This window comes from Primulina eburnea, chromosome 2 (assembly GCF_022965805.1).
Source record: "Primulina eburnea isolate SZY01 chromosome 2, ASM2296580v1, whole genome shotgun sequence".
Taxonomy (NCBI): Eukaryota; Viridiplantae; Streptophyta; class Magnoliopsida; order Lamiales; family Gesneriaceae; genus Primulina; species Primulina eburnea.
In genome coordinates, this window is record NC_133102.1 from 44784475 (window position 1) to 44837459 (window position 52985).

General features: G+C 32.5%; 4 protein-coding genes and 1 pseudogene across 15 annotated transcripts; 4 read left to right on the forward strand and 1 right to left on the reverse strand.

The window, feature by feature from the left end:
* Positions 1–2714: 2714 nt before the first annotated feature.
* On the forward strand, positions 2715–7299 carry LOC140823587 (uncharacterized; annotated as a pseudogene).
* A 6966-nt stretch (positions 7300–14265) lies between these two features.
* Positions 14266–15915, forward strand: LOC140823588 (uncharacterized). Its single transcript, XM_073185003.1, has one exon. The coding sequence runs from the start codon at positions 14674–14676 to the stop codon at positions 15880–15882; it is 1209 nt and encodes a 402-aa protein (XP_073041104.1). The 5' UTR covers positions 14266–14673; the 3' UTR covers positions 15883–15915.
* An 8295-nt stretch (positions 15916–24210) lies between these two features.
* Positions 24211–25502, forward strand: LOC140824785 (mitogen-activated protein kinase kinase kinase 20-like). Its single transcript, XM_073186337.1, has one exon. It carries the CDS (start codon positions 24304–24306, stop codon positions 25339–25341), a length of 1038 nt encoding a protein of 345 aa, XP_073042438.1. The 5' UTR covers positions 24211–24303; the 3' UTR covers positions 25342–25502.
* A 1912-nt stretch (positions 25503–27414) lies between these two features.
* Positions 27415–35019, forward strand: LOC140823589 (OVARIAN TUMOR DOMAIN-containing deubiquitinating enzyme 7-like). Of its 12 annotated transcripts, none has more exons than XR_012116241.1 (8): positions 27415–27559; positions 27661–27751; positions 27918–28527; positions 28632–29115; positions 30441–30525; positions 30613–30757; positions 33632–34460; positions 34883–35019. XR_012116241.1 is itself a non-coding variant. In XM_073185005.1 (8 exons), the coding sequence occupies exons 3-6, from the start codon at positions 27972–27974 to the stop codon at positions 30679–30681; spliced, it is 492 nt and encodes a 163-aa protein (XP_073041106.1). In that variant the 5' UTR covers positions 27415–27559; positions 27661–27751; positions 27918–27971; the 3' UTR covers positions 30682–30757; positions 30963–31062; positions 33632–33759. The 12 variants fall into 12 exon arrangements, 5 of the variants coding, with proteins under 5 accessions (XP_073041106.1, XP_073041107.1, XP_073041105.1 ...); XR_012116242.1 differs by having other exon boundaries at positions 27918–28316; positions 28405–29115; XR_012116243.1 differs by having other exon boundaries at positions 27918–27992; positions 28395–29115.
* Positions 35020–41448: 6429 nt separating this feature from the next.
* Positions 41449–44659, reverse strand: LOC140823591 (AP2-like ethylene-responsive transcription factor TOE3). Its single transcript, XM_073185009.1, has 10 exons — positions 43844–44659; positions 43699–43724; positions 43520–43550; positions 43326–43413; positions 42776–42921; positions 42643–42687; positions 42366–42457; positions 42144–42271; positions 41981–42046; positions 41449–41888 (listed from the first exon to the last, which is right to left on the reverse strand). The coding sequence occupies exons 1-10, from the start codon at positions 44356–44358 to the stop codon at positions 41703–41705; spliced, it is 1323 nt and encodes a 440-aa protein (XP_073041110.1). The 5' UTR covers positions 44359–44659; the 3' UTR covers positions 41449–41702.
* Between the last annotated feature and the right edge of the window lie 8326 nt (positions 44660–52985).

The window sequence follows — 52985 nt, forward strand, 5'->3', positions numbered from 1 at the left end:
TTGTTCATTAAGCTTATCGAGATAAACTCAAGCTCGATTTCGAGCTCGAAAATTTTATCGAGTCGCACTAGAGCTTGAGAAAATTCGACTATCGACCTCAATCTCAACTAGTTTGTTGGGTCTTGAGTATACAATAATAAGTTGTCTTATCCCTTATCGAAATTTGAGTGTAAGGGAAGTGACTGAAGAACTATAAAATGAGAAGTTTATCCCCTTAAACTCTCATACTTTAGTTGATCTTTTGACTAAGAATGTTTGATGAGCTCGAAATCGAGCTTATTTAACGAGCTCGAAAATGATCTTATTTGACAATATCGAAAACAAGTCTGCTTAACGAGTTGAGTTCGAGTTAGGCTCATTAAACATGATAAAAGATCTATTAATGAATCGAGTTAGAGCTATTTGCGAGCTTAATAGTTTTAAAACGAACCGAGCTCGAGCTTCGTGATAAAAGATCGAATCGAGTTCAAACCTATATATACCTTAAATGATCCGAGCTTAAGCCTGATACGATTCGAGTCGTTTATATCCCTATATAAAATGCAATTGGTTTTCGAGAGAGAGAGTTATTTTATAAATAATATCGGTCATCGTTTTAGCGACATTTAATTAAAACTTTGGATCCTCACACATGGAGTGAAAGAAAAAACACACATAATCCAATTATATTAGAGATATAAGGTGAAGATCACTGATATGCATGTATGACAGTCGTAGTATTTGCCGACAAGAATTGGTGATATATTCAACTACGTACCATCAATTATTCAATATTAAAATATGCAAAAGTGAGCCTAATGACAAAAAGTACGTAGCAGCATCACAAAAGATCAAATCAGACTTAAAACTCACAATTTTATGTATTCTTGTTAAGACTACGAGATATTTTACCTCAAATAGCATCAAGAGACATGTAAATAAGTCGTAAATTGGTAGTATAAGTTGGCATAAATATGATTTTAGTTCTCTAACAAGTCGGATTTCGGTCTTACTCTAATAACTTCTTTTTTTAATATTTATTTTTTTCAATGAAAATAAGCATGACTTCAATCTTCAGCCATGTCAACAATATTCAATACCATACAAGCAACGATAAGACGTTATGCTGGCAATATCCGACCACACATCACCCTTCCAAAAGTTAGAATTTAAATTGAAAAAAAAAAGCAAATTTATTGGAATAAGATTGAAATTTGAAGCATAATTAGGCCAACTTACACGACCATATGTAATTTTCTAAAGATTTATATATACTGTTTGCTCTAATTATAAATTTGAAGCATAATTAGGCCGCACAAATATATACTGTTTGCTCTAAAACCCCACACACACACACACATATATAGACACACACGAATTTGAGGCATACATTTTAAAATTATCCGTCAGTTTCGTCCAAATTCTCAGTTATTCAGTTTTATCCCTTAAATAAATTGTAAAAGTTATTTATACCAACACCTCTTTGCATACATAAATTTTGGCTGTTAAATAATTTTTTAATTTTTTTTCGAGAGATCATTTTATATTGGTGGCAAATTCGTCTTAGTATAGCAATAAACTATTTTGAGTGAGTCAAATAATTTCTCCAAAAAAAGCTTCTGATTTTACTCCAATTGTCCGAATAAAACATCGTAGACAACAACAATGTGAACTTATAAAAAAAAAAATTGTATTTATAATATTAATGTGAACTTATAAAAAAAAAATTGTATTTATAATATTTCTTGACCGGAAACATATTACATGTTATCCTACATTTTAACCATGTATATTTTGATGAACCAATGTCATTTCTTAAACTACAATTTGTGTAAGGTTCTTGACCAAAATTTTGGGCAAAATATACTTGGAAGGTTCTCTCTCCAGTGTGTATATATACATATATGTATTTATTATTGTCTGCATGGGCTTAGCTCAGTTGGTCAGCAACAGTAAATCTAGGAGCAATGACCAGGGATCGAGTCTCGCAAGCGGCAGTGTACCTTTTGGAGCAATATATGTATTTATTATTTTCTTAAAAAAAAATAAGCACGAATCCAATGTTTCTGTGGCGGATTTATGTTTTGCACGTTTTTCAAACATTTAAACTAGTTTTGTGTATTCACATCCCTTATATTTTTTAATTTTTACAATTATATACATTGTCAAGTGCAAAAATTAAAACATTTGAAATGAGATAAGTATCAAATATACAAATACAACGAGAATTTAATATATCATGTTAACTATAATTTATATAATTTTTTAAATATCAAGTCTCATGTGCGATATTTTCACGGATATATATTTATGAGACAGATGGTTCATATATATAAGTGAGAAGATCTAAATAATTTTTTTTTGTGTTTTTTTAAATAAATTTATGCTGATATACGCTATATAAGATGTTGTATATATGATTTGATGAGTAAAATATCATATAAAAAAGGAAAACCAACCATCTATAAAAAGCAAAACTTCTACATTTTTTCAATAAAAAAATCGTATTTATGCATTTTTTTATAATGTAATTTTTCCATATTTAAAATATATTATATTAGAACGGACCCTATCGTTTATTTTTTCTTTTTCTTTATAATTTTAACTAAACAAGTACTCAAATTGGATCCAGATGGAATAATTAAAAATACAGAGGATGAATCTAAGAAATCTGAACCTTGAGAGTACTAAACTGTAAATTTAGCCTAACCTTTGCACCGACATTCTTCAATTTCTCTTGCCGAATAAAAAAGTGTAAGAAAAATGAAAATAGGGGAAAATTTACGGGGCATAGGGTTTCTTTTTGACGATCGAGAATCAGTGATACAATACCCTGTACTGTTATTTGGTACAATAGAAGTGAAATTTTGATTGGAATCTTACTGAATTAATCGACCAACATGTGGCATGAGGCTCGGAAATCCGAGAGGAAGGTGCACGATATGATGGACGCAGCTCGGAAGCGGGCTCAGCGCCGAGCCATATACCTGGCTAAACGGCGCGGCGACCCTCAGCAATCAATCCAGGCTATCGGATCTCGCTGCCGCATCCACCGCGATGATGCACTCTACCAAGCTACCCAGGATCAGCAGGGCTTGTACGGCTTTTCAGTTTTTACTCTATATGTATTTTTTAGATTAGTTTTATTCTATTAGTTTCATCAGTTTTTTCTATTTTTATAATGGAATAAATTATTGTTATCTGGACGCCATGTCGATCAAGGGAACAAAGGTTATTTTTGTAAAAAATATTTTATTATTTTGAACAACATTGATGGAATTCATTTGATTGTGAGTATAGGTGTTTTGGATTGTGGGTGATGAATTAATAATGCTGATTGTTCGTAACTTGCTCTTGATTATAGCTGTTTTTATAGCCTTTACTTGCGGTTTTTCAATTTGGATTCTGGCATTTTGTCGTTAAATTTGAGGTTACCACTTTGCCATATATCAGGATACCTTGGAATGGGAAGCAAGATATTTTAATTGACAGGTATTTTTTAATTTTTCTTAACGGCATTTCCTATGGGGGAATTGCAGAAAATATTTGAAGTGAGGAAATTTACTGGTGGTTTGTCTGCTTTACTTATTGGTGGCACTTGCATTATTCTCTTTACAGGTTTGATGGTCGCGCCCTTCTCGACTTTATTCGTGATACCAGTTCCCGACGATCTCGAGGCCTTGATAAAACTGAAGAAGAAGAAGAGCTAGAGGAGTTTGTTACTTTTGAGCGTTATCGGGATTTAATTAAGCATCGCCGCAGAGGATGTCGGTGCTTTTTTTGATTTTTAGAAGTCAATTGTGTTATTTATGATTCTTTATGTTTTTTTTGCTTTTAAAAGTCAATTGTGTGATTTATGATTCTCTATGTTTTATTGTGTATAATCTCTAGTTGACTATCTCACGAAACAGTGTTATACAATTATCACTCTTGAATTGTATGGATCTGATTAATCACTACGTTTAAGGATTAACAAGAAGTTTGTCAGTTACCGACGAGGATGGACTGCAACATGTTAACCAAGAGATGGAGGCTAAAATCACTGCATTTTTCAGAGAATCAGACATGTTAGTTTTTCTTATAGCATTACTTTTAATATTGAAATTTCTTTTATGGCTATTGCACTGTAAATTTATATTGCTGATATCGAAATTGGCAGCATGCATACTCTTTCATACTTTAAAATAACACAATGTGCGTGATGGGAGAATGCTGTTACCAGTATAGTCAGTTGTTTCGGTGTGATATTTTATGTTTCGGATTGTGCTACTTCTCCCAAATGTTTCATTTTCATTTATGTTGGTGCAAGATAAATGTTTCTTGATGTTTTTTTTCTGTAAGTTCTGATTGGCCTTTGTTCGGATCATTCTCTTTGTTTATTTACTTGTAACTAATCTTTATGTTTGCCCTTTTAACCTTCTCGTGGAAACTGTGGTTGCAGTAGATCTCATGCAGCTCAGCCTCAATCAAGCAAAGGCTCTTACTCGCAAGTTGGTTTCTCATATGACGCAGAAGGAAAGGAAGATACTCAATATTCAGATGGTGAAGAAGAGGAGGACGAAGAGGACGACGAAGAAGAATATTTTAACAGTGACGACAGTAATGACGAAGAAATGGAATCAATTGCAAGAGAATTTGGAGTGAAGAGATATGGATGGCTTTTATATATGGATAAAAAAGCCAAGGAGGAGAAAAGGAGGCAAAAAGAAATAATCAAAGGAGATCCTTCAATTGTAAGTTTGTGTGTGGTTTGGATTCGAAATGTGGCTCGATGAGGTTAGAAAAGTATATATAGTTAATACCCATCTATATTACCTCTACCTCAGCGGAAGCTAAGTCGCAAAGAAAGAAGGAAAGCTTCTCAGATAGAAAGAGAGAGGGAAAGGGAAGCTACCAGGAGTAATGGAACAAGAATACTTCGTCATGACCCCTATCGGTGAATACTTGATCCTCCCGTTGATGCGTTTACTGGAACATGTGGAGAGTTTCTAGGAGAAGTTATTGGTGGTCCTAATATAATTTAATCTGATAATTTGCAGGGAATCCAGGAGAAGTCCTACTTATGAAGCCTACTCACGTTCTAAAAGGTTAATATGTTCGCATCTGTGTTCGTTTCAAAACAAAACAACTGGTACACTATTCTGAATTGTGTCTGTTTTGAATAGATCAAGGTCTAGATCTCGATCATACTCGCCGTCACAATCAAGACGCGTTTCACGTGGAGTGAATGCTGCATGATACTCATTGGAGCAAGGATAATGGTCCCAAAATAGAGTATATTACTGAATTTGGGGGTGCTGGTGATGGAGATGAGCCAAAGCGTGAAGGATATTCTCCACCACCTTCTCCACCATCTCAGCTTGATACATCAAACCGGTCGGAGCACTTGACCTTTAATTCTTGCAAAGATAGATTGGACACTCTTTACTCTGCTGCAGCTTAGCCTCCATTTTGTTATCCGAGCCAAACTTCTGTGGTTTATAATAAATCATATTTAGGTTACAAGCATAACTTCCAGGGCGATGAGGGAAGGAAGCTTCTTTTTTGGAGCTCTTTTTCCCCTGCGTTGAACACTATGACTGCATCTGAGCTGGTGGAAGTCCCATGAAGTGTTTCTAATGCTTCTGCTTTCATGCAGACTATCATCCGGTCGCATACTTGAGGCTCTCCATATAGACCCTGCAGTCTGGTGTATCTCTTGAGAAAGATAAAAGCACCGTGCTGTTGAAAACACCAAGGTAGCGCTTGGTTTTTCTAATATGCATTATAATTTAGCGTTTGGTTTTTCTAATATGCATCATAATTTTTTAAATAGGTATTGCTTTTTATTGTAAGGTTTATGAGAACTGTTTGACATTTCTTATAGGGGTTTCCTTGCTGGTTTACTTTACTCTTATTCTCTTGGCAGTATGTCCTCTGCGCTAGCAAAGTTGAGCAAAGCAACAAGCAGCGGCAATCTCTCTAAGCAACAGGGGGACAAGAAGGAAACTCCTCAAGAACGACTTAAACGGATCATGGAGAAACAACTAAACAAACAAAGTATATTTGCTTGATGTTTATTCCAGAAGTGAAGCACCCAATCCATTCATCTGATGCGATATGTTGTCAAAATAGACAACTAGAAGTCTAGGATGTCTTTTTCTTAAGTTACTTGCCTTTGGTTATGTGACTCTATAATTAATGTTATAAAATGTGGTGTGATTGCTATTTTTGCAGTTAAAAAAGATACCGCTGCCGAGATCGCTAAGAAACGAGAGCAAGAAAAGCAAAGGCTCAAAAAACTTGCGGAAACAAATCGAATAAGTCGATATCAACGCCAAAGCCAAAGCCGAAGTAGAAGTTACAGCCGCTCTCCTAGGTATATACCTGTTTCTTAGTTTTGTATGATTGTTACTAGAATTCCACATTTGTAGTGTGTTGGACTCAGTTTCATCCCTTTGCCTGCTATTTCTATGTGGAAACCAATTTCCATTGAGAGTTTCCTTCTCCCTTTACTCGATCCATACAGCATTTTTTAACTTCTTTTAGGCTATACTTTTACGAATTGAAAAGGCATCACATTTTCACCTGCACACCTTTATATTGTCACAGTAAGAGTAGGCATAAAACTTGCTGTTGACAAACTAGTTCTATGTTAGCAAACCAAGTTTACATTTAAGCATGGATAATTTTGATATCTGTCATTTGTGAAAAAATTAATGTGATTTATTTAATTGCACCTCCTATTGTTTTTGTAACATTAGGATGATCACATATTAGGCTGCTTTGTGTTTTTAAAGAGTTCGATTTTATGTGATTGATGCAGAAGGCACAGAGACAGCCGTAGTCCAAGCAGGAGTAGAAGTAGAACTGCACGTAGATATCATTCGCGATCTAGCTCTCAATCTAGTTCTCGCTCCCATTCTCCTCGGTAACATATTTTAGTCTTAGGTTGTAAGGCTTCACAGGTACTGGTATCTCGGTTACTTATGGCTTCATATTGCAGTGGAAGAAGGTAGTCAAGATATTAAATGGCGAAGTCTGCGAAGGTCTTTGAAAGAATTTCAGCACCTCCCTGCAATCGAAGTGAAGTTAATTGATTTAATGTTTTGTGCTAGTGTGCTTTAGTTCTCTGTTGTCTTCTACATTATCCGAAACTGTATGTTGGTTTTACTATTATCCATGACAACCTTTCTTCAGAAGGCAAATTGTTTTGGGTTTACCTCATTATAGTTGTCAAATTGTGGATACCGACTGAATTGCTGTTTATGATACTTGGCTCTTACGTTGACTTCTGATGAAGCGGCATAACTACTGCCTAATCTGTATCTTGACTTAGCTCTATGTCTTGTCCGCAAATGTATCTATATGTGATACTTTTGAAATGGAAGTCGTGCAATCTGGCGAACCCAGTTTTTATGTCTATGTGAACATTCGATTGGATGCGCGAACCCAGTTTTTATGTCTATGTGAACGTTCGATTGGATGCTATTGCATCTAACGGCTAAGCTTGAGGTTTGGCTGAAGATTGATGTATATATTTTAGTTTCAGCGACTATGAGAGATTGATGTATATATTTTAGTTTCAGCGACTACGAGAGCCTGAGTAACGATGGCAATTCCTTGGCCTATCTGATGTGATGTGGGGATGGTTTGGGTACGATTAAATTTGTATTTGGTTGGGTAACAGGTTTTATAGAATCCGATTCAGATCCGACTCATTTAGTAAATATAGTAAATTATATTGTTTTAACCAACCTATTAAATGTAGGTAATGAAATTATATCATGTATTCTACATATTAAATCATATCATTTATAACATTTAACACGATTGTTTTGTTTGTTTGTTTGTGGGTGATTATTCATCTGATGAGATAAGGGTTAATAATTAGTTAATTTAATTGTGACGATTTTTTACTACAAGAAAAAAATTATTTTGTATTCCACTATCCGAAAAAGTAGGATCCATAGAATTTCAGGTATGGGTCGGCGCGAATTTACAGTTAGGTGTAAATGGAGTTGGGTTGATACGGGTCCTTCAAAATCTTGACTGGTCGAGCATCCGGTTCTAGAAAAGTCGGCCAAAATCTTGACCGCTCTAGGTTCGTATAACAAGTTAAATTTTATTTGCTTTTAATAAATCTATGCGCATCATGATTTATTTGAGTGATGATTTGCTCTCTTCTTGGACACATATTTCTAGTTTGTTGCTTTGAAGATGGTTGTTCCTTCAAATTATGAAAGAATGATTGAAAAAGTAAATGATTAATTTTTAGCTAACTGTTTTGCAAACCCTTTTCAACGAAAGTCCAAAATCGTATAGGAGACAAGAAAATATATGAGACTTATTTTATAATCATCAACTACTCTAATTTGTTTCAAATTTAAATAAAAGGCATTGTACCTTTATGGGTTGATGAATTTTTTGTATGTCTGGTTGAATCCCGTGCATCAGACGGTAGTTCTCTTTGATCTATCCCAAAAGGCTCAACATTAATATTTTGCTTTGTTCCATCCCTATGTCCCCATACTTTTTATACATTCGTTTTCTATTTTTTTTATTTGGCATCTCTTTATTTCTTTTGGTGGGGGAATAATAATCGTCCTTACCTACAAAACACATCAAATTTTATTTATACATGAAGTCAAAAATTCCTATATTTTGTATGTACTAAATTGTGTTTCATCTTTTACTTCATGACATGGTTTTAGATGTGATTATAAAATAAAAAAAAGATGTTTTTTTTTTATCTATTTATATGTGTGGATATAATTATCAAGTTTTTAACCATCAAACACTTGGGGATATCCACCAAGATGGCAAGATAGTACGATTTGTTTTCTATAACAACGTGACTTCAATTTCCACTCTCTTTGCTTTTCATGGCCTTTTTTCTTTTAGTTTTAGCTTATATATATAGTTTTGATATGTTGTCCATCGACCATGTCACTTATAATGAGGTGACAAACACTTTGTTATGTACCCACCTCTGTGTCCACTTCACACTAAATATGCATGTGCATCAACTAGCTAGATACAAAGACGGACACAGATGATGGTAGCATAACAAAACTATACACACACACACAATTTTGTTATATTGTCCATCCACAGTGTCCACTTCACGCTAAATATTCATGTACATCTACTAGGTAAACATAGAAATGGGCAGGGTTGTTGGACAAAATAATAAAATTGTATATTTATACAGTTTTAATATGTTATCACCAATCGTGTCCTTCTAACACTGCATATACATGTACATATATTAAGTGTGCACAAAGATGTGCACGATTTAGAGATAACATATCAAAACCAATCTGCAAATTCCAACCACACACGAACGATGCTTCTATAAGACTATACTACCTTTTCCTCGTAGAGGGCGGGAGTCTTTGAGCTTCTTGACAATTGACACGACTCTTTAAATTCAATTCAAAATTTTGCTTCTACATATTTTTTAGCCTCTTGAAAACAAGAACAACGATAGATCCAACAGAATCGTGCATTTTATAGGTGTCAATTCCCTCTTATAAAAAAATCGATTTCACTTTACATATATACATGTGTGCGTGTGTGTTTGTGTATGTTAGGACCAATGGAATCCGGATATCTCCATACTGGTATGATATTGTTCACTTTAGATTTTAACCCTCATGGTTTTGCTTTTGGAACCATCCAAAAGGGCTCATAACAATGGAGATATCATTCCATCTTTATTAACCCATGATCTTTCTCTATATCTTCCAATGTGGGGCTTTGATTGCATCCCAACAGTGTATATATTAAAAAACTATGATGATTTTATGTTCTAATAAATTATACAAAAATGGGTATTATTTAGCCATTGCATGATAAGTTTTCTTTCGTCCTCTGATATTGCCTATACGGCTATAGGACCACGATATAAATGGAGATGATGAAACAAAGAACATGATGTCAATTTCCATACCTTGGCCGGCGAAAGTTACCTGTAATAATAATAATAAATAATAATAATAATAATAATAATCATATATATATTATATATATATCAAGGTTTTTAACATAAACAAATTTATGTGTTGGTTACTTAGTATGCATCGTCTTTTTATGTAGCTTTACACCCTACAAATCCAAAACTTCGATTCAATGATGACTGCCTTTTGATAAAATAAAATTAAAATGTAATAACTATATGGTACTTTTTCTACATCTGTTAAAATAATGAATATTGAAAAATGAACATCCATCCTCTTTTTTGAAATCACTTAGATTAGGCTTAATGTTCCATTATTCTACTAACTTAGGAGATGAATCTAATTATTTTTTTTTATCTATTAGAACGTTGATGGAGCACATGGGATGGTCGTGGATATCTCATGAATTATTAGTTGAAATCATGCCCATTTTATGAATATTTTATTTCTAATATTAGTGGATCTTTTTTATTAAAAAGAAAGTTCGAAGTAAGCAAACGTAAATGCAAGTGTGGTTCCATCAACTTTGTCGAAAGAAAGATTGGATGGATTAATGATAGCATCGATTAATAAGAAAAAATAGTTGAATATACTAATTATGCAAATTTAGTTAATATTTTTGTCTTTGTTATTTGCATTAAGTTGCAAATATTTTGAATAATATATATATTATTACTGATGGGTTATGACACAATTTAGTATTTAGTTCATTATCTTTATCTTTAGTCAATTAATGAAAACCTCTCATTAGTTAAAAAAATTGAACACGTTAGCTAGTCCTGATACTAATCATGCAACATGATATTATTTAAAAATCAAATATTCATATACCATGACATTATTCTTGTCTTATATATATATATATATATATATGTTGGTGTGTACATATATGCATATTATGTTATTATCGAAAAAAATTTTAACCAGAGAATTATTGGCGATTGCCACTTGAGGATATATATGTTTAATCATAGTTAGAAATCTAACAACTGATTTGTCCTTATCATTACGTGCAATGTTAGCCAAATCACACACAGTTGTCAATTTGGTTTTATGAATTTATCAAATCAGATTTGCTCCACTCTACGATTTTATATATCAAATTTGTTCGTGTGTATGTCTAGTTAGCAATCACACCTAACTCAATTTATTGTCAGGACGACTGATCTCCATCTCTTTGTATCTTTTGAACTTTTGTTTGCATTGTGAAAGCTCGACATATCAGTAGACGAACAAATAGGGGTGTGGCCGAGGAAGACAACTTCTTTATGGTGCCCAACACCGTGTCGGAGCCGGCCGTCCGTGTCCGTCACAAGCAGCCCCACCGTGTCGGGTGGTTCTTGGACAAGAATACGACTTGATATATAGTATCGATATAACCGATCTTATCCATGCTTGAACTTGATTATGAATAATTGGACATAATTTGGTTAATCATGCATAGTGTTACAACATTATTTAATAAAAATTTAGGCGAAGCTATATTGTTTGATAATTTTGTTAAATCATAATATATTATATGTCCGATAGCTCATAAAAATTTGTCACGACTTGCTCGTAACTCAAAATAATTTGAAGAAGATAATATTGATTCTTCTAGCCTAACAGTACAAAAACAGAGTTATGTTAGAAATTTGAGTTCACAAATTAAATAGAATAATAATAAATTTAGGGTTGACCCCATTAATTTTTTAAGGTTGTAATAAATCCCCAATCGGCCAATCATATAATTAAATTATTGATATTAGCTTCACATGAACCTCCATTGTTGCAGTTAAAATTATATTATCTCCTTCTTAATTTAACAAATCGTAAGGTCACGTTAACATGTGACACCCTGCGGCCAATAATAATAATAATAATAATAATAATAGTAACATAAATTGTCATATCCGATGGCTGCAATTTCAGTAGCCCATCTCCTTAATTTTTTCAAAAAAATATTTATAAATAATTGACTAAAATACAAAATTATATAAATCAGATTAATATATTGAGCGTCATGTGAAATACTGGTAAAAAATATTATATTTATTTGTGTTGTCAAGTGTCATGTGAAATATAGGGAGGTTTTCATGGGAATAAGGTGAGGATCCGCGGATTAGGATGCAAAAGGCGAAATTGAATGCTTTACATGCATATTTTTTATAAAGGCTGAGTACAGTTTGATTCGTTGATTGTCAAACAGAAAACCACAAAAAAAAAAAAAAAAAGAACATAAGTAAAGTTTTGTGTTTACAATCATCGATGATGATTGTACTTTTTTGTTTTTCATATCTACGAAAGGACGAGTTTGAACTTGATTCGGAAATATGAATTAGCCTCGGGACAAATTGTGAACTACACCAAATCTTCTATCTCTTTCAGTTCTAATGTTCCATCTGATCTCAAGAATTTTCTTTGTTATGCTTTGGGACTACGAATCATGAGACCTATCTTGGTCTTCCCTCTCCTATTGGGTGAATAATAAATCGGAGATGTATGCATTTATTAAAGAGAAAGTGCGGAGGCAGAAGCTTTTTTCTCAAGCAGGTAAGGAAATCCTTTTAAAATCATTGGTTCCATCCATCTCCTATACTATTATGTAGGAACAGAAGATGAACTCATTTAGGTGGGATGTTCTCTCCGTGTCAATTTTGTTGGACGAATATTCGATTCAACTCAATTCATGAAAAAATATTGATTTTCACGGTAATTATAGGATTGAGTCGTACTCTTCTACCTATACAAATTCGTGAGACCATCTAGGCCTAATCAAATAAATAAATTATTTTTATAACACATAATTTCACTCCTTTTTCCATAAATAATTTATTACGTTCAACAACTAATAATAAATGTCGTGGGGTTTTTTTTTCCCCTCATTTTAGAAAGTCGGTGCTACTGAAAATAGATGGTCAACTTGTGAAAAATTGGTCTTTTTATGACTCCAATCCAAAGAATATTAATGTCTTCCACTTGATTCAAATACTTAAAGGAAATTTTTTAATCCAAAAAAAAAGGCTTTTTTAGCTTTGGGATGATTTTATTTTATGCAATAATCGGATTTATATTTTAAAGTTGCAAAACCAAAGATTAGCTCCATTCACAATTCATTAAAATAAAATTATTACCATTATTTTTGTTTAGCATGGTTCTCTTGGTTGGGTGTCAAGAAGGTGACCCCAAGTTTCTCACTTTTACAAAATATCAATTGGGTTCAAGTTTTGTTTACATGCATTTTTGTCTAATAATTATTGGCTGTTTTATAATTAGATGTAATTGGCTACTTGATAGTATACTTGAATGATGTGTGTTTTTGCTAAATATCACACATCGGCTGAATTAATTTTTTTAGAGTTGTATATTCAGATTTGAATAATCGTTCTTTTTTAAGTTAATTTTTAGGATAGAATTATATACATTTATCAATTTTTAACATTATATCAAAACCAATAATCATTATTGTGTATTAAACTTGTATGTGAGTCACTCGATAATGTCTTGTAAACTTAATTCTTCAATTGTATATTTTTCAGCTTCAGATGAGTGTTTTAAAATGTCTCGCATCGGTGATATTAAATAATTGAGAATTGTATGTATAGACTCGGACAATTCTCTCTTCTCCAATTAATTTCGGATTGAGTTAAGATAAAGTTATCTCTTCACAATTTTCAACTAAGGTAAATTTTAAAAATAAAATAAAATAAAATTTATCGTTACATAAAAATTTGTTTTTTTAAAAAAAAAATAGTGACTTCCCGCGTGTTTGACTGTATGATTCTCCCCACTGGCTCTTAGCAGGCAACAAAACTAACTCTATCGAACACTTTCCCAAGTTGTTCTTCCCTACAAAAATACAACTAATCAACTCGTTAATCATAATTTTTAATAATATATTTAAACTAATTGATATAAATCGGTTTAGATATCCATATTTAATTTTTAGAGTTAGCGAGATGTATAATCTGTTCAATTTTTTTTTTTTTAAATTCGTAACCTTCTTGGATATATATATATATATATATATATATATATCTGTTATTCAAAAAAATATTTAATAATCAAAAAAAATTTATGTTTGCAAGTCATACTTATTTCGCATAAAAATTACATAATCCACCAATATTCTATAATGAAACAAATGTAGCCAAAAAAAAAAATCATCCTTCAGCCAAATTCTAATTATAATCCTCTCAAATATGATATAATTACAAATATGTACGTAATCAACAATATTTCACCTAACCATTTTTTAATCAAAACCCCTGACCCTGTCTACTTCCTTATTTGGTAACCGTTCAACCCATCTTTTTAGACACATTAATTATTAATGTCGTTAATAATATAATATAATATAATAATATTATATGTGAATAAAAACAATCACCCCCTCAGACTTTTAATTAAGAGTGTAACTACAGTTAATTTAAAAATAAAAAAGAAGGAATTTACCCTAAAAAATTAAAGAATAAAATTTTAAAAATAATAATATTTTTTTAAAACATAAAATATTAAACTGGGCCCCACCTCCACAACCATGTTATAAATTTCTCCACGATTATTCTCCGTTTCCCATTTTCAGTTGCGCTCTTCCTTCGGCTTCACTCCATCTCCATTTCTCCAGCTTTTTCTGTCAACAGAATCAGTTCTCCTAGCTCAAAATACCCTTTTCTCTGCATGAATTTTTATTCTTTTTTGAAGATCAATATATATAAGGTTTCTTTTAACCTTTTTTTTACTGATTTCTTAAAGTTGTGATCGAGTACAAGAAATGGTGGACGTGGATCGAAGGATGACTGGCCTGAACCCGGCTCACGTTGCGGGTCTCCGCCGCCTCTCTGCACGCGCCGCCGCCTCTCTGCCCTCGACGCCCCTCCCTCCACGCAACAGCCTTGTCTCCTTCGCTTCTCTCGCGGATAAAGTCGTTACCCATTTGAGAAACTCGGGCATCCGGGTCCAACCTGGGTTGTCCGAGGCAGAGTTCGCATTAGCAGAAGCAGAGTTTGGGTTCACCTTCCCGCCGGACCTGAAGGCGGTGCTTTCGGCCGGTTTACCGGTCGGAGCAGGCTTCCCCGACTGGCGATCGGCTGGTTCGGCACGGCTCCACCTTCGCGCCTCGATCGACCTACCCATTGCTTCAGTCTCCTTCCACATAGCTCGTAATGCATTATGGTCCAAATCATGGGGACAGCGGCCATCCGACCCGGAGAAGGCCCTCAAGATGGCCCGGAACGCCCTGAAACGGGCCCCGCTTTTGATACCCGTTTTCAACCATTGCTACATACCTTGCAATCCATGTCTTGCGGGAAACCCCATCTTCTACGTCGACGAGAACAGAATTTTCTGCTGCGGCTGCGATTTATCGGACTTTTTCGACCGCGAATCTACCCTTTTTCATCAAAGATCCGACACAAATGGTCTCTCCAAGCAAAGATCCATTTCTGGGAAATCAGCGGGATCGTTCGCGAACTACTCGAGAAGAAGTCTGGACGCTATCTCCGGCGGACGAGCGCCGAGATGGGTAGAGTTCTGGAGCGACGCCGCAGTGGGACGCCGCCGGAGAAACTCGAATTCGTCATCGTCCTCTTCATCTTCGCCTGAAAGATATTTCGACATGCCGAAATTCGAAATCCCAAAATGGATCGACGAGTACGTGACTCGGATGGGATCCGTTCTGAGAGGAGGAGGATGGACAGAATCCGACGTCTCGGAGATCGTACACGTGTCAGCATCCGGGTTCTTCGAGGGCGAGATGGTAATGTTAGACAACCAAGCCGTGCGAGACGCATTGCTTCTGAAAACAGATCGGTTCTCGGATCTGCTCCGGCAAGCAGGCTGGAGCTCGGAGGAGGTATCCGATGTATTGGGTTTTGATTTTCGACGGGAGAAGGAGAAGAAACTGGCCAAGAAGTTGTCTCCTGAGTTGATAGAGAGAATCGGGAAACTGGCTGAATCGGTGAACCGGTCATCTTTGTCGTAAATCGAAGATTCCTTGAGCTCTTGTTTTATCACCTTATCCAAGTCTCGTGTTTCATTTTTGCCTCACACAAAACTTTGGCTAATAGGAAAATATAATTGTGAAAAAAATCAGAAAATCAAGTTATTTTATAAATTATATATATTAAAAAGTGTGTAAAAACAAATATACTACAACATGTAATGAAATTATATAAAAATATATTGACTTGTTTAATATTAATAATAAAAATGTTTTTTTTATCTAAAATCTTTGCATAATTTTTTACTTAAATATAATTTTACATGTAGAAAAATGTTTAAAATACGATAAATTCTTAAAAACAAATATAGTACAACATGTAATGAAATTATATAAAAATATATTGTTTAATATTAATAATAAAAATGTTTTTTTTATCTAAAATCTTTACATAATTTTTTATTTAAATATAATTTTACGTGTAGAAAAATGTTTAAATACGATAAATTCAAGCTATTTTTAAGGTAAAAAATCTCATCTTGAGCTCATGTTCTATCACATTAAGATTAGGTAAAAACTTATGTGAAACGGTCTCACGGATTGTATTTTGTGAGACGAAGCTTTTATTTGGGTCATTAATGAAAAAATATTATTTTTTATGTTAAAAATATTACTTTATTATTGTGAATATCGTTAGTGTTGACCCGTCTCGAATATAAAGATTCGTGACATCGTCTCACAAAAATCTACTCTTAATACTATCAACATTAATATTATCGTAAAAACTATTAGATAAATGATTGAAATACAATCTAAATCTAATCAGCATCTCATCAACCGTTTAATTAAATAGATGTTGAGCAGGGGATAAATATTTAATAAACAGAAGGCGTGTACCGTACACGCACGGATGGGGAAGGGGGTTGTGAAAGCGAAACGACGTTGTGGGTGGGGCACTGTGCGTTTGAAAGGGAGCGGCATGGTGCGCTGACGAGTAGGGCCGTTGCCATTACGTTGAGGCACACACACTCACGGAACATAATGTCTCTGACAACCTTTATATCTCTTAAAATAAAATTCAAGATAATATACTTGTGGGTAGATTTTATTCATTCTGCAGAAATTCTGATTTCTTTTTGTATTCTCGAGGAGGTGGGTTTGAAACCGCGCTTTCTTTTTTAGATGGGTTTGAACATTGTCGTATGTGTTATTCGCCTCGATGGAACCCCTTTATATACAATTTTTTTTTTACATGCACAAAAATGTGATAACGTTGGATGATGCAAACAATCAAGTGTTGTCATTGGCTTTTGCGCTTGTTGATGAAGAGACCTACGACTCATGGCAAATGGTTCCTTGATAATGTAAGCAAACATGTCATTCGTGGGTCTAGAGGTATATGTGTTATTTCCGATAGGCATCGGGGCCTATCGTAAGCGCTGTGGATGATATACCAGCTTTCAAACCGCCTCGTGGTGTACACCGTTTTTTTTTAGACATATGTGCTCAATTTTCAACAATCAGTTTAAGAATGTTTATTTGAAATATCTGTGTTGGCGAGCGGAAACTCAACATCAGATACAAAAGTTTGATGCCACAATGGATGCAATTAAAAACCATAATCCGAATGCTTATCGATACTTGTCTGGGATTTCACGTGAGAAGTGGATGATGGCCCATGATGGTGGGTGGCGTCGTGGTGTGATAACGACAAATATGTCCGAGTGTTTGAATGGTGTGTTGAAGGGTGCAAGACGTCTTCCTATTTCAGCAATTGTGCAGTTAACAATTGGACGTTGTGTAAGACGTCTTCCTATTACGGTGTCATGTTCGGGATAGATTGTGTAGATCATCCCCATCAGTTGCAGGTTCGGGAATTCGTTGTCGCATTCCAAATTGACGCAACACCCGATTTGGACGATACATTTCTACAATATCGATTTGATATATGCCCCCATCTTGTAGACAAAACAAGAATAATTTGTTATTAATTAGAAATAAAAATACAAAATCAAAATTACATTTTTAAAATTACAATATTTTTTTGAGTCCACAAAACTAATAAAAATTTGATTTGTTTTATTTTAAAAATTAGTAGAATGATTATATACTGATAAAAAAGTAAGAAAATAAATAAATGTATATTATAATTTCATATCAGTTCAAACTTGCTACAACATTTTTTAGTTTATAATATTTTTAACATTTTTTATCCCTAAAATTTAATTAACATCACAAAATTATTTTTCATTTGATCAAAATTTTCATTCTATTTAAAAGTGAAGGATTAAAAAAAGTTTTTAAAAATTCTCGGATTGTATCTAAATTATATTTAATGTCCTAATTTCTCTAAATTACTTAATACTCAACAATTAAATTTTGATTTGATAAAACAATAGAAATTATTTATTTTTTCAAACACTCATTTTTCGTCTTAATAATTATATTAAAATTATGACTGATATAACTCTTCACGATAAGAATATAAAGCCATCCATATCCGTTTTAACATTAAAATTTGTCACTTCTTTAAAAACAATATCATCTTAAATTATATGAGGTAAAAATTATGAATGAAATATATAACGCAAAATATAACAGTTGTAAATTTAATTAATAATATTGAAAATTATAATTTAATAAAAATCACTGACTTTATGATAGATGAAGAACTCATAAATATAATGTCATATATGAGACAACAGATTAATTTTGATAAAGAAAACAATATCTTGAAAGAAAAAAAAAAGCAGAGAAGGAAGCAAAGAAATACAGAAAGAAAATAGTTACCTGAAAATGAAGAAGAAGGAATGGCAAAACAATACATATTGTGTTCTATTATTGATTGTGTTCTATTATTGATTGAAGAAGTACACGACAGTAATAATAAAAAAAAAAGATAAACAAAGAAAAATAAAAAAGTGGTGGGGTTTCAAAGCCCACCTCCTCGAGAATGCAAAAAGAAGTCGGATTCATTCATAAAGTGGGGTTTGAAACCCCACTTTATTATATTTTTACAAAATTTTTAAATATGTTATATTTTTTAAAAAAAATTTAAAATTTGTAATATTTATTTAAAAAACTCCATTATGCCAAGTTTCTTCTTTCTGAGATGAAATATGAACATAAAGAAGATAGGAAGTGGAAGTTGGTGATGTCTTCTGTTGAGATGATATATATATGAATGGAAAGAAGTGAGAAAGGGAGAGAGCGTGCATTGGAATTTGATCAAAATAGATCTTTTTGGATATTCCAACATTTAGCTTTTGCCAGACACGACATTGAGGTAAGGTCTAGTTCTAGTTATGTGGTCCGGAACTGAATTCATTCATTCGTTTAAGGTTTCTTTTAGATGCATAAAGTTACTTGAATTTTTGGCAAAGAAAAAAAAAAGCTCAAACTTTTTTACAAGTTTATACATATACATAATTTTAAGACACCCTCATGTTAAAATAATTACCATTAACATGCAAAATTTAAGTTGCTGATACGCGAGAGGGTGGTCTTTCCTATGAGATCAGGCAAAGAAACAGTTGTCTTTGCTAGAGTGAGTGTTGCATGGTTAGTTGATCTATAAACAAAAACAGAGGTACAAGATATTATATCTTTAGATAAGAATCGACAATCTTCGATAAACAAACCTAAACTAGAGTGGTCTAGTTCTGGATTATTTAAAACATCAATCCTCAGCAAAACAACATATTCGATTGCGAGATGCAAATTCTTGATCAGCCAACTAAAAGTTTCTCTGATTCCCAACGATTCGGCTACAGTTGGATTATTATTGCCATGTAATTTGCCATAAATTGCATCAATCACCTGGCCTTGTGAATTCCTCCATATGCGTCCATAACCAATATGTGGGTTGTTTGCAAATAAGGTTTGATATACAGGACATGGCAACTACTCTTGGTCTATAGAACCCTGTCCCCTGTTGGCGGACGAGGAGGTGGTGCAGCCTCACATGTCCGCTGTGTTACTGAGTTTACGGTATCAAGATGTTGAATGTTTATGGACAATATAGTTTATCTTTAGATAAATCTCGATCAAATTTAACTCATAAAAACTTTTTTTTTAATGTTAATATAAATGTGATATCTAGTTTAATTAAATATCATATTTGACTAAATATCAAGTGTTCTTGGACCTCGTTTCTGATCCAACCCGAAATTTATTTCTTGCGAACAAACAATTTAGCGTGGTGCTACTGCTCCATAGCATAATTAAAAAGTTCGAATATTATAATTATAAGAAAAGTATTCCTTAGGTTGGGCCTGGTTAGAACCCAGATTTTACCAAAATCCAAAATCATTTGATCAGACCCATTTATAGCCCCGATAACCAAATGAGACTATATTAGAACGTAGCCTACAACCAGAAATTGAAAGACAAGGATAAATATATGAGCGACTCTCTTGTGATACGATCTCATGAATTTTTATATGTGAAATATGTCAATTCTACCGACATTCACAATAAAAAAAGTAATACTCTTAGCAAAAAAAGTAATATTTTTCATGGATGATCCAAATAAGATATTTTCTCACAAAATACGACCCGCTAGACTGTCTCACACAAGTTTCTGACCTAAATTTATATAGTAACTGTTTCATATTATTATAATAAGATAATTCAAATCACGTATTCATGCTTTATTTTTATTCTTTCTATTTTGTATTATTAAATTTCTCGCGTAATAAATGCGGACGGTTATTGAATTTAAAATAACTATAATCATACTCAGTGCATGATAGATAACATATGATTAGTTGATAATTAATACATTTATTGAGACAACTATTAAATTAATTCCGACGTCTCTCACTTGAGAATAATGTTAAAGGCACGTATCGGTATATCAATATTTACGATTATTATATTATATAGTGATTCAATAAATCGCAAGATTTTCACTAAAATAATTCTATCTTTTTTTAGAGAAAATCAAATTCCATAATATTAGTTTTAATTTGTTTAGAGTGTATGTTAAAAATATGAATTTTAATTTATTTACGTGTCAACACGTGATGCTCATGTATATCAATGGCTGTGTATAAAAAAGGAGTATGTGCTGTCTAGAATTGACCCCCTAATTAACCATTGAAAAGTTTTGATATTTCACCAGCCCCCTCTTAGCTGGACTTGTGCTCAATATGAAAATGGTGGACCTGCTTTGATTTAGTATGAAATGCAAGTTCTTTTTACTTTTGATGAAGAAAAGGACAATATATATTTAATTTAATCAAAGCTTCAAAGATATAGCAAGAGTTGTATTCTTCCATCTACCTTTGCTCCATTTTATAATCAGTTTTCACACTAATAATGGGTGCAATGAAACTAATTTGACCATTTAGAAAAACACAAAATTCGTCTATTTTTTAGTTCTAGTTTTCCCAGAATGTTGGTGTGACATTACGATTTCAATACCAAATAACCACACTATCACACTATGCCAAAAGTTTGATCAATTGGATAACAAAATGATTATATAGGTCAACTAATAAGACTAAGGTGGAAAAAATACTGAATTTTCGGTATATCAAGATTACCATAGCAAAAGATAACGAACTTGTCGAATTTTCTGTACGATACGGTATACCATCCCTAAATAAGATCAATTTTGCTTCTTTCTCTAATTTATTTCTAAAAATCTCCATACATGTGTTAAATAATGTGCAATATTGTTTAAACAAATAAATAAAACGTGTATGTTCCACATTCACAAAATTAATTTTTATGTTAGATAATTCAATAGTTTCTAATAATTGACTTGCAAGTTTTGTGGATTGTCCCAAAAAACTTTAACCTGGTTTCTGACATGTACGGCAACAACAACCAAACAGTTAGCATGACATCTTTATACTTTCACACTAAGAGAGAGCAAAAGGATTCCCATGTGGTATGCCATTTAATAAAACATTTTGCATGCTTAAAATAACGTTAACGATTTGTCCATACAAACTCAAGTATCTTTTTTATTTTTTTTAAAGTTAGATATTAAGAAAAAAGTTGTCCTTTTCCATGCTTGTTGTATAAGTTTACCTATTGAGTTGGTTCGATTAATATGATAGAATTATGAAATGATCTATGATAACACGATTGCTGATATGATAAATGACATGGGAAAATAGGTTAGTTGTAACAGAGTTTCGAATTCGAAACATTGATCCAAACATTAAAACTCAGTATCGAAGGAACGATAAGTCATTGGATGATTTACGTCGACACAATTTGGTGTGATCATTGGATAAAAAATGACAGTTAATTAAACCCTTTTTGATCATGGTATATATTTTGTTATTTTTATTGGTGGAATTATTAGTCACATTGGGGGGGAAAGGATAGATAAATGTCTTGAACGAATAGAAGATTAATCTTTGATTTGTGGACTTCCATGAACTGGCTTCTATAAAGTTTCCATTGAATATGGCTCCTAAAAATAATAAATAAATAAATAAAGTTTTCATTGATGGGCCATCTATGAGTTACTCATATCATCTTTCATTTTCAAAATTAAAGTACTCCTATAATTTGTCAAATTTCACTTTAGTCTATCAATAATAATAAAAAAGAATGTACACACGCATCGTGTGTACAAAATAATTAGTCAAAAAAAAAAGACGAAGGAAGAACCTACAATCAAGAGAAGAGAGGAATACAATTGAAAACACAAGAGAGAATATGAGCTTGAAAAAGAAAGAGTTTCTATGAGAGTTGTGTGATTGTTCTTCTCTATAGTTTCCCTATTGTACTTCAACTTTTGGTGATCAATAAAAGAGATTGGGGTGTTCGGAGCTACAAGGTAATATACCCGGGCTTTAGCCCGGGTGGCCTTATTTTATTTTTTTTAAATTTATATGTAAATTTTAGAATAATATGATATTAGTCTGGGTAGATCAATTTAAAATATTAGAAGATTCTAGAATTTAAAATTCTAGCCCGGACATAGCCATATTTATGGCTCCGCCCTAGGGTGTTCTACCGTGGATGTAAGCCGTAAGGCTGAACCAAGGTGTAAACCAAATTCTTTGATTTAATGCATGTGTTCTCGTGGCTGAAATACATTTGTGTATTGCGTTGAGTCTCAAAACCACCGGCCAACTCGATCGCAAACGAAGTCGACTGGTGTAGGTTTTGTGTCATCTTAATATTAGCAATGGTGATATAAGCTAAGAATCATATATTAGATAATTTGACGTGAATAGGACAAATGAAGCGTCACGACGATTGATTACTCCAGGGTTGGAAGACGGCGGCAGTTGACAAATCCAATCAAATTTTTATGGAAGAAATTAATTATTTGACGTAATTATTAACTGCGCACAACGTGGTGCTTTAAAGTTCAATCATATTTTGGAGATGGATCGTGAGATTCTTTGATTTAAATAATCTCGATTAGTAATTTGGGTTGTTGGGTTAAAGTATTTAATTCGCATTAATCAGAATGATATGTTTTATATTTTGTTAAGTGGTGGCATTTTAATTAATGAATCTTGCTGGATATTGAAACATAACTTTTGTAAATCATAATATAAAATCATGGAATTATAATCAAGAAAACAACTTTCATTAATGGTTCGTCAACCATATCGACTTTACATGTGTAAATTTCAATATAAAGTTATGAAAATTGTTATCAAATTAATTAACTAGCATTAGTGGTCCATCAACCATTAAGATTTGAATAAGGTTCTAAGAGTTTGTATAGTTATATCACGTAAACTCTACTGTTTTACGAATTAATTTTACGCGATATAGATCCGCAAAACCGTTATCCGCTCTTCTTATATCTCGTTATACTAAAATAATTAGTTCCTATACTAATATATTTTTGAATGATGCTACATCTACATCGATATTTATACAACACAAAAAAATTTGATACAAAAATTCAATTTGTCAAAATATCACTATATAACGAATACAAAATCTCGTGATATAACAGTAAAATCTCGCGATATATAATTTTCGTCCTGCCAACCGTAATCTCTTAAATAAGCCACACTTAATACTGGTACAAATCGACTTCGAATCAATCAAATCCTACACATTTGCAACATTTTACGAGCCGTGCCAAAATTTATTATATTTTTTTGTTACAAAAAGAGAAAACTAAGTTTTTATATATATTAGATTAACTCTTTAATTAATTATGTCAAGATTTATATATCGAGATATAGTTCACAAAATGTTCACATGAAGTAAAACAAAAAAGCACGTGGAAAACTAGTTACCGCAGTTGTCAGCCGGGTGGGCTATTCAGGTTCTCACGAAACATCGTTTTCAAGTACCCAAATTTGACACCCGTCTGCGTTACCTATACGGACAAATCAACTCCAAAATCCTACTATAAATAGAATAGACGTCTTCAAATTTTCAAAATCAGTGTGCACATACACAGTCTCGTCGATCGCTTCGTCGCTTTAGATATTGGAGGGTCTGATTCAGGGGTACAAATCGGCCATGGATTGGGTTCGTGGTGGAAATTTGGGACACGGGAGTTTTGCTACGGTGAATTTAGCTATTCCCAGAAGACAAACTTCTCTATTCCCGCCATTGATGGCGGTGAAGTCTTGCGGAGTCGTGCGTTCTTCTTCACTGATGAACGAAAAGCTGATCTTGGAGGCGCTTAAAGATTGCCCACAGATTATACGTTGCTTTGGAGACAGCTTTTCGTACGAAAATGGCGAGAAATTGTACAATGTGTTGTTGGAGTACGCTCCCGGTGGTTCTTTGGCTGTTAAACTCAAGAATACCGGTGACCGGGGCCTGCCGGAATCAGAAACCCGGCGGTATACAAAAGCTTTGCTCAAAGGGCTACATTATATCCACAAGTTGGGCTACGTGCACTGTGATATCAAGCTTCAAAATATTCTCTTGGGCCCGAATGATAGCGTAAAGATCGCGGATTTCGGGTTGGCGAAGCGGGCCGGAGGGGAAAAAGAGAAATTTTCGCGGTGTGAATTGAGGGGCACACCTCTGTACATGTCGCCAGAGATTGTTACCGCTGGAGAACAGGGGGCTCCTGCGGATATTTGGGCACTGGGGTGCGCAGTGGTGGAGATGGTCACCGGGACTCTTGCATGGCATTGCTCCGACGTGGCGGGGCTGCTGCTTAGAATTGGCGCGGGAGAAGAGTTTCCTGAGGTTCCCAAAAGTTTATCAGAGCAAGGAAAAGATTTTCTTGGAAAATGCTTTGTCAGGGATCCGAACAAGAGATGGACGGCTGAGATGCTCCTGAATCATCACTTTGTTTCAGATTATCAAGATTTTGATTTCAATGAAGAAACAGAAAACAAAGCTTTAATCTCTCCTACATGCCCATTTGATTTTCCCGAGTGGGAACCACCGGTATCAGGTTCTTCTACGACTTTCGCCTCGTCGGAATACCCCCCAGAGTCTGGTTCTTGGTCTATGACTCCGGCCAGACGGCTGCAAACGCTTTGGATCGATCAATTTCCTGAGTGGTCTGTTACCGAAGATTGGATCACCCTGAGGTGAAGGACAGCATATGGATTCCATTTTTGTAGACTCCAGTGGTTTTAAAATTTTTCTTACAAAGAAATTCGTTGATATTTTAAAAAATAATTGTACATAAGAGTAAGAAATTTTAGGATTCATACATTCTTGTTGTAAACAATATTCAAAATCGAAAAAAAAATCTTTATTGGTTCTACCTCCCATCATCTCCACCCCATAGGAACTACGAGATTATATGAAAAATGTAACCGATTCTTTCCAAAATCGGACTGAACCGTTTGTCAGGCTATTGTTCCCGGTACTTGTGGATTCAAGGGTACGAGAAGGGGCACACCTTTTGCCGCTCAAACTAAATTCATCAAAAATTAATCTTGCAATTCATAGCTACTCTCACCCATCTTTTACCTCAGTTGCTGATCTCTCAATGCTACAGCTTTGATTTACATTTGCAACCATGTTGCAACTTCCATGGCTATTATCATACAGAAATGAAAATTGAATTTGGGTAATCCGAAAGGACGAAACCGGTTCGGTCTAACATGAGAAAAAACGATCTTCTCGGGCACGATATTTACCAGGTGGGTTTTTTTTTTCTTCTGATTTTCTTCATACAATTTGATCTGAAACTCAATCGAGTGAGGATTTAGGATCTTAAAGAACTCTCGTCTTAGAAATACGATTACTACTTGAGTATCTGATTTTCTTAATATATGAAAAAATAGGCGAATGAAGTTGTATGTTTGTATTCTTGATTTCTTTATTTAATATTTATAAAATATAATAATTTGAAAACATAAATGAAATTTTCTGTTTTAAAAATGGTTACTTAATCGATCTTAAACATAATAAAATTTAAGTGAGATTAAACACCGCTTGAACTAGTTTTTTAGAAAATTGCTTTTAATTTCTAACCTAATTTTTAAAATATTTCCCTATAATACAATTTTTTTAATAAAAAAAACTCGTTACCAAATTTATAACTAGAAACTTGTTAAAAAATTGAGTAAAAGTGATATAAATTGTAATTATGGATTAAGCTTTATCATTCCCCCGTAAATAATGTTACTATCACATTAAATCTTATCCTTTTTTTCCTTTAATATAGATTTTGTAGGCAAAAACTTGTGTGAGACGATCTCACAGGTCGTATTTGTGAGACGGGTATCTTATTTGGGTCATCCATGAAAAAGTATTAATTTTATGCTAAGAGTATTACTTTTTGTTGTGAATATGGGTAGGATTGACCCGTCTCACAAATTAAGATCCGTAAGACGGTCTTATATGAGACTCACTCTAGATTGTATTAGCTGAAACATTAATATAATAAGAGCATTAACTCACTAGATTTGAGAATTCCTTATTAAAATCTAGTTATTCTAAAACAAAGTGATAAAGTTTATTGCGAAATAAAAAAAAATCGTCTTTTATGTTTTTAATGACTGAAAATATTTATATTAATAACTTAAATACACTTTCAAAATTAAGGAAAAAAGGTCATAAATCCAAGCATAATCACGCTGATTAATATATATCTCCTATCTATATCTATATTTCTATATAAAAGGATGAGGGTGAGAGGTTTTATTGCGTGGATATAACATTTTTTGTTCACAAATTTTTCTGTGAGACCATCTCACATAAGTTTTTATCAACAAGTTTTTGCTTTTTTTTTTTATTAATACTTCATTTTATGTTTAATTGAACACTAATTTATAGAAATGCAAAAATTTGTGTTAGACAGCCTCACAGATCGTATTTTGTGAGACATATCTCTTATTTGTGCCATCCATAAAAAATATTACTTTTTATGCTAAGTGTATTGTTTTTTATTGTGAATATCGATAAGATTGACCTGTCTCACAATATACATATTCTTATAGATATTAGTGAGAGATATACTGTGATTTGAGATACGTAATATTAAAAATAAGTTGTAATGATAATTTGAGAAAAAATATTGATATAAATTTAATTTGAAAAATAAAATATGAATAAAATAGATTGTTTATGTAATAGTGATATATATATATATATATATATATATATATATATATATTAATTTGATAAAGAGATTATTTTAAGATTTTAAATATCAGTAAATCTAATCAAATTGTGCCTCCTAAAAACCTTCTGCCCCAAAATTTATTGACCTAAATTCTTTGTTCAGAATCACATCGCAAATTAAGTAACAATGGCTGAAGGAAAGCATCAAAAAATCAGTTGCAATAAGCTACCCAATGTAAGTTATAGGACCCTTGATTTTTCCCATTTAATTGCAATTAATAATTGAATTAATCCCGGCTAAGCTTCTATTTTGATTTTGTTTGAATTTGTGATCAGAGGAAAAAACGTGGAAGAGAAAGGGATATATCTGAACTGCGGGCTGAGGTTGATGTTTTAGGTTGGAAAATCATTCAGGTTACTCCAGATGGTAACTGTTTCTTCAGGCATCAATTGATTTTTTTAGCATAAGTTATTCTTTGTGTAATTATTGTGCATGTGCTCATGAATTGATGAAGCGTGTGAATTATGGAGTATATATTCCTGGATTAATTAATGTGCGGTGATTTTGATCACCTGACTGTTGTTCGTTGCAGGGCATTGGCTGATCAGTATGAAGGAATGAGGACAAGCATGAGAAGTATTGAAATATGGTAGTTCGATTTATTAAGGTATATTTTCGAGGCATCCTGTTTCAGTCTAACATGGGATGAAGATAATTTGCACTATTTATAAGAGGTCACAAGTATGATGAATGATGAATGAGTTTCCTAGTTTGTTATCTCATCTTTATTTGTTAATAATTACCATAGATACTCCTAGTTTTTTATCTCATCTTTATTTGTTAAGAATTACTCAATTACCATATATACTGATATTGTGCTACGATGGCGTCAAGGGCATTTACAACTTGAGTTGCTTTAATCATGGCTTCCATGGCTCTCGTGGGGGTTAAATGTAATAGTTGATTGAGATCTTTTGTCTCAGTTAGACCCGTAAGCTGAAAGTAGTAAGTAGTTGCATCTTATTTTTTAACAAAATAAATTTCAAAATAAATTTTTGTGAATCTTTAGTTAATTGTAGAATAAGATGAATGTCTCGATCTCCAAGATCTCTTGAAAAGGAAGCAGCAGCAGCGAAGAGTAAAAAGTTTGCGTCTTTTTGTAAGATATGTGACGGCTGGAGGGAGGCAAGCTTTATCACAATGTAGAGTACTCTTCTAATCATCAACGGGTGTCCACCCAGTTTAGGCTTCTTTATCGTGTTGCATAACTAATTACATTGATATTTGTTTTGGAACCAAATCAAAGTGACATTACAGATTGTCACATCATTTTCTTCCTCAAATCCAAGTGTGAAATGCCATGGTTATGCATTGGGCAAGTGTTTTGTTCAAGTTTCTGCTTCATTTATTGTACTACAAAAATCAAAAGGAATTAATCTCAAGAAATACTGATCCATGAGTTACACTTGGCAGAACAATCGTGAAATGTTTGAGCCCTTTGTTGAAGATGAAGTTCCATTTGATGAATATTGTCGGTCCATGGGACAGGAAGGCAATTGGGCAGGACATGTGGAGATGCAAGCAGCTTCTCTTGCCACTCATTGTAACATATGCATTCATAAGCTTGAATCATGGACAGCATCAATGTCTTTCCACTGTCAATTTATACTGTGGAAATGTTTTTTAGTGTTTGGAATAATTATCAATTTCCACACCTTATTTGTACTGCATAGGTCACCTCGTTTGTATGCTCAAAATTTTGATGTACATGAAGCTCCACAAATTCACCTGTGAGTACTACAAAAATTTCAGAATTTAGTTGTCTTTAATTGTTGGCATACTTACATTCTTGTAATAACAAGTTTTTATATTAGAGGTCTGTTATTTGTTTTTTCGGTTTTTTGTCCTGTATTGTTTGTTATGATTTTTTGTCGTGTAATAATGGATGGGGTTCTTCTGTTGTTAATCTTCTCAAGTACCATTGGGTGATCCCTAATTACACAAAAAAATACCCCAAAAAAAAAAAAGAAACCCCTGTAAGTCTTTGGATCTTTGTTGATAACCATAATAATATCTGTAACAGTCTGGAAATCTCAGCTGGGAAATGAAGATCATTAATGTGTAGTTACTTGAATTTTAGGTATTGTTGACTTCCTGAGCTGGTTATAGGCTATGCAGACATGTTTAACTTGTATCGAGCCTTGACTGTATTAAAATCATCAATGATTGTTCAGACCACAACTTACAAATACAATGAATGGATAACAACCAAGCAGCAATATTCCTGAAGTGTAACTTGTTCTTGTCGTTGCTCTAGTTTTTAAATTTTTGCTTTCACCTAATGGAGGATATTAATGTGCCTGAGGAGATGTTTTGCTCAATTATGCTCTCTACAGTTCAGTTTCAAAACTCATAGGATGCAGTAGTAGAATTTTCAAAACACTCACGTGCAAAAGAAGTTAGTCAGGACCTTGGATGGGCTAAATATTCTATGAAAGAAAATAATTTAAATACTTGATAATCCTTGAGACTATGATAATGCAGGCAAAATAATTAAGTTGCATTTTTTTTTTCTTCCAGTTTATGTTCTCTTAGAAATATCTCCACTTATAGGCTATTGACTGAAGTTCCTAATTTGTTCCCATGATCCACGTGTTGGTTGTTGGAATAAATGATGCTAGAAAATATGCTTAATTTTGTTGTATTTCTGTTATGACATTACACATAACATTTTTAGTGTAGTTTGGGCATTTAAGTGCTAAATGTGGTGTTATTTTTGGTAGAGTACAACGGAAGAAGTTAGTCACAGTAGAATTCGTCTAGGAAACTGAAGGGAAATAAAGAACATATATTCTAAAACAATGTTAAAAATTTCAACTTTATATTGAATTTCACCTGGATTAGCATGGTATCAACCTCACTTTATTTTATTTGGAGTCAGAATCTAAGTCCTTTATAGACTGGAACCATGTCGGTGACAAAAAAGGTGTGCTAAGAGTGCCAGTGGAATCTCGTATTTGTTCTCCTAGGAAAATACCGAAGAATGAGCTCCTCCCATTCTTCCTATTGAGGATACTGAGTTTTCTTCCTTTGACTTGTTTTATAATTCTTGTAGTTCTTATCATTATGGAGAGCATTATAATAGCGTGCATTTAAAGGAGGATACTTGCTCTGGACCAGCCAGGCCCTTATTTATTGAGGTGACCTATATTGCTCTTAGGATGTCATTATCCAATGTATAGTACTTTCGACAATAGATTCTGATAATTTCTAGTTTTCCCATAAAGGATGACACAGATCTTTCAGCAAAATCTAATAAAGCAGATGTAATTTTCACACGGAAAGGAAGGTGGTGAGAATTTTTTACAGGAGAAATCCAATAATATTGTAAGTACTGGAAGACTATGAGAAGATTCAACAAAAGCAGAGCAGGTGATTATTTCAAGTAGTTGAAAAGTTTACAACACTCCCACTTGCGTGCATTGATTGGCACACCAACTGAACCCCCAGAATTAAAATGGTGAAGAAAAAAAATATATTGGCTAAAAAGCTCAATGTTTCTTCTTCATTTGGGTGCTGGTTTACTGAAACAGGAGAGTTGCAAATAGTTTTCCTAATTAGGTTGATATCATTCTAGGCTTTAGATGTGGGTGGTGACATTGTAGCCAAAGTGCATACTGCAGAACAAGAATCTGGAGATCGCATATTTGCTGATTTAGTTGTAGATAGTCCTTACGGTAATGGCCTGTTAGTGTGTTTTACAATTCCTTTGCTGAGTGTCCTTTTTATTGTTTGTGTGCTTGCTTTATATGTTTGCCGAGTTTTTAACCTGTCAAGGTTAACTTAACTTTGCTCTGGTTTTTTTTCTTATTAGGTTCTTTGCTTCAAACTGAATATTAATTAATACACACGCAATATTCTCAACCATATATAGGGAAACTAAGGGTAGAAGGAAAATAACATATCACTTAGGTTGCATTTGATAGGATGGTTTTGATTTTAGAAAGTTTAAATCTGAGAAGAAAATCTCGATTATTATTTCATCACACTAATCTCATCATATAGATTACAACAATTTAACTACTTCCAAAAAATCAGAAAAAAAATATCATCTTATCTAATTTTGCAAATTTGAACACAACAAATATTATCCTATATTTATTTAAACTCTCCCTCATGTTTGGCAGTATATGTTGATAAGGCCGAGCTTGTTGACAAGAAACTCATGGTTGTGTTCTGACAATCCCTTTATAGGTAGATCAACAAGTTGATTGGATGTAGTATGTATTGCATGCTAGTAACCCCTTTCATCTAACTTGTCCTTAATAAAATGCCGATCTACTTCCACCTGTTCGGTAATGTCTTGATGAACTGGGTCATGAGCTATACTGATAGTTAACTTCTTGTCACAATAGAGCTGCATAGGATCCTTGCATTCGATTTTTAGTTCCTTTAGTACTCTCTTAATCCAGACAAGCTCACAGACTCCATGTATCATGGCTCTATATTTGGCTTCTGCGCTGCTCCTGGCAACAACTGACTGTTTCTTGCTCCGCCACGTCACTAGATTTCCCCATACCATTATACAATATCTCGATGTTCTCTTCCTGTCAGAAATATAACCAGCCCAATCAGCATCTGTAAATGTAGTCATTATTTGATCACCATTCTTTGCGAAGAACAAACCTCTGCTTGGAGTTTGTTTCAACTACCTGAGAATTTTGTAGACTGCATCAAGATGACCTTGACATGGTGAGTGCATATATTGACTTACTAGACTTACTGAAAATGCAATGTCGGGTCGAGTATGTAAGAGGTAGATAAGTTTCTCAATGAGACACTTAGATCTCCCTACATCCATTGGTTTACCTTCTAACATTTTTTGTCTGTTTCCCAGCTCGATTGGTGTCTTACTTGGCTTACACCCCAACATGCATGTCTCTTCTAATAGGTCCAATGTGTATTTTCTTTGGGAAACTGAAATGCCCTTTCGGCTCCTAGCAGTCTCTATTCCCAAGAAATATCTCAAACTTCGAAGTTCTTTAAACTCAGACTCTATTATCATCATACTCTTAACTCTTCTCATCTCTTGACTATAATCTTCAGTTAAAATGATGTCATCTACATATACAATGATAATATGATATTTCCTTTCTCAGAATGTTTGACGAATAATGTATGGTCGGCTTGTCCCTGACTATCCTAACTTCCTGATGACTCTAGAAATCTATCAAACCATGTATGTGAAGACTATTTCATTCTTTAAAGTGATTTGTTGAGTTTGCATACCACCTGCTTTCCCACTTTGTCAACGGTGAAGTTTGTATTCCAGACATTTGTTTTTCTCAACTTGCTTTTTAGCCTTTAAATCTTCCAGTATCATAAAAGCTAAGAGGAGAGACAATTAATATGTTTTATTTTTACAGATTAATAATTAACAGGATATGCAATTCTCAGTTCTATATTTAGAGGAAACTGAGTGAAGAAGGAAAATAATGAACCCTTAAAACTAGGGATATTGTTAATTCAATTTCTATACTAACAGAATCAATCTAAGATTTTATGTAGCTATTTCTGCCTACATTTCAATTCGAAGTTCTTTAACTGCTGCCAGAGACGAATTAGCATGACATTATTCCTGAGTGGGTTGGGATTTAGTTGCTTATATATCTCTCAGCCACTTTTTGGCTTACACCTTCATTTATTTGTCGATCTGCTACTTATTAGTTGTTGCTTGTTCAATCATAAAGTGGATGGAGTTTGCAACCGTAGAAATTCTTCTTCGTTGAGTTGACAAGATATCCTGTCTGAAACTGCTGTGTTGAAAGTTTATCTGCTGAAGATTGTCATATTATCAAGGAATGGATGTTCCTATTTAACTAACCCTGTTTCCCATATCTTCATTGTCAAGTAGTTGAGCACTTGAGCCTCCTAAATCTTAGTTTTTCTCACTTAAATTAGAATCATATCATTGGTGCACCCATGGCTAATACATTTCGTTTGTTCTTCTTCTGATGAAATTCTCTAATTTCATAAATATTGTTTGCTATTTTTTTTCCTTTTCTAAATTTGCTCGTGATCTGCCGATATGAGTATATAACTAGAACTAGAGATGTATGATATGAAAAACCAATAATTCTACCATTCAATGTATTCCGCTATTTTTCGTTAATCATTGGCTCTCTGTTATGAAGCTTTGTTTCGATGATTTTTAGCGTTCTTCTTAATCCTCTTCATTGAATGTTTTCTGCTTTGTTTGTGGCAAATTTACTTGATTTCCATATTAATAATTTTGAGGATTTTTAGATGAACAACAGGATATGAACCATGGACTGCATGAACTAAGGGTTGAACACAAGGCACTTGAACATGATTTATCTAGCAATGATGTGGAAAGAGTTTGCAATGTAAACAGCACACGTGCTAATGGAAAGGTTTCTCTTGCATAAGCTGGACAGTTACTATTTATACCATAAATTTTTTGTATTTCCACACTTTTCAAGATGATTTTCCAATTTTTTCTGTTTGCAGAAAAAATTTAAAAAATAAGGCCTGTTTATATGGTTCGAAAAAGAAATACAAGCCAAGTTGCAGATCTGTCGCGGGGAAATCTTCTGGCAGATTTCCTTTGTAGGCCTCTTAATCAATGACCTTAAAATAACTTTGCTCCACGCCATACTAAAGTATATGTACAGTTCTTATTTCTGAAGTTTTTAAGATGTCTCACAATTAAAGTCCTAACCAAGGGGAATTTGGAATGCAATTCTAACCTCAATCCCTAAACCATATGCATGGATGGAAGTATTAAGGTGTAATGATTTCAAATCAACAATTGCAAATCCATTTCAAATTTTCAGTTGCTATCAACTGCAACCTGTTTAGCAACAATTCTGTGCTATTTTTCATAATTGAAATCGTTTTATCTGCCCCTTTGGTTTTTGCCACAGTCTGAAATATTTTATTAGGCTGTACGATAAGCTCTTTTAAAACTAAAGCGAATATGGATTTGAAATAGTTGCCAGTGGTAGTCCTAGCATGGTAATTTTCTCTCAACTTACATGGTGCTGTTACCTTGACAGTAACCAAACTGATGAACATAGAAAGAGTTGGAAAGACAGAAACCCGGGTTGAAAAGGTTAGCTGCTGCATCCAGCTTTCGTTAATGTAGTAGAACTGCATTGTGTTTAGGAGATCTCTGTTGCATGGGCTGGATAAGGAACATTTTTAGCTGTTTCATTTGAGGATTTTCAAATGTTTTTCTTTTATCTAGGCGTCTAAAATTGCATTTGGACATGAGAATTTATTTGCCATTGATGATTACCACAGGTCCCTTTCATGATAACCTTTGCTTAGCTTGGTCATAGAGAATAAAACCATGAAGTGTAGAAACATAGCCTTTGATATCTTTGTTATATTATCACACTCACATACTCGTAACTCATCCCCAACCCGTTTCCCATCAGCCCTAAAATAAAATTAGAAGCAATAAAGTGTTTTTTAGTTTTGGGTTTAGCAGCTTGCCATATTATTTATCACTCCTCTCTCTTTCTTTGTCAGTATATTCGTCGATTTTAGAATAAATGTGAACCAGTTTATGATCGAAACTGAATTTGCAACTCATAGCCAACCGCGGTTCAGAGGGCATTTGTATGTCAAAGGACACATGTTTATATTATTCTTTCAAAGGCTAAGAAAAAAACTAAAAAGGAATGCGGTAAAAGGCAGCTGAATTTCTAAATCAGCTACCAATCAGAAAAGGATTGAATAATGTCATTGCATACTTTAATTCCTTTCACCAAAATGTGGGTCATAATTTGAGTTCAATGTGTAAATATTTTAAAGTTAACTATATGTTTTGCCCCTTTTGTGGGCTAAGATGTTTGGTCATTTGCATTGGGTTGTATGGCTTTAGAAGTAGAGATGAAAAGAACTCATACTCTATGCATCAATGCATATATCAACTGTTGGTTTTGTAACTAGATTGCTGTTGTCAATGTAAAGTCTGACATTCTTAGGTTAATAATATATTTGCCAATTTTTTAATATTCTAAAAGTAGTCTATATTTCATATTCTATAAGCTTGTCTGTGTTTTAAATGCTCTGAATCATTCCCCTAACTTGTAGCGTTTAATATATCAAGCGCTCGATCCTAAAATTTTGTATCAAGAACCAAGTACATGTTTTTATACAGCACAAGTTGGTGCAATTCGTGAGAGCATTCGATGATCAACAAAATATTGTGATTGTCTTATACAATTGAAAACACATTAGTTATATTGTAATCATGTCATATAATTTTCGGTGCAGCGATAATCGGTTGATCTTACATAAGTCCTACCACATCTACTATTTAGATTAAATTGTTTTTATTTTGATCGATGTTTTGAGATAGAAATCGAGAAGTACAAGTTTAAAAATAATATTTTCATAAATTCATTCAAAAAAGGAAGAAAGAATATGTAAAAGTGGATCAAGGACAGGAGCAAAGGTTGATGCTTCAAGTTACTTTTTTCCCGGAGCATGAAATGACACCAGGACTACCTTGCAATGGGAGCACTGATGCATTCCACATCAAGTCACAAGAAGATGTATGGGCAAAGACAAGATTGATTTGACATATTAACATGTATCGTAAGAATTGGCAAATATAGGATCAATTAAAGAACACCTAATTTTGGCAAAGAATTGGATAAACTGAATTTAACCAGCAAAACCATCTTGTCATAGTTTTTACAAGCCAAAAATGGTGTAAAAATAGCATCCAAATGTCCAACTTTTAAGTTGAAATCAAATTTCATTTCGATGCCTCGTAATACTAAATTGTTTGTAAACTTAGTACCGTGTAGTACTCAATTTTGATTTGTGAATTTATGTTATTGATTAAAAAAATATTTAGATTAAAGTAGAGAATTAAACAAAGTGAACTTTTTGCTTCAACTGTTAAAATTCAATATTTTTTCGCACTTTTTTTTTGGGGGGGGGGGGGGGGGGGGGGGGGGGGGGGATGATTTTGAGTGTGGCCTACCACTGAATATAGTCTTCATTGTATTCATCAGATTAAATTTAATGAGGCAAGAAGCTGAATGGAAACAAAATGCTGAAAAATAGTGCAATTAATATTGGTTGATTAATTAAAGTTGCGTGTGAATTATTAACAACTTTATGTCATTGTCTCCTCCAGTGATTAATTAAAGTTGACAGAGCTCGCTAATTAAAATGTCATAATTGTTGGTGCCTAATTGGAAAGTCGTGTTCATCTCTCATTTCCATTCAAGTTTAGTCTTTTTATAATTTCAGTTAACCTAATTCTGCGTCTGAAAAATCGATTTAATACAATCCTCACCCCTCTATATATATATATATATAAAGATAAATCGAGAATAAAATTGTATATGCAATAAAAATTATAAATATATTCTTTCCCTTCATCATAAATACAAAAATATGATCTGATGGAGATATTAATTTTGCCAAAAAAATGATTAAAAATTAAATCATAGATTGGTTTAATTTATCACACATCAAAAATAAATATTTATCGTTAAAATTTCTTCGTTTATGTCATAATTCATTACCTAACCTTTTGGTTTAAGAATACCACCTTAGGGGGAACGAATGGCTGGAGATGCTAGATTGATACTTATCGTGGCCACCACTAAATTAACCCTATCTATATTTCTCCATTTTCTTTTTTTCAATCTCCCCAAACATAGAAAACCTTGAAATAAAAAAACGTGTGGAGGAGAAAATTTTAGCAAGTAAAAAAAGGGAAATTATTGGTCACTTCCTTCACTTGATCCCTACACCTATCTAATCTGTCTTCCATTTTCTTGAAGCTGGTAAAGTCCTTGTCAAATTTCTCGTAGTATGTTATAATTGTCCTTCTTCGAATATATATATACTACGACTACTAGTAAAGAGTACCTTAAAATTCATAAGGTTAGGTATAACTCAATATGCAAGTTTTTTTGGGATGGAACAACTTCTGAGTTTAATACTTTAACGTCGTCAATTGGGAGTCGATATAGCTGAAAGAATTACTTAGAAAAAAGTTATCATTAGATCAATATGTCGATAATTATGTAAAAAAGTATTATAGGTTGAATTAAAGTATATGAACTAGATACTAATCATCAAGGGATCGGTAACGTTACGACTGTCTCACGCCGAATATTAAATAGCTTATGAACCCATGAATTTATATCACCCAATAGGCAAGTTTTTAGGATGAAACACGTATTTGTTTTATAACCTAACATCATCATAAAAAAATTAATCCAGATACATAAATTTTAAAAAATATGTTCCAAGTAATTAATCAAATCTATCAATTAGTATATATTCATCCTTCCCATGTCATATTTCCGACATGAAGCTCTGAGCTTGTTCGAGAAAAAACTGAAAGTTTAGTAACTATAATAACAGTTTAATCATCACGTTTCATGCTATCAGAAACCTTGAATTGAGTACCGAAACTAAGAGATGTGTATTTTTTTTCTTCTATCAATTAATTTATGTGGTTGTACATGCATGCTTAAGGTATGATTCTATTAATTCGTAGGTTTATCTTCCTTCTTGAACAAGTTAGCAATGTTATTAATGTAAGTGGTAATTTCAATCTAAAAAGCAAATTTCTTTACCGACTTCCGCTGACATATATTTAAAGAAGAAGCTGGCAAACTCGACAACTAATGAATAAATTTCGTATTAAATTCTCACTGATTTTTTTTTTTGCCTATCCATTTATGTACAAGGGTATTAATTATTATAAAGATTTTATGACCAATTGAAATAATGCAATTGGAGAAGTTAGATTTAGGTCAAAAGTTAAAATCCAGTGAGTTACTGCAGACTCTGATGGCAGTGTACCATAAAGCTTCGGTTCTTGAAATTATTGTCCGTTCCTTTTCGGCTTCTTTAAGAAAAGGGTAATAATAATGTGCCAAACAAAAGAAAATTTCGTCCTTTTCTAAATTCCCATCGGATTTAGAATATTCATGATCAATTAACTATAAACAATTAATTCCAAAATATTGACCATCGAATCAAACAAAATTATCAATTTTTGTAAGATAAATATTATATTTTGGTCACACATAAAAATATTATTTTTTTATGCTAAAAGTATTATTTTTTATTGTAAATATGAACATGGTTGACTCGTCTTACGAATAAATACCGTCTCACAAGAAACCTACCTACTCATAAAATTAATAGGACAACAATCCCATTACGAACTTAAATAAATTGTGTTTTATTTATTTAATATGTTGAACAAAAAATGATCAAAGTAGTCTTGTATATTGGTTTATTTTGGGTTAAGGTCCTTTTAGTAGTCTAACTTGATTTTAATGCAATAAGTTTGTTTACCCGTACACGGGTTTAAAAAAAAGAAGTAAAAATACACCCAAAAAATAAACTTGTTGCACTAATACACACACACACACACACACACACACACACACATATATATATATATATAAATATATATATATATATATATATATATATATATATATATATATATATAGCGTGAATGAATGAAGAAAAGGATACATTTCTAACGCTGAGCTACCATTTTGGCCAACTCCCAACCAAAAGGCAGCGTTGAGTCGTGGTCGTACTAAAATTAAAACATTGATTTGCACAAACAAAATAACACACAATTTTCCCAAATTTGAATGAGAATTAAAGGCAACGTAAACTTTTTAATTAACCGATGAAGAAATTCCAATGGGGAAACCCACAAGGACCCTTCTTTGAAAGAATTTGTCTATTTTTTTTATTCCTTTTTCATTAATATATATGGACCACTTGTTTATTATTAGTATTATATATGTGAAAAGGTTTAATTAGCTAGTTATGTGCAAGGAATTAGAAGATGAATAAATTTCATTTTTATTTGTCAACGAGATGGGACTGCAGCATTATGCGGTGTGCATTTAAAGCATATTTATATATATAAATATATAAATATATATATATGGCTTTTGTGATACCATATCACATATTTATATTTGTGATATGAGTTGAATCGATCCATATATGTTGACATAAAAACTAACGTTTTTCATGAGTTGGGTCGGAGTGAAGATACATCTCACAAATTTAACTCGTGAGACGATCTCGCTAATTTTTTTGTCGAATTAATAAAGCCTCTAAAAACCTCTCACATTTGATAATTAATAGTGTCGCGTACGTATGCTCGGGTTTGAATGTATAAAATGTGGAGATTTCAACGAGCCTACAACATATTTTTCAAACAGCTAACATCAATAATTTTCCCATGATGCATCATGCACGTCATTTTTATCATTATTATTAATGCTAGCATTGTTGTACATGTATTACCTGTGTATTATAATCTAACATATAAATAATATATGGAATGTAATTTATTGAATATGATTTGGGGGGAAAATTGGATAAAATTTTGGTCCGACAGATCGTATCAGAAGTGGTCACACAAATACCTTCGAGCTTTAGCTAGTATAAATCGCTTTTCTTGTTTTTGCTCGTCGGTATCGTCGTCCTCGTCGTCGTTGATATTTTTATGAATGTGGTTACTTGTTATAATAATTATGAGAAAATGTGAATATGATGATCTCTGTGGATTTTGCAGAATTTCGTATGGTATTGCGAAAGGAAAGAATCTATGATGCTGGTATCTGAACCAGTGCTAACGCAAAGGAACAAATTAAACCCTAGCTATTATTTATATTTCCTCCCTTTTATATAATAAAATACTCACATGCTCACCTAATATCTTAATTCAATCTTGTACCAACATGAATAAATAATATTTTTTTTAATAACCTGGAATAAGATAATCAATGATGACGTCCCAGATGATGAAACTGCACAAATATTTTAATAATTTTGTTCCCAACTAGAATATCATAAAGCCTTGGATGATCCCTGCCACATATCTTGATATTTGTTTTGATTGAGATATTTTCATACAAGCAAATATAATATAATGTGGTGTATATATGTTTGTGTGTATAGGTAATTCTACGTGTATATATACAATATGTATACGTGATTTCTATGTGATACGATAAAACTATAAATTTTGTCGAAATGCTTTTGTTTTTTTTTATCCCGCACATATGATAACTTGGTCTTTTTTCACCAATTTTGGTATGTTTTCTCATCAGGTGTTGTCGAATATAATTAATTACGTGATATGAGATATTCATGACACAAATATTATTGATATAGCGCCAAACATTGTCGAAGAGTCCGATTTCACGTCGACAGTTTTTTAGAAAGTATTAGAAATGAAAACAAAGGACAGATTATGGATTGTGATCAAACTTGGACAACTTTCAGGACCAAAAGCATCTGTATGCCTATTACAGGATGAAATTATTAAAAAAAATCTTACATCCAACGGGGAAATATTGCATCAATGTTATTTTTTTTCGGTGTACTTTTTATTTTAGGCAAAAACTTGTGTGAGACGGTCTCACGGGTCGTATTTGTGAGACGGATCTCTTATTTGGATCACCCATGAAAAAGTATTACTTTTTATGCTAAGAGTATTACTTTTTATTGTGAATATGGGTAGGGTTGATCCGTCTCACGGATTATGACCCGTGAGACGGTCTCACATGAGACTCACTCTTTATTTTATCTGGAACATTGAATTGTGATGCATCTAATTATAAAATCAATTTTTATAAATTTTAAAGAATCTATACAAATGCAAATATATTCATTTTTTTAATTTTGATTAAGGAAGAAAATAGAGAAAATCATTAATTATTAATTAAAAGAAGTGGTGTATATTATATCATGTCAAATAGAGTACTAGTTAATACATTGGAATATAGGTGGATCGGAGTCCTTGAGACTTTAGTAGAGTTAGGTTAAGTCCCTCTCGCCATAATAGCAATCCCTGTCTCATTTGTTTTCGCTCATCAAATTTTTGCTGCTTCCAAGTTCACACAAGATGGTGACAACTCGTCTCTATATCCATTCAAATTTCACATGACAAAAACCACACATTTTATTATTATCCGCTTTTATTAATTAATTTTCGTTTCGGTTTCGGTTTCGGTCTAGATGACTAAAATATAATCAATCATAGAATTAAAAAAAATGGAGAAATTATAATATATGATATTGAAAGTTCATAAGATTGAATATTATGAAGAACTACATTAGGGTTACATGTACAAGTTACACAATGTTTCCACCGAGTTAAAATGTTCGAGGTGGATCTAGAAATTTAGCTGGTCCGATGATCGAATCGAATTTTTTTAATTTTTTTTTTCGAAAAATTACGTACACGAGTAAAATTTGAAAAAAAAAAAATAAATAATTCGAAAAGGGTATGGAGAAAAATGGCATGGTAGACAAAAAAAATCGACTAATTATTGGGTCTCGTGAGAGGATGGATTCCACTAAGATTTTGTGCCTGCGGGAATCCTGATGATGCTGCAGCATGGGCAAATAATTGTGTTTGGCTATTATTCGTTTGCCCTTGCCGATCACTTCTTGGACCTGAAAATTCTCCTCCGATATATCTTCCGCTCACCAGAGGCAACTTATAAATCTGTCATATTTTTTTCCAAATCTGTGAGATATATGTTGAACCTAGGTGGGTTATGATCGGTTTTTTCATATAACTGAAAGTTGGAAACTTACATGATTTTGTGACCTTCCATGATCGATTTGCTCGGCTGAAATCATCCTCCAGGAATCGGGATTAGGCTGCTTTTTCCCATTTTGGAAACAGTGTTACACTTCATGGGATTTCGCAAAATAGTCAAGTCTGAGATGACAAACAGTAAAAGTTGGACAAATTAACCTTGGGCCATGATTCTTGGCGTCTCCAAGAAACTTCAGATTTGGTCGAAGAATCTCGACAGTTTTGCTTCGGAGCTGATGAATTTCCTAAGGTCAAGTCCAAATTGTGGTCTGCTGAAGTTCTCTCCTCTGGAGTACAAAAACAGAATTTCTAGACTTTATTATCTTTTTTTATGATTAAGGATTGGAAATTGATCAAATATTCACTTAGCTAATTATTTACCTGCAACTTTATGTTCATCGGCATAACTGGTGGGATCAAAATTAGTGACAGCATCCTTTCCATTACTCTTGATTGCAGCTCTATCATAAGCCCTACGATATATATCACAAGAAACAAATCCAAGCACAGGCTCAAAAAAATTTATCGTTTTGGAAAGTCGTCCGTATTTTATGAAGGTGTAATTAATTATATATTCGTCCTAAAGCGTAGAGATTTCCTTTTTGTTTAGTGTTTGAAAGAGCATAGCATCCTGATTATTCAAGCAAATCAGACCCACCTAGCAGCTTCAAGTTCAGTGTCGAAGAGACCCAAATAAACGTACCTATAAAATAAAGCCTGAATCAATGATTGAATAAATAAGTTAAAGCTTGCAGAAACTAAATATTATTAAATAAAAATATGGGGGTCACTTTTTTCCCAAAAACTCGCCCATTCTAGCCTCCCATCTGCCACATTTATGCAAAGTAACACCTCTATACTTGGAACTCCCTCTTGGATAACCACTACTTTGTCTCCTCAGTACGTGCACGAATTCTTCCTTCGTTAAATTGTTCATCTGCATTATGCGCCATAGGATTTATGTGTATGTATATATCGACAGCCCATGTTTCAAACAACACTGATCATAGGATCCACGGAAGAAAATGTCGAGAATACAACTGTTTCAGGTAAGGAAAAAAACTGTGCAAGATAACATGAAAACAGAATATTTTCTGTACGTGCTTTGATATTGGTAAATACAGTCTCGCTCTTTAATTTAAAATCACAAATTTGTAATCAACTGACCGATTTTCAAAGTGGATTTGATTTTGTAAAGAATTTTGAATAAATAATTTTGCCGAATAATTAGTGAATTTTATCATAAAATACAACAAATTTGATATGGAAACACAAACACGAGGCATATATAGAATCCTTTTCTTCTCGTCTGCCTTTCTATATGTCGGACAGATGACTTACCTGTTTCAAGTCATCTGCATAATCATTTAAACTAAAGTTTATGTCTGCTTCCAATCCTCGGAACTTAATGGCTGCCCTATCGTATGCTCTGCAGTATTACATTACTCGTTATATAACAGAAATCTTGGGACAATTTCATTTGATTTTAATATGTTCTAGCGAGAGAAAGCAGAAGAGACGGAGTCGGATCATACCGGGCCGCCGTGTGAGCCGTATCGAAACCTCCTGTACAGATTAAAACTCAAGTTTTCAGAATCATTGTTGATCGAGAATTCTCATGAGGATAAGCCTTTTTTGCTACGTTTATTTTGGATCGAGAAAAGATGTTTTGGAGAAAATTTATTTATAAATGAACGTATATTAGAAAACTTACCCAAGTACACCTGCTTTCCACAATCCCTGAATTAAGAGGTTAATAAATAATAAATAAAATAAGTATAGATAATAGATATATATATTATATAATATAATATAACATAGATATACATGATATCATGAATTTGCAGACAAAAATATACCATATATGGGACTCCCAGCGGCCAGTTCTCCGGTAAAACGTGACACCACGATATTGAGAACTCCGGGACCTGGGTCCACGGCGACTTTTCTTGAAAGGCTGTGCCACTTCCGCCGTGGCTTTCCCGGAGACTGTCGCGCCTCCGCCTGACTCGGATTTCCGGAAGTTAACTCCCACCCAGTGAGCTCTCGGAAATTCGTGCAGCGCCTCAGTACTCCTCCCCGTTCCAGACTCACCTCCCGGGAAAAACTGCCGGGTCACCGGAAGTTCACTTTCCGGCGAGCAAGGACCCGTTTCATCACCTTTGTTGTTAGCCACAGAAAACCCAAAGATTTTACTGCTGCTTCTTTTGCTAGCGTTCCTCTCTGCTGCATCTTCTTCATCCGCAACCTCCTCCATAACTACCGCCGAAGAACTTGAATTCGAGACGGATCCGACCCGTTTGCCTTTCTCGTCAGAACATCCCTCCGATTTATCTTCCCTTCTTTCATACGGCGAATCGTTGAGATCCCACATTCTTAACCCTCAAAAATATATTGAAATTACAACGAAGAAAGTATTGATTCAATCTCTCCACTTGAGGGAAAAGAAATGACAGTATTGTATATATGTTACCCTTTGGTGATACAGCCTATATATATTGCATAATACAAATGCTTCGATTAAACTGTAAGTTGAATCTTGGAAGAACATTAAAAACCTATGATCATAGGGTTGCCCAAAAAAGGTACTTGTAGTAAAGAAGAAAAATGTGTAGAAATTCCCATTTCAACGGTTCCATAGAGAGGATTTTTCTTTCCTATCTATATTATATCTAGCTTACATTATATCTATATATATATATATATATATATATATATTAGATTTTATTGAAGTTCAAACTTTTTAATATCTTATTTTAAAAAATTGTGATCATGTTGAAATAATTTGTTTACCATCAAATTAATCTTGTGTTTCGACTTTATTTCGTTAAATATATTTCATCACAAAAACTTATATTAGACGAAGTTTGTGAGACAAATCTTCTGTTATGGTCACTTATGAAATAATTTTTTTTTTTGTAAATAACTAAATATGAACATGGTTATTCATCTTGTTAATAAAAATTTGTGAGACTTTCTCACAATATATCTACTCATTATTTATTTTCTCATAAAAAAGAAGATATTATAAGAATGATGACTTTTATAAAAAAAAAAAATTATATGTATTAATTTTCTTATAACTATCTTTTATTTGAGTGGGTCTCATGTGAGACCTTCTCACAGATCTTAATCTGTGAGACGGGTCAATCATATCTATATTCACAATAAAAAGTAATACTCTTAGCATAAAAAGTAATATTTTTTCATGGATGACCCAAATAAGAGATCCGTCTCACAAATATGACCCGTGAAACCGTCTCACACAAGTTTTTGTCTTCTTATTTATAATATCACGAGTATATATGTTACGTACAATTACATAAGATTTATAAGAAGTAGCTTGTAAAAAAATCAAAATAGTAGACCACATATGTTCAAATTGTCTAAAACTAGAGGGGATGGGATGCCTTTTAGTTAATGGTCAATCAAGTACTAAATACTTGAGACATGGTTTTCTGAAACCTTTTCCATTTATACATGCCTGCGGTTGGTGTTCCATTTAACCATTCTTCTTCCCTTTGTGGTCTATGTGCTGGGATTCATTTACCCCTTAATCACTAGCTAGGCTTTAAATATTGTTTTGAACGGGGACATCTCAAAACCTGGTCAACCGGGAGTTCGAGAAATTAAAAATTCGATCCAGAGACAAACCAGCTCGATGGGCTTAATCATTTTGCGTCTAATTTAGCAGGATGGGCTGATCTGCCATTTTACGCATAGTTTATACTACGTGTCATATCGATCTCACAAACTTAACTCATTTTTTGTTGCGATTGGAGCAATATATCACTAAAAACTAGAAATAAATGTCGTATTAACAAGGAAAAAGCATGTGTATGAATTCATTGATTAATCGAGTGACATTTATGGATCTTTGAAAGTTAGAGATATAATCGCCTTATTTTAACCAATAGATTATAAATATTTTTTTATATGGATCATATTTTTTTGGATATTTGGGGTTTTATATGAAGGGTAAGTTGTTCTGCATTTCCTATATTCAAACATAAATTGAATATAAATATGTCAGAATTTTTTGTTTCGGCTCATTGGACTCACACGGTTTTTCATTTCAACTATGTGAACTTGAAAAAATAAAAGATAATAATTTTCATACTCAATTTGAGTTTAGTGATACTGTTATTACATATTTTAGTGCCTCGATTTGAATGTTTTGTACCAAAATTTATAAATAAATTGTACAAAATTAATAAATGAATGCTACAATAACAAAATGTTGTTCTAAATACATACTCGAAAATCGTAGTTTGCATATAGAATCGTTAGTATATCAGTACCTTATTTTGAATGTTTTGTACACAAATTTGTAAAAACATTGCTACAAAAATTTTGATTTTTTTAGTTCCCAAAAGCGTAGTTTACGTACTTAACTGAACTCAAATGATACTATGAATTCCTAAATATGTGTAACAGTTATTATTTTAATTTTGTACCCAACAATCATAGTTTACAGACTCAATTTTCAGTTAATTGGTACTAGAAACTCATAAACTCAAGCAAAAACTTGTGTGACATAGTATCACGAGTCGTATTTTGTGAGACGGATCTCTTATTTGTAGGGGTGGGCAACGGTCGGTTTGATCCAGTTTTACTCTACAATGGTTCGGTTTTTCGGTTTTGGGTTTTGAATATCTCTAGTCCAAAACCAAACCATTTTATTACGGTTCGGTTTATACGGTCGGTTATATAATGTTAGCTAAAATTTGTTGAGAAATAAAATTATATGTCACTTTATGCTTTTAAAATCTAAATCATAGTATTTTTCAAACATTTAATTTGTGAAACTTAATCTTTAACCATGTAAACACGAAATATAATAACAATATATAACCAATTAACTATGTAAACACAGAAAATGCATGAATCCAACGGAATATTCAGTAATAAGAATGATAATTAGGTGTCAACCAGCTTGAATAAAACACAAATAATCTTACGGAAAATTAAAGAAATATATACAGAAAAAAGAGAAAACGTCGACTGGTGAGTAGTGAAAAAGAAGAGAAAACGATCGGATTGAAAATTGAGGGTTAATAATACTACTTAATAGACCCATTTATACATAAAATGTCTTCTACTTAACAATAATATGACCCAAAAAAAAACCTATATTTAACAATAATATGATCGGTTCGGTTATTCGGTTTTTTGGTGGATTAAAACCGAAAAACCAAATTTCATAAATTTTAAAACATAACCGACCGAAAAACCGATAAAACCGAATTATTCGGTCGGATCGGTTTTTTCGGTTTTTCGGGTTTTATGCCCACCCCTACTTATTTGGGTTATTTATAAAAAAATATTACTTTTTATGTTAAGAATATTACTTTTTATTATGAATATCGGTATGATTAACTCGTCTCACAGATAAAGATTCGTGAGACCTTCTCATAAGAACATACCCTAAACTTATATAATAATTTGCCGATTGAATTATTTAGCAGACAGCGGGTTCATTTACAGTTATGCAACACGTGTGAACCCGCTAAACATTCAAGATCACGCAGTCAAACTTTTTAGTCAACAAATTAATTAATTCGAAAGTTGACATTTTGTTTCATGTGTTCATGCGGAAAGGCTGGAAAGAATGAACCGTCTCTTTCTTAAACAACTAATTTCCGACGTTAACCAAATCGAAAAGCAAAAACATTTTTCTACACACAATAATCACAAATGGAATGTACCAACTAATTTCTGACATTAAACAAATTGATGAATTTCAAATATATTTTGATTGTTTAAAGAAATAAGATTAGAAATTTTAAATTTGTCACTTTCATATTAATTATGATGAATTTTAAGTTATCAATGATGGTGTCATTAGAAATACATTCTAATTTGTATTAGTAATATGTAAATAAGTAAAGTGTAAACTTAGATTTATAATATTGTTCCATCATAAACAATAAAATTCTATGTCTACAAAGTTTTAAAATATCCTTTTTTATAGAAGGTCTTCTACTCTTTTATATACAAATACATATACATATACATATATACATATATATATAATGTATGTTTTAAAAAATATAAAAAAACAAAGAACACAAATGACATGGATCTGTTAATTTATACTAGTATATTTGTGTTGGTGCGTTCGTGTACAATATTTTTTCACAAATTAATTTGATTTATATTCCACAAGGATAATATCATACTCGTAAAAATTAATAAATGATCGGACTATCATTTGAATTGATTCTACTTATATGAGAGTCCTATCATAATTTTAAAAATTATCGAAAGTTGAAATTAAAAAAAAAAAAAAAGGAATAACAAAAATGTAATATGTATATCATATAAAGATAATTTTGGGGGAAAAAATTGTGTCTTCTTCTATCAGTATGATGAAGATCTTTATACTATTAAGGTGTGTTTGGTTGAGTTATATAAATAAGGATAAACAATAGTCAAATATTTATCGATAAAATTTTAAGTTGTTTTAATAATCATTTTGACCTGGTTTAAGATCTAAGTTTATGAATAACTATTTGATTAATAAAATTGGATCTTAAACCGTGTCAAAATGATTATTAAAACATCTTAAAATTTTAACGATAAATATTTGAATATTAATCTATCCTTATTTAATCCACTCAACCAAACACACCCTTAGGCATAGTTTGGTACATGGGTAAGAGAGAGATTGATAAATAATCCTCCTTATCCCATGTTTGGTACATTTTTAAAAAGCTCATTATGATATCATGAGCCCTTGATAAATAATTTTTTAGAAGGATAAAATATCTCTTCTATTAGGTGTGCTAATTTTTATTTAAGGATAAAATACACTACAAATGACTTAATTACCCTCAATTTATAAATGATTTTTATAAATTTATGCTAGTGAAATTAAAATCAAATAGATATTTTTATTTATTTTTATATATTATATAATATGATAATTATATAAAGAATTTTTATAAATCTCAAAATAAAATTATTAGTATCACCCAATTAACATTAAAAATTGATATTTGACTTAACTCATAAAATCAAGGGCTCAATTATCATATTATATAATATATAAAATTAGGTAAAAATAAATAAATCATTCAAGCACTATCGGCGCATAAACAAATAAAAAATATGAATTCGAGCAACAATTTTGAAATTATAAAATTTATTATGATAAAGTTAATTTTGTCATTATAATCTAATATATAAATTTAATCACTCTTATTAAAATCATACCAAACATTAAATATAATATCATACATCTTATTTATCCTTAATTTATCCTTATATTATATATCACATGCTTATCCAATTCATATGTACCAAACTATGCTTTAAAAGCACGCGTTCCATGTATTATTATGACTTGAAAAAGTTTTAGTAATGTAAGAAAGATAATTATAAAATTAAATTTTTTTGTATTATCTAAAGTTATTACTCTAATGATCTCGTACTTAATAATATAATAATATAGATATAGAAATAGATAAGTGAGTGGAAGAACTGTGATGGTCAGGTCTTGACTACTTTCTACAGTTATCTTGGGCCTTGAGTAGAACTGGGACCAAGCCAGGCCCAGTTTTGATGTCCATAAGTGTCATGAGTCCAACTTCTCAGCCCAATAAAGGTAGAAGCTATTCAATATTTGATTTTGATTTTGGTTTTGCTTCTCGCTCCATATCGAGCAAAGAATTTTTTTTGGTACATTTACCTTTGATTAAATAGTCATTGATGTGTAAACTTTTTATCAATAATCTAATTGGTACAAATTATTCAAAATATTGATGAAATTTAACTAAAATACCTATTTTCACCCATTATCGTAAAAATATATATATGGTATAATTGAATATATATATGTATATATATATATATATTATATATATATATATATATATATATATATATATATATATATATATATATATATATATGGTATAATTGAATATTATGTTGCAATTTACGAAACTAAACCGTTCAATGGAAAAAAAAATGAAATCGCTATCACAACAAGAGATCAAATCTTAAATATACATTCTACGTGTTTACACATTAGTAATCAAAATAGAATAAATTTCTAATGATACTATTATTGGGTGAAAAACTTGTGTGAGACGGTTTCACAGATCGTATTTATGAGATGAATATCTTATTTGGGTCACCCATGAAAAAATATTACTTTTTATGCTAAGAGTATTACTTTTTATTGTGAATATAAGTAGGATTGACCCGTCTCACGGATTATGATCCGTGAGACGGTCTCACATGAGACTCACTCCATGAAATATTATATAAAAATTTATAAAGTAGATTAAAAATTTATGATCTTACTTCTCTAAACAACAATAATATATTTGAAATCTATAAATTTAAATAACATCAATTTAAGGGTACCCAAATGGAGAATATAAATTATTCTAAAAATATTTGCAATGATTCTAAAATTTTATAATAGTTTTATTTCTATTATATGTAATAGTTTATATTATTTAATTACCCGAAGATATGCAACAACATTATTTTATCTATCCAATATCTTGGTTAATCTATAAACATGTTTTTTATACTTAATTTTGTTTTAAAAAAATTAATTTCTCAAATGTTCGTCTCCAGTCGTGTAGTTCGGATATTACCAGACTATCTCGATTTGATAAAAATAAAATAAGTAAAGTACATCGGATCCTTTTTTTCATTTGTGTGGCTCCCTTTGTCAAAGAAGACATGATGATCGTCAATGTCACGAGATTATATAGATAATAAGCGTTTTCTGACTAGCTTTTAGAGAAAGAAAAATATGAATGAACAGATCTCACACTGGAACGAAGAGAGTTCAAAAAGTGCATGTACGATATTGTATAGTAGATGATAGTTTAAAATATTTGATATATATCACTCATATCAATGAGATATATCTTCTTTTTGGGAACGCCTATTATAAATTTAAATTTAAAATTGCTAAACTTATGAAATTTATATATTATGCATAGTTAGAGTTATATATTTTTATACAAAATTCTCATGAAACGGTATCACATGTCAATTTTATGAGAAAGATATTATATTTGGGACACTCATGAAAAAATATTATTTTTGTAATTCTAAATATGATCATAGTTGACTCATCTCACAAAAAAAAAATATTCCTAAGACTATCTCATAAAAGATCGATTCATATTTTTTTATTTAAAATTTTAACATAATACATCACAATTTATTTGGTTGTCCTTCTACTGCATAATTTACATCAAGGTAAAGGCTTTCTATCAAATAATTAATCCTTTTATCAATGTAGTCGATAGTGCGTATTTGTGAAAATAATTTTATATCCTATGTGGAAATGGATATATTCCATCATATGAAACAACAAAAAATCCAATATTAGACATATTAATTAATTTGTCAAAATATCACAATTTTTTATTTTTTAAAAATAATAAACTATTTGGTGAAGTGGATTGAAGATCGTGGGAGCTCAAATAGTGTAAACAAGGGGAAAGTGATTTGACATGAATCGTGACCTCTTTCTATTCTTTTCCGCCATCTCTGCCGCCAACGGTGCCCACAACCGTCACCTACTTGTTGCTCATAAAATTAAAATTAAATACCTAATCTTTAAGCCAAACGAGAGAAAAAAAATACCCATTTTCTAGTAACGAGGACAATTCCCATTTCCCACTTGCATCACAAAAATGATATATGTTGCCAATTTGAAATGAGTTGTCTCCAAGCTTAACGAAAGTATATAAGTGGATATTTCTCTAAATATATTTTGTTTCTAAATAATTTTATGGTTTTTTTTCCTAAGTATGCTTATTTGGATTTAGTTTCAAAAATGTCTAATCACCAAGTTTACTGCTATATTTTACGAGGACATTGAGTTCTAAGATTATCTCTATAGTGTTCAATATATATTAAACTCTAATATTAAATATATATGTAAATAATGGAAAAGATTATGCATACACAAATAAATATATTTGATACCCTCAAATAATATGTTCGGGTCATCTTCGGATCACACCGGATAATACATCCGGGTCACCTTGGGTCTGAGCTCTGGGTAGTTATGAAGCAAGGAAAGAATAAGGGAGCAAGAGCTCGGATAGTAAGAGCTCAAGTAATATAATTAATGGACGGTGGTCCACATCACGGTTATTTATCCAGGATTGTGTCATCTCCAATATCACATATACGTGGCACCGTGACTTAATTATCATATGAAGTCTTTCAGCGCACGTAGGGAGTGATTAAACTAGGTTGAAGCAAGCATGTGTTGTCAGACTTGTCAGTGACGGTGAACAGAATATGGGCGACCATCTCCCCATAAGTAGTAGTTGAGCAATGAAAACAAAGTCATTGTTAATTTATCTCTTATAAATATCAGATTCGCTAGACAAATCAAGCATTCAGATAATCTTGTAATAAATAAGCATACCCAATATATTTTTTAAAAAAAATCATTTAACACACTTGAACGTCGAAAGGCCATATCAGAGAATATTCCGACGTCCCTTCGATGTTATCCGTTCTCTTAAAAGTGCACAGATATATCAGAACCCATACACGTTTCGTCTAAATATCCAATATATCATGACAGAAAGCAAACCGATCTGGTGTGCTTGCCCATCACAGTCAGACCCGATTCACCCAATCATCAATTCCGATGTAGCATAGTCAGATATTTGACACACGTAACATATCCAAACTTGAAACAAGGGCTTAAGACCTCTTACACATAGGTCGACCTACTCGTACAATATAACAGGCCCATATTATTATAAAATTTACAGTTGTCGACTGAAATTCACCTCATGAATAAATATAGTAAAATCCGATCTGTCTACGGTACTGTAAATTTTACGAGGAGCCCATACAAATCCTAAAATCACGTCGCAGCAAAATCCAACGCGTTGAAGGTGTGGTGCAAGTGAGTTGACGAGGGGTTGAAGTTACATTTACTCGGCAGATCGAGTCGACTAATTTATTTACATCACATGTGTGAATGCAAAATTATACTTT

What these genes read in the sequence shown, in the direction of transcription:
- LOC140823591 (XM_073185009.1), bottom strand. Translation starts at nt 44,358, where the DNA reads ATGTGGGATCTCAACGATTCGCCGTATGAAAGAAGGGAAGATAAATCG. An exon ending in TGGAAAGCAGGTGTACTTGG is followed by an intron (nt 43,551 to 43,698) that starts GTAAGTTTTCTA and finishes TAATCTGTACAG; the next exon opens with GAGGTTTCGATACGGCTCAC. An exon ending in CGATGAACATAAAGTTGCAG is followed by an intron (nt 42,272 to 42,365) that starts GTAAATAATTAG and finishes TTTGTACTCCAG; the next exon opens with AGGAGAGAACTTCAGCAGAC.
- LOC140823588 (XM_073185003.1), top strand. Translation starts at nt 14,674, where the DNA reads ATGGTGGACGTGGATCGAAGGATGACTGGCCTGAACCCGGCTCACGTT.
- LOC140823589 (XM_073185005.1), top strand. Translation starts at nt 27,972, where the DNA reads ATGGTAGTTCGATTTATTAAG. An exon ending in TGGTAGTTCGATTTATTAAG is followed by an intron (nt 27,993 to 28,798) that starts GTATATTTTCGA and finishes TACACTTGGCAG; the next exon opens with AACAATCGTGAAATGTTTGA. An exon ending in CCAGGCCCTTATTTATTGAG is followed by an intron (nt 30,526 to 30,612) that starts GTGACCTATATT and finishes TTTCCCATAAAG; the next exon opens with GATGACACAGATCTTTCAGC.
- LOC140824785 (XM_073186337.1), top strand. Translation starts at nt 24,304, where the DNA reads ATGGATTGGGTTCGTGGTGGAAATTTGGGACACGGGAGTTTTGCTACG.